This window comes from Pan paniscus, chromosome 2 (genome assembly GCF_029289425.2).
Source record: "Pan paniscus chromosome 2, NHGRI_mPanPan1-v2.0_pri, whole genome shotgun sequence".
Classification (NCBI taxonomy): domain Eukaryota; kingdom Metazoa; phylum Chordata; class Mammalia; order Primates; family Hominidae; genus Pan; species Pan paniscus.
This window is the reverse complement of record NC_085926.1, coordinates 107,576,181-107,648,269: the sequence shown is the minus strand read 5'-3', so window position 1 is coordinate 107,648,269 and position 72,089 is coordinate 107,576,181. Positions and strand designations below refer to the sequence as shown.

The following is a 72,089-nucleotide window of genomic DNA, read 5'->3' as shown; positions in this document are numbered from 1 at the left end:
GAGCCTAATCAGAAAGCAGCAGTCAATCTTGGCTGAGGAGGTATATGCTGGAGAATGAAGCTGCCCAAACCGATGAGACCTGAGGAGTGAAGCCCTAAGAAAGCACCTCAGGGAAATCAGCCCAAATACCCACTACAAATTTCCTTTCAAACACTGGCTGATTCTTAAGTAGCATATGCGCGGGATAAGACCCTCAAAACCCACTGAAAACCAGTATGCAGAAAACTAAAAGCTGAGCAGAGAAGTCGGCAGCCATGGAGACAGAGACTGGATTGTTCAAAGCCTGTTCTTCCAGGTAAGAACCAAAAAGGGCCAAACTTAGGAGTAAGGGACATATGTGAGTGCATTTGTCAGCCAACTACAACTTGCAGGCCAAATCTGGCTTGTCACTTGTTTTTGCAGGTCCCTAGAGCTAAGAATAGTTTTCATATTTTTACATGGTTTAAAATCTTTAAAGTAAAAGCACTATTACATGACATTTGAAATTTATATGAAATTTAAATGTTAGTGTCGATAAAGTTTTATTGGAATGTAGCCAAGCTCATTTAATTACATATTGTCTATCACTGCTCTTCTGCTATAACAGCAAAGTTTAATAGTTATGGCACAGAACATATGGCCTACAAACTCTGAAGTATTTATTATCTGGCCCTTTACAGGAAAGTTTTGCTGACCTCTGTCCTAGAAGTAACAGCAAAACTGCAGTAGATCAGCACTACCAAGCTTAAAATTGACCTTTGACAGGTTCAATGTGATCTGCCAGAATAAAATTTAACCCCCATCTGAGGGATGTAACATTATCCAGAACCTCTATAATTTTTCACAGACAATGTCCAGAATCCAATATAAATTTCAAAGGTCTATTAAAACAAAAAAGAATGAAATGGCCAAATGCCAAGAAAAATAATAAAAAGAATAACAGAGGCATCTAGGCGATTTAGATATTGAAGTTATGAGATAAGAACTTTTAAAAAAATCTGTGATTAATATATTCAACAAAATAGAGGAAAATATAAATAATTTTAACATAGATTTGGATTTTTTTAAATTCAAATGAATAATCTATAATCCAAAAATACTACAACTAAAATTAAGAATTGAAAATACTGGTTTAGTAGCAGAGTGCACAGAGAAGAACAGAGGAGTAGTAATTAGAAAACAGAATTGGTGATACAAATGCAGAAAGACGAGGAAAGCTGAAAACAGAAAAAAGAGCAAAACAGGCACGGTGAAAACTTCTAATTATATATAATTTGGAGTCCCAGAAGTAGAGGAGAGAAACAATAACACAGAAGAGATATTAGAGTTCTTCAACACTGACAAACTACATATAAGTGCATTTTTCAAGAATCTCTACAACGCCACGTGCATTATGGCCGGCCTGCTGAAAATCAAATGGAAAGAGAACAACTTCAGAGAAAGAAAACACACTATTGAAACAAGAAATTTTCCCTGACCCCTTCATGGGCCTCGTGACAGAGATGCCTCACTTACTCGGCCTGCAGCTCTTAACCCCTTGAGGGAGGAGGAGCACACAGGTGAGTGGGTGCAGGAGCCGTGATGAGTGCTTCTGGGCACCAGCAAGAGCAGAATTCCGTGCGGCCCCAAGGCAGCATCTAGGGGGATACCTATGACCCCTGGAGCCCCAGAGGGCGTGTGTTATACAGTGCTCTTTTAGCTTTGCTGTCCACGGATGGCTTAAGTGTTAAACAGCTCAGGCATCTGCATTCATGACTCTGGAGCTATTGTTCAGCATCCATGAAGATTCAGATCGCACAAACGAATTGGAAGGTGATGAATACAGAGAAGTTTATTGCTGATGGAACTGGCTTTCAGTGGGAAAGGGAGCTGGAAAGGGTATGGAGTGGGAATGTGATCTTCCCCTGGGATGTGACCATCCCCGTGGGGCTCTTCTCTGAAGTCCCCGCCGCCAAGCCCTCTCTCTTAAGCTGCTTCTCTCCAATATCTGACTGCTGCTTCTCTTCTCTCCTTCTCTGCCACTCTTCTGCCAGTGGAGCCTGAGGTTTTTATGGGTACAGAATGGGGGTCAGGGCAGGCCAGGGTGGTTTTGGAAAAGGCAACATTTGAGCAGGAAAATTGGGATATAAAGTCCTCACTTTGGGCCACGGTTCCAGGCTTCAGGGTGGAGCCCTCCCAGGGACCACCCTCCTCTACCCAGTATTTCCCTGCCTTCTGTCTGTATCACTATGTGCAAAGGAGGGGAAAAATAAGTTGACTGAGGAATTTTCAATTAAAACTAAGTGATATCTTTAAAGTGCTCCCCAACTTGGAATTCTGTGCCCAACTACATATGCTTCAAAAATTAAGATAAAGATGTTTTCAAATAAAATATGAGAAAATTCATCAGAAGCAGACTTGCAGTTAAAAAAAATACTAAAAGAAGTTCTTCAGGCAGAAGGAAAATGATCCCAGATGGAAGCACAAAATGGGAAGAATGAAAAACACCAGAAATTATAAATATCTGAATTAATGTGAAAGATATTAATGCTTTAAAATGGCAATAATCACTACATCTTGCATAGTTAAAAATCAAGTAGAACAAATTATATGGCAATCTTAGCACAAAAGGCAAGGAAGGTTAAAAAAAAACCATTTAAACTGTTCTAAGGTTCTTTTCTTCTTCAGCAAATATTTAAAACATTTACCTAAGGTAGACTGTAATAAGTGAAAGATGTATACTGTAATTTATAGGGTAAAAACTAAATGAATAATAACAGTGCATAATTAAATGATGACTATAAAAGACAAATGGCAAAGAAAAAATTTATTATACTTCAAGTTCTGGGATACATTTGCAGAATGTGCAGGTTTCTTACATAGGTATACCCATGCCATCGTGGTTTGCTGCACCCATCAACCCATCATCTACATTAGGTATTTCTCCTAACGCTATCTGTTGCCTAGACCTCCAGCCCCCAACAGGCCCCGGTGTGTGATGTTCCCCTCCCTGTGTCCATGTGTTCTCTCATTGTTCAACTCCCACTTATGAGTGAGAAAACGTGGTGTTTGGTTTTTCTTTTCCTGTGTTAGTTTGCTGAGAATGATGGTTTCCAGCTTCATCCATGTCCCTGCAAAGGACATGAACTCATTCTTTTTTATGGCTGCATAGTATTCCATGGTGTATATGTGTCACATTTTCTTTATCTAGTCTATCATTGATGGGCATTTGGGTTGGTTCCAAGTCTTTGCTATTGAAAACAGTGCTGCAATAAACATATATGTGCATGTGTCTTTAAAGTAGAATGATTAATAATCCTTTGGGTATATACCCAGTAATGGGATTGCTGTGTCAAATGCTAGCTCTGTTTCAAGTTCTTTGAGAAATCTCCAAACTGTTTTCCAGAGTGGCTGAACTAATTTACATTCCCGCCAACAGTGTAAAAGCTATTTCTCCACTTCCTTGCTAGCATCTGTTGTTTCCTGATTTCTTTTTTTTTTTTTTTTTTTTTTTGAGACGGAGTCTTGTTCTGTCACCCAGGCTGGAGGGCAATGGCATGATCTCAGCTCACTGCAAGCTCCACCTCCCAGGTTCACACCATTCTCCTGCCTCAACCTCCCTCCTGAGTAGCTGGGACTATAGGCACCTACCACCACACCTGGCTAATTTTTCGAATTTTTAGTAGAGACAAGGTTTCACTGTGTTAGCCAGGATAGTCTCGATCTCCTGACCTCGTGATCTGCCTGCCTCGGCCTCCCAAAGTGCTGGGATTACAGGCGTGAGCCACCGCGCCTGGCCTGTTTCCTGACTTTTTAATGATAGCCATTCTAACTGGCTTGAGATGGCATCTCATTGTGGTTTTGATATGCATTTCTCTAATGACCAGTGATGATGAACTTTTTTTCATATGTTTGTTGGCTGCATAAACGTCTTCTTTTGAGAAGCGTCTGTTTATATCCTTTGCCCAGTTTTTGATGGGGTCGTTTGTTGCTTTCTTGTAAATTTCTTCTTTTGGGTTTGTTTGTTTGTTTGTTTACTTTGGTGATACAATAAATGTTTAATTTGGGTGGTTATAAAACTTGATTGACATACAATTTATGTAACAATAGCAAATAAATTCTAAAATTCTTATATTGTTCTAATGTTAAACATGCATGATCAATTTTCTTTCTTTTCTTTTTTTTTTTTTTTAATTATACTTTAAGTTTTAGGGTACATGTGCACATTGTGCAGGTTAGTTACATATGTATACATGTGCCATGCTGGTGCGCTGCACCCACTAACTCGTCATCTAGCATTAGGTATATCTCCCAATGCTATCCCTCCCCCCTCCCCCCTCCCCACCACAGTCCCCAGAGTGTGATATTCCCCTTCCTGTATCCATGTGATCTCATTGTTCAATTCCCACCTATGAGTAAGAATATGCGGTGTTTGGTTTTTTGTTCTTGCGATAGTTTACTGAGAATGATGGTTTCCAGTTTCATCCATGTCCCTACAAAGGACATGAACTCATCATTTTTATGGCTGCATAGTATTCCATGGTGTATATGTGCCACATTTTCTTAATCCAGTCTATCATTGTTGGACATTTGGGTTGGTTCCAAGACTTTGCTATTGGGAATAATGCCGTAATAAACATACGTGTGCATGTGTCTTTATAGCAGCATGATTTATACTCATTTGGGTATATACCCAGTAATTGGATGGCTGGGTCAAATGGTATTTCTAGTTCTAGATCCCTGAGGAATCGCCACACTGACTTCCACAATGGTTGAACTAGTTTACAGTCCCACCAACAGTGTAAAAGTGTTCCTATTTCTCCACATCCTCTCCAGCACCTGTTGTTTCCTGACTTTTTAATGATTGCCATTCTAACTGGTGTGAGATGATATCTCACAGTGGTTTTGATTTGCATTTCTCTGATGGCCAGTGATGATGAGCATTTTTTCATGTGTTTTTTGGCTGCATAAATGTCTTCTTTTGAGAAGTGTCTGTTCATGTCCCTCGCCCACTTTTTGATGGGGTTGTTTGTTTATTTCTTGTAAATTTGTTGGAGTTCATTGTAGATTCTGGATATTAGCCCTTTGTCAGATGAGTAGGTTGCGAATATTTTCTCCCATGTTATAGGTTTCCTGTTCACTCTAATGGTAGTTTCTTTTGCTGTGCAGAAGCTCTTTAGTTTAATTAGATCCCATTTGTCAATTTTGGCTTTTGTTGCCATTGCTTTTGGTGTTTTGGACATGAAGTCCTTGCCCACGCCTATGTCCTGAATGGTAATGCCTAGGTTTTCTTCTAGGGTATTTATGGTTTTAGGTCTAACGTTTAAATCTTTAATCCATCTTGAATTGATTTTTGTATAAGGTGTAAGGAAGGGATCCAGTTTCAGCTTTCTACATAGGGCTAGCCAGTTTTCCCAGCACCATTTATTAAACAGGGAATCCTTTCCCCATTGCTTGTTTTTCTCAGGTTTGTCAAAGATCAGATAGCTGTAGGGAAGTGGTGTTATTTCTGAGGGCTCTGTTCTGTTCCATTGATCTATATCTCTGTTTTGGTACCAGTACCATGCTGTTTTGGTTACTGTAGCCTTGTAGTATAGTTTGAAGTCAGGTAGCATGATGCCTCCAGCTTTGTTCTTTTGGCTTAGGATTGACTTGGCGATGCGGGCTCTTTTCTGGTTCCATATGAACTTTAAAGTAGTTTTTTCCAATTCTGTGAAGAAAGTCCTTGGTAGCTTGATGTGGATGGCATTGAATCTGTAAATTACCTTGGGCAGTATGGCCATTTTCACGATATTGATTCTTCCTACCCATGAGCATGGAATGTTCTTCCATTTGTTTGTATCCTCTTTTATTTCCTTGAGCAGTGGTTTGTAGTTCTCCTTGAAGAGGTCCTTCACATCCCTTGTAAGTTGGATTCCTAGGTATTTTATTCTCTTTGAAGCAATTGTGAATGGGAGTTCACTCATGATTTAGCTCTCTGTTTGTCTGTTGTTGGTGTATAAGAATGCTTGTGATTTTTGTACATTGATTTTGTATCCTGAGACTTTGCTGAAGTTGCTTATCAGCTTAAGGAGATTTTGGGCTGAGATGATGGGGTTTTCTAGATAAACAATCATGTCGTCTGCAAACAGGGACAATTTGACTTCCTCTTTTCCTAATTGAATACCCTTTATTTCCTTCTCCTGCCTGATTGCCCTGGCCAGAACTTCCAACACTATGTTGAATAGGAGCGGTGAGAGAGGGCATCCCTGTCTTGTGCCAGTTTTCAAAGGGAATGCTTCCAGTTTTTGCCCATTCAGTATGATATTGGCTGTGGGTTTGTCATAGATAGCTCTTATTATTTTGAAATACGTCCCATCAATACCTAATTTATTGAGAGTTTTTAGCATGAAGGGTTGTTGAATTTTGTCAAAGGCTTTTTCTGCATCTATTGAGGTAATCATGTGGTTTTTGTCTTTGGCTCTGTTTATATGCTGGATTACATTTATTGATTTGCGTATATTGAACCAGCCTTGCATCCCAGGGATGAAGCCCACTTGATCATGGTGGATAAGCTTTTTGATGTGCTGCTGGATTCGGTTTGCCAGTATTTTATTGAGGATTTTTGCATCAATGTTCATCAAGGATATTGGTCTAAAATTCTCTTTTTTGGTTGTGTCTCTGCCCGGCTTTGGTATCAGAATGATGTTGGCCTCATAAAATGAGTTAGGGAGGATTCCCTCTTTTTCTATTGATTGGAATAGTTTCAGAAGGAATGGTACCAGTTCCTCCTTGTACCTCTGGTAGAATTCGGCTGTGAATCCATCTGGTCCTGGACTCTTTTTGGTTGGTAAACTATTGATTATTGCCACAATTTCAGGTCCTGTTATTGGTCTATTCAGAGATTCAACTTCTTCCTGGTTTAGTCTTGGGAGAGTGTATGTGTCGAGGAATGTATCCATTTCTTCTAGATTTTCTAGTTTATTTGCGTAGAGGTGTTTGTAGTATTCTCTGATGGTAGTTTGTATTTCTGTGGGATCGGTGGTGATATCCCCTTTATCATTTTTTATTGTGTCTATTTGATTCTTCTCTCTTTTTTTCTTTATTAGTCTTGCTAGCGGTCTATCAATTTTGTTGATCCTTTCAAAAAACCAGCTCCTGGATTCATTGATTTTTTGAAGGGTTTTTTGTGTCTCTATTTCCTTCAGTTCTGCTCTGATTTTAGTTATTTCTTGCCTTCTGCTAGCTTTTGAATGTGTTTGCTCTTGCTTTTCTAGTTCTTTTAATTGTGATGTTAGGGTGTCCATTTTGGATCTTTCCTGCTTTCTCTTGTGGGCATTTAGTGCTATAAATTTCCCTCTACACACTGCTTTGAATGCGTCCCAGAGATTCTGGTATGTTGTGTCTTTGTTCTCGTTGGTTTCAAAGAACATCTTTATCTCTGCCTTCATTTCGTTATGTACCCAGTAGTCATTCAGGAGCAGGTTGTTCAGTTTCCATGTAGTTGAGCGGCTTTGAGTGAGATTCTTAATCCTGAGTTCTAGTTTGATTGCACTGTGGTCTGAGAGAGAGTTTGTTATAATTTCTGTTCTTTACATTTGCTGAGGAGAGCTTTACTTCCAAGTATGTGGTCAATTTTGGAATAGGTGTGGTGTGGTGCTGAAAAAAATGTATATTCTGTTGATTTGGGGTGGAGACTTCTGTAGATGTCTATTAGGTCCACTTGGTGCAGAGCTGAGTTCAATTCCTGGGTATCCTTGTTGACTTTCTGTCTCGTTGATCTGTCTAATGTTGACAGTGGGGTGTTAAAGTCTCCCATTATTAATGTGTGGGAGTCTAAGTCTCTTTGTAGGTCACTCAGGACTTGCTTTATGAATCTGGGTGCTCCTGTATTGGGTGCATATATATTTAGGATAGTTAGCTCCTCTTGTTGAATTGATCCCTTTACCATTATGTAATGGCCTTCTTTGTCTCTTTTGATCTTTGTTGGTTTAAAGTCTGTTTTATCAGAGACTAGGATTGCAACCCCTGCCTTTTTTTGTTTTCCATTTGCTTGGTAGATCTTCCTCCATCCTTTTATTTTGAGCCTATGTGTGTCTCTGCACATGAGATGGGTTTCCTGAATACCGCACACTGATGGATCTTGACTCTTTATCCAACTTGCCAGTCTGTGTCTTTTAATTGGAGAATTTAGTCCATTTACATTTAAAGTTAATATTGTTATGAGTGAATTTGATCCTGTCATTATGATGTTAGCTGGTGATTTTGCTCGTTAGTTGATGCAGTTTCTTCCTAGTCTCGATGGTCTTTACATTTTGGCATGATTTTGCAGCGGCTGGTACCGGTTGTTCCTTTCCATGTTTAGCGCTTCCTTCAGGAGCTCTTGTAGGGCAGGCCTGGTGGTGACAAAATCGGTCAGCAATTGCTTGTCTGTAAAGTATTTTATTTCTCCTTCACTTATGAAGCTTAGTTTGGCTGGATATGAAATTCTGGGTTGAAAATTCTTTTCTTTAAGAATGTTGAATATTGGCCCCCACTCTCTTCTGGCTTGCAGGGTTTCTGCCGAGAGATCCGCTGTTAGTCTGATGGGCTTCACTTTGAGGGTAACCCGACCTTTCTCTCTGGCTGCCCTTAACATTTTTTCCTTCATTTCAACTTTGGTGAATCTGACAATTATGTGTCTTGGAGTTGCTCTTCTCGACGAGTATCTTTGTGGCGTTCTCTGTATTTCCTGAATCTGAACGTTGGCCTGCCTTGCTAGATTGGGGAAGTTCTCCTGGATAATATCCTGCAGAGTGTTTTCCAACTTGGTTCCATTCTCCCCATCACTTTCAGGTACACCAATCAGATGTAGATTTGGTCTTTTCACATAGTCCCATATTTCTTGGAGGCTTTGCTCATTTCTTTTTATTCTTTTTTCTCTAGACTTCCCTTCTCGCTTCGTTTCATTCATTTCATCTTCCATTGCTGATACCCTTTCTTCCAGTTGATCGCATCGGCTCCTGAGGCTTCTGCATTCTTCACGTAGTTCTCGAGCCTTGGTTTTCAGCTCCATCAGCTCCTTTAAGCACTTCTCTGTATTGGTTATTCTAGTTATACATTCGTCTAAATTTTTTTCAAAGTTTTCAACTTCTTTGCCTTTGGTTTGAATATCCTCCCGTAGCTCAGAGTAATTTGAGCGTCTGAAGCCTTCTTCTCTCAGCTCGTCAAAATCATTCTCCATCCAGCTTTGTTCCGTTGCTGGTGAGGAACTGCGTTCCTTTGGAGGAGGAGAGGCGCTCTGCGTTTTAGAGTTTCCAGTTTTTCTGTTCTGTTTTCTCCCCATCTTTGTGGTTTTATCTACTTTTGGTCTTTGATGATGGTGATGTACAGATGGGTTTTCGGTGTGGATGTCCTTTCTGTTTGTTAGTTTTCCTTCTAACAGACAGGACCCTCAGCTGCAGGTCTGTTGGAATACCCTGCCGTGTGAGGTGTCAGTGTGCCCCTGCTGGGGGGTGCCTCCCAGTTAGGCTGCTCGGGGGTCAGGGGTCAGGGACCCACTTGAGGAGGCAGTCTGCCCGTTCTCAGATCTCCAGCTGCGTGCTGGGAGAACCACTGCTCTCTTCAAAGCTGTCAGACAGGGACATTTAAGTCTGCAGAGGTTACTGCTGTCTTTTTGTTTGTCTGTGCCCTGCCCCCAGAGGTGGAGCCTACAGAGGCAGGCAGGCCTCCTTGAGCTGTGGTGGGCTCCACCCAGTTCGAGCTTCCAGGCTGTTTTGTTTACCTAAGCAAGCCTGGGCAATGGCGGGCGCCCCTCCCCCAGCCTTGCTGCCGCCTTGCAGTTTGATCTCAGACTGCTGTGCTAGCAATCAGCGAGATTCCGTGGGCGTAGGACCCTCCGAGCCAGGTGTGGGATATAGTCTCGTGGTGCGCCGTTTTTTAAGCCGGTCTGAAAAGCGCAATATTCGGGTGGGAGTGACCCGATTTTCCAGGTGCGTCCATCACCCCTTTCTTTGACTCGGAAAGGGAACTCCCTGACCCCTTGCGCTTCCCAGGTGAGGCAATGCCTCGCCCTGCTTCGGCTCGCACACAGTGCGCGCACCCACTGGCCTGAGCCCACTGTCTGGCACTCCCTAGTGAGATGAACCTGGTACCTCAGATGGAAATGCAGAAATCACCCGTCTTCTGCCTCACTCACGCTGGGAGCTGTAGACCGGAGCTGTTCCTATTCCGCTTTCTTGTAAATTTCTTTAAGTTCCTTGTAGATTCTGGATATTAGCCATTTGTCAGATGGATAGATTGCAAAAATTTTCTCCCATTCTGTAGGTTGCCTGTTCACTCTGATGATAGTTTCTTTTGCTGTGCAGAAGCTCTTTAGTTTAATTAGATCCCATTTGTCAATTTTGGCTTTTGTTGCCATTGCTTCTGGTGTTTTAGTCATAAAGTCTTTGCCCATGCCTGTGTCCTGAATGGCATTGCCTAGGTTTTCTTCCAGGGTTTTTATGGTTTTAGGCTTTAAGTCTTTAATCCATCTTGAGTTAATTTTTGTATAAGGTGTAAGGAAGGGGTCCAGTTTTAGTTTTCTGCATATGGCTAGCCAGTTTTCCCAACACCATCTATTAAATAGGGAATATTTTCCCCATTTCTTGTTTTTGTAAGGTTTGTCAAAGATCAGGTAATTATAGATGTGTGGTGGTATTTTTCTGAGGCCTCTGTTCTGTTCCATTAGTCTATATACCTGTTTTGGGACCAATACCATGCTGTTTTGGTTACTGTAGCCTTGTAGTATAGTTTAAAGTCAGGTATTGTGATGCCTCCAGCTTTGTTCTTTTTGCTTAGGACTGTCTTGGCTATATGAGATCTTTTTTGGTTCCACATGAAATTTAAAGTAGTTTCTTCTAATTCTGTGAAGAAAGTCAGTGGTAGCTTCATGGGGATAGCAATAAATCTATAAATTACTTTGGGAAGTATGGCCATTTTCATGATATTGATTCTTCCTATCCATGAGCGTAGAATGTTTTTTCCATTTTCCATTTATTTGTGTCCTCTCATATTTCCTTGAGCAGTGGTTTGTAGTTCTTCTTGAAGAGGTCCTTCACATCCCTTGTAAGTTGTATTACTAGGTATTTTATTCTCTTTGTAGCAATTATAAATGGGAGTTCACTCATGATTTGGCTCTCCGTTTGTCTGTTATTGGTGTATAGGAATGCTTGTGATTTTTGCACATTAATTTTGTATCTCGAGACTTTGCTGAAGTTGCTTATCAGCTTAAGGAGATTTTGGGATGAGACAATGGGGTTTTCTAAATATATAACCATGCCATCTGCAAACAGAGACAATTTGACTTCCTCTCTTCCTATCCGAGTACACTTTGTTGCTTTCTCTTGCCTGATTGCCCTGGCCAGAACTTCCAATACTATGTTGAATAGGAGTGGTGAGAAATGGCATCCTTGTCTTGTGCCAGTTTTCAAAGGGAATGCTTCCAGCTTTTGCCCATTCAGTATGATATTGGCTGTGGGTTTGTCATAAATAGCTCTTATTATTTTGAGATACGTTCCATCAATACCTAGTTTATTGAGAGTTTTTAGCATGAAGGGGTGTTGAATTTGATTGAAGGCCTTTTCTGCATCTACTGAGATAATCATGTGGTTTTTATCATTGGTTCTGTTTATGTGATGGATTACATTTACTGATTTGCGCATGTAGAACCAGCCTTGTATCCCAGAAATGAAGCCAACTTGATCGTGATGGATAAGCTTTTTGATGTGCTGCTGGATTTGGTTTGCCTGTATTTTATTGAAGATTTTTGCATCGATGTTCATCAGGGATATTAGCCTGAAATTTTCTTTTTTTGTTGTGTCTCTGCCAGGTTTTGCTATCAGGATGATGCTGGCCTCATAAAATGAGTTAGAGAGGAGTCCTTTTTCTATTGTTTGGAATAGTTTCAGAAGGAATAGTACCAGCTCCTCTTTGTACATCTGGTAGAATTCGACTGTGAATCTGTCTGGTCCTGGGCGTTTTTTGGTTCTTGGGCTGTTAAATACTGCCTCAATTTCAGAACTTGTTATTGGTCTATTCAGGGGTTTGACTTCTTCCTGGTTTAGTCTTGGGAGGGTGTATGTGTCCAGGAATTTAGCCATTTCTTCTAGATTTTCTAGTTTATTTGCGTAGAGGTGTTTATAGTATTCTCTGAAGGTAGTCTGTATTTCTGTGGGATCAGTGGCGATCTGCCCTTTATCATTTTTTTTGTGTCTATTTGATTCTTCTCTCTTTTCTTCTTTATTAGTCTGGCTAGCAGTCTATCTACTTTGTTAATCTTTTCAAAAAAAACAGCTTCCGGATTCACTGATTTTTTTGAAGGGTTTTTCATGTCTCTATCTCCTTCAGTTCTGCTCTGATCTTAGCTACTTCTTGCCTTCTGCTAGCTTTTGAATTTCTTTGCTCCTGCTTCTCTAGTTCTTTTAATTGTGATGTTAGGGTGTCAATTTTAGATCATTTCTGCATTCTCCTGTGGGCACTTAGTGCTCTAAATTTCTCTCTAAATACTGTTTTTGCTGTGTCCCTGAGATTCAGGTACTTTGTTTCTTTGTTCTCATCGGTTTCAAAAAAACTTATTTATTTCTGCCTTAATTTTGTTATTTACCCAGTAATCATTCAGGAGCAGGTTGTTCAGTTTCCAAGTACTTTTGTGGTTCTCAGTGAGTTTCTTAATCCTGAAATCTAATTTGATTGCACCACAGTCTGAGAGACTGTTTGTTATGATTCTTATTCTTTTGCATTTGGTGAGGAGTGTTTTACTTCCAATTATGTGGTCAATTTTAGAATAAGTGCAATGTGGTGCTGAGAAGAATGTATATTCTGTTGATTTGGGGTGAAGAGTTCTGTAGATGTCTCTTAGGTCCGCTTGGTCTGGAGCTGAGTTCAAGTCCTGAATATCCTTGTTAATTTTCTGTCTTGTTGATCTGTCTAATATTGACAGTAGGGTGTAAAAGTCTCCCACTATTATTGTGTGGGAGTCTAAGTCTCTTTGTAGGTATTTCAGGACTTGCTTTATGAATCTGGGTGCTCCTGTATTGGGTGCATATATATTTAGGACTGTTAGCTCTTCTTGTTGAATTGATCCCTTTACATTGTGTAATGACCTTCTTTGTCTCTTTTGATCTTTGTTGGTTTCAAGTCTGCTTTATCAGAGACGAGGATTGCAATCCCTGCTTTTTGTTTTCTTTCCATTTGCTTCATAAATTTTCCTCCATCCCTTTATCTTCAGCCTATGTGTGTCTTTGTATGTGAGATGGGTCTCCTGAATATGGCACACTGATGGGTCTTGACTCTTTATCCAATTTGCCAGTCTGTGTCTTTTAACTGGGGCATTTAGCCCATTTGCATTTAAGGTTAATACTGTTTTGTGTGAATCTGATCCTTTCATTATGATGTTAGCTGGTTATTTTGCCCGTTAGTTGATGTAGTTTCTTCATAGTGTCTATGGTCTTCACAATTTGGTTTGTTTTTGCACTGGCTGGTAGCAGTTTTTCCTTTCCATAATTAGTCCTTCCTTCAGGAGCTCTTGTCAGGCAGGCCTGGTGGTGACAAAATCTCTCAGCATTTGCTTGTCTGTAGAGGATTTTATTTCTCCTTCACTTATGAAGCTTCGTTTGGCTGGATATGAAATTCTGGGTTGAAAATACTTTTCTTTAAGAATGTTGAATATTGGCCCCCACTCTCTTCTGGCTTGTAGAGTTTCTGCCAAGAGATCCACTGTTAGTCTGATGGGCTTCCCTTTGTGGGTAACCTGACCTTTCTCTCTGGCTGCCCTTAACACTTTTTCCTTCATTTCAACCTTGGTGAATCTGACAATTACGTGTCTTGGGGTTGCTCTTCTCAAGGAGTAGTTTTGATGTGTTCTCTGTATTTCCTGAATTTGAGTGTTGGCCTGCCTTGCTAGGTTGATGAAGTTCTCCTGGATAATATCCTGCAGAGTGTTTTCCAACTTGGTTCCATTCTCCCCATCACTTTCAGGTACACCAATCAAATGTAGGTTTGGTCTTTTCACATAGTCCCATATGTCTTGGAGGCTTTGTTCATTCCTTTTCATTTATTTTTTCTCTAATCTTGTCTTCACACTTTATTTCATTGAGTTGATCTTCAATCTCTGATAGCCTTTCTTCTGCTTGATCGATTCAACTGTTGATACTTGTATATGCTTCACGAAGTTCTCATGCTATGTTTTTCAGCTCCATCAGGTCATTTATGTTCTTCTCTAAACTGGTTATTCTAGTTAGCAATTCATCTAACCTTTTTTCAAGGTTCTTAGCTTCCTTACATTGGGTTAGAACATGCTCCTTTAGCTCAGAAGAGTTTGTTATTACCTACCTTCTGAAGGTAGGTAATATCAAAATTCATCAAACTCATTCTCCATCCAGTTTTGTTCCCTTCCTGCGAGGAGTGGTGATCTTTTGGAGGAGAAGAGGCATTCTAGTTTTTGGAATTTTCAGCCTTTTTGCACTGGTTTTTCCTCATTTTTGTGGATTCATCTTCGTTAGGTCTGTTGATGTTGGTGATCTTCAGATGGGGTTTTTGTGTGGATGTCCTTTTTGTTGATGTTGATGCTATTCCTTTCTGTTTGTTAGTTTTCCTTCTAACAGTCAGGCCTCTCTGCCGCAGGTCTGCTGGAGTTTGCTGGAGGTCCATTCCAGGCCCTGTTCTGGTATCACCAGCAGAGACTGCAGAACAGCAAAGATTGCTCCCTGTTCCTACCTCTGGAAGCTTCGTCCCAAAGGGGCACCCCCAAGATGCCAGCCAGAGCTCTCCTGTATGAGATGTCTGTTGACCCCTGCTAGGAGGTATCTCCCAGTCAGGAGGCACGGGGGCCAGGGGCCCACGTGAGGGGGCAGTCTGTCCCTTAGCAGAGCTCTGTGGTGGGAGATCCACTGCTCTCTTTATAGCTGGCGGGAAGGAACGTTCAAGTCTGCTGAAGCTGTGCCCACATCTGCCCCTTCCTCCAGGTGCTCTGTCCCAGGGTGATGGGAGTTTTATATATAAGCCCCTGACTGGGGCTTCTGCCTTTCTTTCAGAGATGCCCTAGAGAGAGAAGGAATCTAGAGAGGCAATCTGGCTACAGCGGCTTTCTCAAGCTGCAGTGCGCTCCGTCCAGTTCGAAATTCCAGGCAGCTTTGTTTACACTGTGATGGGAAAACCGCCTACTCAAGCCTCAGTAATGATGGATGTCCCTCCCCCTACCAAGTTCAAGTGTCCCAGGTCAACTTCAGACTACTGTGCTGGCAGCGAGAATTTCAAGCCAGTGGATCTTACCTTGCTGGGCTCCATGGGGGTGGGATCCACTGAGCTAGACCACTTGGCTCCCTGGTTTCAGCCCCCTTTCCAGGGAGTGAATGGTTCTGTCTCTCTGGCATTCCAGGCACCACTAGGGTATGAAAAAAAAAACAAAAAAATAACAAAAAACTCTGCAGCTAGCTAGGTGTCTGCCCAAACAGCCATGCAGTTTTGTGCTTGAAACCCAGGGACCTGGTGGTGTGGTCACCCGAGGGACTCTCCTGGTCTGCAGGTTGTGAAGACCATGAAAAGCATAGCATCTGGGCCAGAATACACGTTCCTCATGGCACAGTCCCTCCCGGCTTCCCTTGGCTAGGGCAGGGAGTTCCCCAACCCCTTGTACTTCCTTGGTGAGGTGATGCCCCACCCCGCTTCAGCTTGCTCTCCATGGGCTGCACCCACTGTCTAACTAGTCCCAGTGAGATGAGCCGGGTACCTCAGTTGGAAATGCAGAAATCACCCACCTTCTGCGTTGATCTCACTGGGAGCTGCAGGCTGGAGCTGTTCCTATTTGGCCATCTTGCCAGCCACTCAGCAAAAAATTTTTTAAGCTTGTCATCAAAACCTAAAGAAAGAACAGAAAAAGAAAAGCACATGGGACATGTAAGAAATAAATAAGATGATGGATAAAACCAACTATGCATTGAAATTGCATTAAATATGTAGAAAATAATCCAATGTAAAGGCAATGACAAACTGGATTTTAAAAAGCAATATTTTAAAAGGTGCATTTTAAACACAAGGTCACAGAATGGTTGAATGTAGTGAAAAACCACCAAATGTTTAGAAACTTAACAACAAACATAAATCCCTTGTGGTCAAACAAGAAATGACAATGAAATTTAGAAAGTATTTCAAACTGATTGGTCATAGAAATTCAATTTTTTTTTTTTTTTTTTTTTTTTTTTTTGAGATGCAGTCTCACTCTGTCACCCAGGCTGGAGTGCAGTGGCACCATCTCGGCTCACTGCAAGCTCCACCTCCCGGGTTCACGCCACTCTCCTGCCTCAGCCTCCTGAGTAGCTGGGACTACAGGCGCCTGCCACCACGCCCGGCTAATTTTTTGTATTTTTAGTAGAGACAGGGTTTTACCGTGTTAGCCAGGATGGTCTCGATCTCCTGACCTCATGATCTACCTGCCTCGGCCTCCCAAAGTGCTTTTTTTTTTTTTTTTTTTTTTGAGACAGAGTCTCGCTGTGTCACCCAGGCTGGAGTGCAGTAGCATAATCTTGGTTCACTGCAACCTCTGCCTCCTGGATTCAAGTGATTCTCCTGCCTCAGCCACCTGAGGAGCTGGGATTACAGGTGCTCACCACCACGCCCGGCTAACTTTTGTATTTTTAGTAGAGACAGGGTTTCACCATGTTGGCCAGGCTGATCTAGAACTCCTGACCTCAGGTGATCCACCCACCTCGGCCTCCCAAAGTGCTGGGATTACAGGTGTGAGCGACCATACCTGGCCAAAAATTCAACATTTTAAAACTTGTGAGATGGAACTAAAACAATACTTAGAATGAAATCTATAAGCTAAATGAATATAATGGAAAGCCATTATCTTAATAGAAAAAAAACAGCAAATTAAGAAGCAGAAAATAATAAAAGGCAGAAATAAATACAAGAAAGATAAAGAAATTAAAAGTTGAATAAATCTGAAAAACATATACTGAAAGAAGGAGCATGCTGTATAATTCCGCTTATTTGAAGTCCAAGATCAGTTAAAACTAATCTATGGTGATAGGGTTTGATATAGTGGTTATTTTGGGAGGAACAGTGCTTGGGAGGAGAATGTGAGAACCCTCTCAGATACTAGGAATGTTTTATATATTGATTTAAATGTTTGTACACTTACGATGTGTCCCCTTTACTGGATATGTCTTAACCTCAACTTTAAAAAGAAATCTATGTAGCTGAAAATATCATAAACAAAATTAAATACATATTATAAGGAGCTAATTTTGAATACATAAAATCATAACAGCACTCTCTCGGTCTCCAGTACTACTCTAGTGCTTTACATACATAAACTCACTTAATCTTCAATATAATCCTATAAGTACCACTACTATCCCCATTAATGAGCAAAGAAACTGAGGCATAAATAACCTAAATATAATTTGCTTGTGGTCGCACAGTTAGAAAGTGCCAGGACCAGAATTCAAATTCAGGCAGTCTGTAGAGTACTTACATTTAATTACACCAAAAGCAAAAAGACCAACAGTCCATTAGAGAAATGGTCAATAGACATGAACAGAAAACAGAAAAATAATGTATAAAAATATGTTACTCTTCATTCACTAGAAATGACATTTTTCAAAATTTTAACTGTGGATGCTCTTTGACCAGCACCCTACTTCTCAAAAATAATATATGCACAAATATGGAAAGTTGTATATCCAAGGATGTTTGTGAAAAGAAAATAAAAGAAGACAACTTCAATTTGTCTCACATTCTATACCCTAGAAACAATTCACTAAGTTACACTCATATTCAAGATGAGGGGAATAAGATTATACCTTTTCATGGGAGTAACGTACAAGAATTTGTGGACATGTTTAAAACCACCCAAAAGGATGTGATGCAACCATTGTGTGAATAAAGCAATGAAGTCAATCTTTATGTACTGATAAGAAATGATGTCTGAGTTTTAAACGTTTTAAAGAAAGTGGTTAAGAATTGTTATAATGAGATCCCTTTAGTGAAAAAAATATATAAAAGTGTGTATATGCACATATCTATATTTATCCTTATATATTTGTATATGCATAGAAAATATGGAGAGTATACCAATAACTACAGGAGAGACCTTTTATTTTACATTCTTCTAAAGAATTTGAATTACCTACAATTAGAATGTGGTAATTTTATCATTTAAAAATTGATTTTACAATTGAGAATAAATATTTTGGGCTAGATGTAAAAGAGCTTCCATCTTTGAACTAGATCTCAGTAAATAAGATTATAACTGAATAGTATTGAATTTTAAAAAAGGTACATTTAGGTGCAGCTCTTGGCATACTTTTTTTTGCAGCTCTACGTTGAGCAAATTGCTTTCTTTCAATTAATTGTCCTCACTGGTAAAATATGGGGAACTGGGCTAGAGGGTGACTAAGATCCCTTGCAGTTTTTTACCCTATAAATCATAAGCCAGAGTAGCTAGAAAGATCAAAACCCAGGGCAAAGGCTAAAGAAGCTGTACTGAAGATACATTCTAAATATGTCAGTATCCTGTGTTCTCTAGTGAAATGTCAAATCCTGAATAGTGTAGCCTGGCCTTAGATATTGTAGCAATAATATGAAAAGCAGACTTCTCAAGACAGCAGCCCTCAATTCCCACTTAATAGTAAATAACGTTTTTCTTTTGCTTCAATGGCAGATATAAAGATTTTCAATTTCTTTAAATCTCAAGTTCTTTCAATAAATGCTCTTATCATTTTCCCATTTCAAATATCTTTTCTCATTTCTCGCTCTTTGAAACACAACTCATTTTTTTTAAAAAAAGAATTCATCAGTATAAAATAATCCAAAAAAAGCAAATCACAAGAATGCATATTCACTTCATATTACAGCTTTCTCCAACCTGCTGATGCTAATATTGCTGACTCAATAAACATTTTGCATGTTGTGTACAATATATTTCACAACCTTAAAAATCTAGATGTAAAGTTATCATCACAATTCAAGTGTGGTTTTTTCTCTTTCTTTCTGGTGTCAAAGTAGGTAGTTCTCATTTCAAATAAGCTGTGTTCCAGAATTTAATTTTTAAATTGGTTTTATACTTCTCTTTCCCACAGAAAGAGTATTAAAAATACTGCATGTGTTCTCAACCTAAACCACAAATAACTTGTTCAATGAATAGTGTGCCTATATCGGAGTATTTTTGAGAGATAATGGAACATAACAAAGTGAATTCTTTAGAGTCAGAACCAGATTGGAATCCTGGCTCTGCCACTTCCCAGTTAAGCAAATCATTTAAAGTCAATGATCTTCAGTTTCCTCCAGTGAAAAATAGAAATCATAGCATTTATTTCCCAAAGGTGTCTCAAGAATTATCTGAGATAATGTAAGTGGTCATTTCTTCCTTCCTGTCAACCCCACTAGCCTCCTATTTATCCTAGGTTTTGCTGCCTTACCTAGTATTTTCAAACTAGAGAAATTTTTTTGGTGTTTGCTCTATAGCACAATTATAGTATTAATTAAGCTATAAAAATGGGCTTGCCTAATTTTAATCATAGCCCCAAGCATCACCTGAAACATGAATATGGCTTCAACTCTGGAGAAGCAGGAGAACAGAGCCGCAAAGCTCCTGCCATGACCTTTGGTGGCGATGACTCATATCACAGTGGCCATCCATACTCATCAATGACTAATACCACAGGCTCTGCAGTCAGAGATCAAGTTCAAAATCCTAGATCTACCACTTACCAGATATGCAAACTGCAACCATATATTTAACCTCTTTGTTCCTCCATTTTCTCATCTGTAAAGTGGAGATAATAATACAACCTGTCACCTAAGAGTTTTCTTAAAGACTAAATGAAACAATTCATGAAAAATGCTTATTAGAGTGTCTTTCTGGTAATATTTTTCTATAACTTAAGCTTATTAATTATAGTTTTAATGCTTTTTAACTAAAAATTTAAATAAAAAAGAAAGCACGTATATACTGCTAAATTCAGTTGGGAAAATATTGCAAGTTAATTTAATTTTTAAAAATTTTTTAAGGATGCTCCCATACTTCTAAATTTAGGATTTGAGGTTTCATGCATTCTTAGTGCACAATGATAAATCAGTGTAAAAGGATAAATCAATTCACAAATCAGGTGTGAAGATTATAATTGCATTTAGTTTTCTATAACAATTTAGTTTTTTATATAGTCCCCTTTCAGCCAAGATGACAGAAATTTGATCTCTGTAGTGTGAGCTTTCCTAGAAATAGTGTTCAATTTATAGAGACTTTGAACAGTCCTAAGTCGTAGGGCTAAGGCATCTAGTACTTGATGCCATCTGTTCACACAGGTGCCTGCCTGCTGAGACATCTCATCGGGTCCTCAGTCATCACTCACAGAGATTGTCCATGAACATTTCCTTATCCATGTCAACTGGCTTCCCTATGGCAGGAGACTCTGCTACTTCCATGCCTCCTTTGCATTTCTTTGCTCCTTTCATGCTATGTTGGGGCTTAGAAATTTCTCTATGGCTATTGAAAACATCATGCAGTCTCCTCTCTCCAGTTCCTGAGGGTTTGGCTAGGAAGCAGAAAGCAATCTTTCTCGCTGGGACCTATTATCATCTATATTCACTTCACTTCTCCTCCATCTCTCCCCTAACATATGATAAATCTTTGAAAGCAATGGCATTGGGGTTTCTTCAAGTGACAATGAAAGGAATGAAGAGAGTATTTGTGTGTGGTGAGGAGGTAAAGAAGAGAATGGTGGAAGAGAATGGCAACAAACATTGCACTATTTGGATCATTTTTAAGCTGTGTCTACAAATAAGAAGCTGCTTTTTATTACTTTTTTATTCCATTCCTTTATTTTCCCTTTCCTAACTCTACTTTTTTTTTTTTTTTTTTTTGAGACAGGGTCTCACTTTGTCACCCAGGCTGGATTGCAGTGGCACAATCTCAGCTCACTGCAGCCTTAACCTCTCAGACTCAAATCATTCTCTCACCTCAGCCCCCCAGGTAGCTGGGACTACAGGTGTGGGCCACCAAACCTGGCTAGTTTTTGTATTTTTACTAGAGATGGGGTTTCACCATGTTGCCCAGGCTGGTAATTCTACTTTTTACTGGGTGTGCTAAATAATTGTTTGTTAGCATTACTCAGAGGCCTTTTTGAGACTGCCTTGCTTAGATTTAATTTATTTGTATCCTAACTTGTTCCAGAGTTTCTTAGTGACATTATTCATACTGACACCCTTATCATGTTATCAATCTCTGCCTTTCTTCTCTTAATCATCCTAGGTGCTTTTTCTCTGCACTCTCATCTTTCCTGATTGGGAAACTCTCTAGGTCCATGTATATTATGTCTCTATTTTTACTGGCATTTTGAGCTAGTTTTTAGTTCGTGAAGTTCTGTTATTTTCCACATCAATTTGACTCACATTTACAGTGTTGCGAGAAACTATATCAAATGTTTTCTCTCATTTTGTCAGTCAAAGGAATCTTATCACATTTCCCTGAAAGACCAAGGACAATTTGAAGATATTTCTTATTTTTTGCATTATTTTTCTATGGTAGTTTTATACTGTGTACTATTGAATTTCAGTTTGAATGTCTTGGGGCCTCATCTTTTGAAACTCTTTGGAAATACGGACATTTGGTTATCTCATTCCTAGCCACAGGAGACATTTGAAAAAATAAAGCTCTAAATCTAAATAACAGAGCTATTTTCACTTCTAATAAAATAACAATATTTTCCCTATAAAGGCTTATTTAAATCATATATTATTATTTGTATGTTTATATATGCAGAATATAGTGGTTATGTTTGTTTTTTTGTTTAATTTTAAAGCAATTACACAAAGTAGAATAGGTTCCCAGGGACAAGACCTGAAATAAATAAGTTCAGAATTTTAAAAAAAGAGACTCTAACCAGGATTATTTATAATAAAATAAGACAATAATATCATGTTAACTCAGCCATCAATAATGCCATTTTTTTTTCAGTTGCATGACTTAATAGACTGAAAACAGAGCTCCCATACAAAGGGAGGGCACCCAAAGAGGGTAGCCATTGCTGGCTCGAATGCCTGGGTTTATATCCCAATCATTGTCCCTCTGTCCCTCCCCCTGTGCTCTCAGGCGATAGATGATTGGCTCTTTCTTTACCTCCTGGTTTTTGCCTAATTAGCATTTTAGTGAGCTGTCTTTACTACCTGATTGGTCGGGTGTGAGCTAAGTTGCAAGCCCCATGATTAAAGATGGATGTAGTCACCTTCCCAGCTAGGCTTAGGGATTCTTAGTCGGCCTAGGAAATCCAGCTAGTCCTGTCGCTCAGTCCCCCTTCTCAACAGGAAAACCCAAGTGCTGTTGGGGAGGTTGGAATAACACCATATTTTTTGAAGCCATATTACCCAGCACCTTGGGACTGATGATGGTCCTCTCCTTCAACACTCTATTTAATTATATTATCTGTCTTTTGAAGGGCAGGTTGTGTTATTTTTCGTATAGACAGTGCAAAAGTAAACAAAGCTCCAATTTATGTTTAGGTTTAGAAACCATCACAAGCACTTTTAAAACTGCATAGGAGAGACAGAGCAAGGTGCTTTTCCAAATATCAGAATTTATGCTGATTTTTTATAGAATTTGATACAAAACACCTGCCAGATAAAGTGGAAGAGAGACAAAAGAAAAAAAGAAAGGATCACTGAGTTTATTGAACATTTACAACAAAACTGATTCACAACACTTATGAGATAATAGCTATCTTCTAAATGTTTTCTGTCTTGTGACTTTATGTAATTTTTAAACTGTTTTATAAATGTGAAATACATAGGAACACAGGGGTTGGAATTTATATTTTTTTGTAAAAAGAAAAAGATTCTGAACATATCTGAGAAAGCTCCGCTCTCCTCGGAACTTTGGTATGAACAAACAAGACAGCATTGTACAAAGCTTCAGGAGAAAGACAGGGTAGTAATCTGTACTTTGACAGGACCTTTCTGTTAAGCCAGTTAATCCTATTTCAGGTATTGTAAACATTGAGAGGCAAGTCCCTGCACTGCTCTGGATAAACAATCAGCTGGATTATAATTTTCCCATGATTAATGCTGAATCTCTTCTTACAGGTTGATTCAGAGTTGTGGTTTCATATTATTTTCCCAAAGAGGGTATTCATAGTGCTTACTACCACATTGGAAACACCCACTTACCCTCTCTAAATTGATCCTCTTGGGAACTTTATGAATGGTCACAGAGAGGGAGGTGACCTCAGAACTGTGTGAGGCTAATATGTCCTGACAGAGCTAGAACTTCTTCCAGTCAGCCTGCACCCAGAGACACAATGCTGTAACCAATTGGCCTACATGGCCACAGGCAACAGACACCATTATTCTGGGATTGGGGAAACGTAACAGAGAACTAGAAATATTTCTGGTTTTCATAAAAGGCTAAAAGGCTATGCTTTTTAGCCCTCTTCCTCCTTACAACAAAAGAAAAGTGCTCTGGATAAAATCTTAAGTTTTAGGAAATGACAAAAATCACATCTATACTATGGTTACTGGTGTGCAAATTTTATAGATATGTGAACAAAAATGAAATGGAATGTTGAAAAATAGAAGAATTCTACGTAATTCAGCTTTTTCCATGTTTTAAGTCTCCTTTGCTGTCAACCATATTGTTTGTACTAAATACACACAATACCAAAACTCATCCTTAAATTGGAAAAGAATTGTGTATTCACACTTTTACCCCAGAGACTGTCCACATTTTAACCAGGTGATATATACAGATATGTGTATATATTTATATCTACATACAGATATAGATATTTCTAAATCCTTTGGTATATTTGACCCAAATTTTAAAAGGCCTTCAATTTGGTAAGTCATCAACAACTAACTGAAGTTTCTGTTGATTTCTAAGGAAATTGAGAAAATACAGTTACAAAAAGAAAAGTGTTAAAAATGTCTTCTTGCACTAATCTTGTGAAACAAGTTATTTTAAGAGAAGTTGAGGGAAAAATAAAAAGCACCCAAATAGGAAGAGAAAAATTCAAACTATTCCTGTTTGCAGATGACATGGTTCTATATCTAGAAAAACCTATATTCTCTGCCCAAAAGCTCCTTGATCTGATAAATAACTTCAGCAAAATCAATGTACAAAAATCAGTAGCATCCCTATGTACCAATGACATCCAAGCTGACAGTCAAATCAGGAATGCAACCCCATTCACAAAAAGAAAAAAACAACCTAGAAATACAGCTAACCAGGGAGGTGAAAGATCTCTACAATAATTACAAAACACTGCTCAAATAAATCAGAAATTACACAAACAAGTGGAAAAATATTTCATGCCCATGGATAGGAAGAATCAATATCATTTAAATGGCCATACTGCCCAAAGATATTTATAGATTCAATGATATTCCTATCAAACCGTCAATGATATTCTTTATAGAATTAGAAAAAAACTATTTTAAAATTCATATGGAACCAAAAGAGAGCCCAAATAGCCAAGGCAATCTTAAGCAAAAAGACAAAGCTGGGGGCATCACATTACCCAACTTCAAAGTATACTACAAGGCTATAGTAACCAAAACAGAACGGTACTGGTACAAAACCAGACACAGATCAATAGATCAGAATAGAGAGCCCAGAAATAAGGCCACACACCTATTACCATCTGATCTTTGACAAAGCTGACAAAAACAAGCAATGAGGAAAGGACTCCCTATTCAATAAATGGTGCTAGGGTAACTGGCTAGCCATATGCAGAAAATTGAAACAGTCCCTTCCTTACACTATCTATAAAAATCAACTGAAAACAGATTAGAGTTAAATGTAAAACTCAAAACTATAAAAACCCTGGAAGATAACCAAGGAAATATCATTCTAGGCATGGGACCTGGCAAAAAAATTCATGATGAAGACACAAAAAGCAATGGCAACAAAAACAAAAATTGACAAATGGAGTCTAATTAAAACTAAAGATCTAATTAAAACTAAAGATCAAAAGAAACTATCAACAGAATAAGCAGACAACCTATAGAATGAGAGAAAATATTTTTAAACTATGCATCTGACAAAGGTCTAGTATTCAGCATCTATAAGAAACTTAAATTTACAAGAGAAAAACAAATAACCCTATTAAAAAGTGGGCAAAGGACATGAATGGACACTTTTCAAAGGAAGACATACACGCAGCCAACAAGTATATGAATAAAAGCACAATATCATTGATCATTAGAGAAATACAAATCAAAACCACAATGAGATGCCATCTGACACCAGTCAGAATGACCATTATTAAGAAGTCAGGAAATTACAGATGTTATGGAGAAAAGGGAACACTTACATACTGCTGGTGGAGTGTAAATTAGATCAGCCCTTGTGGAAAACAGGGTGGCAATTCCTCAAAGAACTTAAAACAGAATTACCATTCAGATTACCGAATCTGGCAATCCCATTATTGGGTATAAACCCAAAGGAATATAAATCATTCTATCATAAAGACACATGCATATGTATGTTCATTGCAACACTGTTTACAATAACAAAGACATGGAATCAACCTAGATGCCCAATAACAGTAAACTGGATAAAGAATATGTGGTACATATACATCATGGAATACTAAGCAGCCATAAAAAAGAAAAAGATCATGTCCTTTGCAATAACATGGATGGAACTGGAGGCCATCGTTCTTAGGAAACTAACACACAAACAGAAAAACAAAGACTGCATGGACACAAAAAAGGGAACAACAGACACTGGGACCTGCTTGAGGCTGAAGAGTGGGAGGAGGGGGAGGATCAGAAAACTACTTATCAAGTACTATGCTCATTATTAAATACCAGGGTAACAAAATAATCTATACACCAGACCCCCCGTGACATGCAGTTTACCTGTATAACAAACCTGCACATGTACACATGTACCCCAAACCTAAAATAAAAGTTAAAAAAGAGAGAGGTGGAAAACTTATACTATCTTACATATTTAATAAGTAAAATAATATAAATTTTCATAAAGCTTTTTGGTGTTCATGGTAATGATTATATAATCGCAATCTTATTTTATGCTAAGTTCTGAGGATACTGAGATAAATATAATACTTTCTAGTCTCAAATTGTGCATGGTCTAATAGAGAGGCAAATATTAGTTTGCAAATAAATCAATTACAATCTAAGCTAAAAGCAACTATAGAATTATGCAAGTTGCAGTGATTCATACAGTTTTTAGGGATAACTCTGAAGCAGGATGGGAGGAGCAAAATAGAGCCTTAAAACAGGTTGTATTTTAATTGAGTTTTATAAAATAAATTGAATTTCACTACATAAATATTATGCATTGAATTGTTGGTTCAATAACATGTTGAAGTCTTAACACTCAGTACCTCAGGACATGACCTTATTTGGAGATATAGATTTTACAGAGGCAATCAAGTTAAAATGAGGTCATTAGGGTGGGCCCTAATCCAACATAACTGGTGTCCTTATAAAAAGAGAAACTGTGGGTGCTGTGTGACAGCTCATGCCTATAATCCTAGCACTTTGGAAGGCTGAGGTGGGATGATCACTTGAGGCCAGGTGTTTAAGAGCAGCCTGAGCAACACGGTGAGACCCCATCTCTACAAAAACTTTTCAAAAAATTAGCCAGACATCGTGCCTCGCCTGTAATGCCAGCAACCTGGGAGGCTGAGATCAGAGGATCACCTGAGCCTATGAGTGTGAGGCTACAGTGAACCATGATCACACCTGCACTTCAGCCTGGGTGACAGAGTGAGACCCTGTTTATTAAAAAAAAAAAAGAAAATGAAAATAAATATAGATACAGAGAGATGCATAAAGAGAAGACAATGGTGAAGACTCAGGAAGATAATGGCCATCGAAAAGCCAAGGAGAGGAGCCTGGAAAAGATCCTTCCTCAAAGCCTGCAGAACCAACCCAGATGACTCCTTGATTTTGGACTTCTAGGCTCTAAAACTGCGAGACATTAAATTTACGCTGTTTAAGCCACACAGTTTGTGAAGCAGGTAGGAAATAGCATTCTAGATGATGGTAAAAGAATGGCAAACTCTGGCATGTTTAAGGAACCCAGTGTCATGTTACTGTTGACCAAGAAGGGAAATGGCAAGAAAGGAAGGCCATCAGATAGGACATTAAATAGCTTTAACGTGAACGTCTAGCTGAGGGGAAACCACGGACAGGCTTCATGCCAGGGAGAGAGAATTCTCAAATACATGGGCATTTTCTTGATTTATAAATTTTAAACATCGTATCCTTTCTAATTGTATAGATAAGTCTCTATAAGACCTTTGTTTCCTATTTTGCCTGGAATAATCGCAGTTAATTACTTTCTAGCATCATATCAATAGCATTTCTTTTTACTCTCAAAGTGTCCCACTTTGGAAGTTAAACTACATACTACACAGTCACCCTACTTTTAAATCTCTTACCCACCACCTTATCTCTCTCTGTTTCCCATCCCAACATAATTATATCACTGCTTTAAGTTTAAATTATTATAATATCAAACACTTCCTGAATGATTACTATCTGTCAGGTATGCTTCCATGTGCTTTATATGTTTTAAAATATTTTATTCTCATATGGTTCTTGGAGACGCATTCTTTTTTAAACAAGGAAACTGAGTCACAGAGAAACTAAGTAGCTTGCTTAAGGTGAATTGCAGCCCAAAGTCAATCCTAGTAATCTAGCTACAGTAATTGGTAATTGGTTTTTAAAATTTTTTTGTTCCCTGCCTTATCAACATCTGACTTATTTATTTAATTTTACTCTTTTCTCTTTTTTAGGTGATAGCATTTTCACAATTATTCAGTAATTTTTGTTGATACATCAAAGAGATACTTAAAGAGAAGCTTATTAGTTCTGACTGCAGGCCAGGAATTTTTACTAGAAGGCTTTATTTCTGAGTGGTTAGTCATGGAGTTAGCCTCCTTATGGAGTTCTTCAAATTTTGGAAGCCTTTTCTCAGGGCGTTTTCAGGTCTTCTGAGAAAAATTTCAGGCTTCTGTTTGTGACGTAGATGCCAGGCTGCTGCTGTTCTGTGAATGTGGTGGGAGAAAGGGGAAATGATCATCTCATTGTTTAGATTAGAGACTCAAAATTAATTCTGATAAGACCCTAAATCTCAGTCCACTCAGACTGACTTTTCAGTATCATAAATCTCTAAACTCTAGTCTAGGAGGAATTTCCTAAATGTCAGTGATTTGTGTATGTATTTCTTACATACATACATCCCTGATTTCTTACCCCACTCTTCTTCCTCACCATCCATGGGAACTCATGCTTTTAAACCTATGGCTTTGAAGGATGAACAGATTTCTTTTTGTTAGTCTCTTCTGCTGCCCGCAGATTAAATTATGGCCCTCTGCACACTGTTAAATAATTTTAACAATAATCCACCTGTTTCCCACTTTCCAATGTTTTGTTGAACTCTTTCATCAATTGGTGTTCTCATTACCACGAAATGAGTACTTGGTAATAAGAGAAGATAAACATGTAGGTCATTTTTTTACTGTAACATGAAGGATAAATTTGTGGGTAATAAGACTAGTAGAAGACATAAAAATTAAGTTATTGCAATCACCTGGAAGTAGGGTGTGGAGCTATAATATATGCCTATAATGTATGATTGTGAATAAAGAGAACAAGTTGAAAGAGATTCATTATAAGTGGAATCCACAGACATTTGTTACTGAGAAAATGTGATATATGAGAAAAAAGTAATACTATAATGATGACATTAGCCTTAAATAAGAAGGACGATGTTACCTTTAAACAGAAAAGATGAAAGGCTGATTTTTAAATGTTAATAAATATTCCAAATTGGAAAGACATTAGTATTCATATTTTCATCCAGCAAAACTCTTTAAAATTCATCCAGAGCCAGACAATGTGCTAGACATTGGACATAAAAAAAGATGAACTACTGTTGTCCTAGAGGGGCTTATAGTTTAGCAGATTCTGTTGGAATTTAAGTAGGATGGTCCCTAGTGAATTAGAAATGCCAAAGTACATCAATACTAATAAGAACAGTTGTGTGAGTTTCTCCAGAGTCACTCATCTACTGTCAAATAGGAACACATAATGATAAATTAAGATAGATGTTGCAGGAGAGTAACTGGGATAAGTTTTTGAAATAATTGGTGAGTGAAATACTATGCAGCCATAAAAAATAGTGAAATCATGTCCTGTGCAGCAACATGGATGCAAATGGAGACCATCACGATAAGCAAATTAACACAGGAGCAGAAAACCAATTAACACATGTTCTCACTTGCTAGTAGGAGCTGAAACAGTGGGTACTCACGGACGTAAGGATGGCAATAGTAGACACTTGGGGCTACTAAAGTGCGGAGGATGGAAGTGGGGCAAGTGTTGAAAAATAACTGTTGGGTATTATGCTCAGTATCTGAGTGATGGGATCATTTGTACCCCAAACCCCAGCATCACACAATATTCCCAGGTTTAAAAAAACTGCATATGTACCCCCTAAATCTAAAATAAAAAAGAATTGGTGAGACCTAGTTTCTGAAAACTATACAAACTAAAATACTATCTTGAAAAGCATAGCTTTTTGAAAAGCAGTGTACCACTGGATTTTTACTGTGGAGAGCAAAAAGTGAGACCAGAAAAGCCCTGATGAAATTGGCTATAAATGTTGGATCAAAGAACTAGGGATTCCGATGAAGTCAATAAAAGAAGTGCAGTAAGAGTAGTGGCAGAAACAGCGAATTGTGTCCCCAAAACAACTCCCTCTTTCTTCCTTTCAGAAACAGAACATCTCAATTTTTGGCTGCACACAAGATTGCTCAGCTAGGGACTATGTTTCCCAATGTCTCTTTTAGGTAGTTAAGACCATGGGACCAAGCTTTAGCCAACAGCATATGGGCATAAGAAATATGTGCAACTTTTGGATTACATCCTTTAATAAGAAAACTCCTAGTCCTTCATTCTCTCTCTTCTTTCTAAGGGCTAGAAAGTATAAGTGGTAGTAATAACTAGCTTTAAATATGTGAACAAAGACGGTCCCCTAGAGGGTGACAAAACTATGAGATAGAAAACACTCGTGTTCCTCGATGACCTTATAAAACAGAGCCATCTGCCACCCTGCACCACTCACTTCTACACTATAACATGAGGAAGAGCCCTTGGATTTGGAGTCTGTTTGTTTCAACAGGGTACCCTGTAACCAATGTAGGTGAAGTAATGTGTGACTGGAAGAAAAGAAGTTGTAATGATTGTAGAATATTAGATTTTGTGACTTCAGATGTGATGTAGTTCTGGAGTACATATGGTTCAGGATGGCATCATGGGAGTTTGCTGTTGAAAGAAAATGAAGGTAAACAGAATAAAAGATGAAAAGAATATCTGAATTTGGCAAATCTAATTAATGAGCTATATCAATATTAAGATCACCTGGATGAGAACAAGAATAAGAATAACACAACAAAAATGATAAACCATATGACGGAGTTCTCAATGATGATGGAAAACTTTAAACATAATAAATGATAAGGACACGGAAGAAAGGAAATTGCTACAATTGATTGACATGAGCCTCAAGGTCCCAGAAGAAGAACAATGTTATAGAAGCAGTAGTACGGCTACTGGTGATTCTAGTTCAGATGCTATCATTAACTAACATGGCAAATCGTTTAACATCTGTGGTTCAAAGGCCCCTCACCTGTAAAAGGAGAAAATTGGATTAGATCATACATAGTTTCCTGGCAACACTAACATTTCATGATTTTAACTTAGAATTGAATCCAAGTCCCCTAATTCTAATAGCAGGCTGATCTTCCACTTGCTTTAAAACCACAATGTCACTGCACCTTTCACAGAACATAAACCCAGGGGTAGTGCCTCTTGGGAGGAGTGATGAAATGGTACATAAACAAGTCACTTCCCTTCTCCTTCCAGCAGAGATGCTCAACTTCAAATCTGTTCCCTCTGTATCTGTGAGCAGTGGTTCACAGCTGTGTGAATTGATTCCCAATTACCATGATTTGCAGAAAAATCTAAGCCCAGAATGAGATGAGGCCTAAGGGAGGAGGCAGTCATGGGCCAGTTTGATAGAGTATCTTGGGTGACCTCTTTCTGACCTGAGCTGTTTTATTATCCAGCTGCTGGTGGATAATATAATAGCTTATATAATAGCATTTCCCTTTCCTTCACTTATTTGGATGTTTCTTCTTTGACTTATTTTTCTCTTGGGATTTCAATAATTTTCTTTTTTGAATATAGTATTTCAAGTCATATGTGTGTGCATTACACATAAATACATACCCACGTACATACAACATAACAGTATTAACTTTCCAAGCTTTCAAATAAACCAACCACAAGTTTTAAAAATGAGTGTTATGAACAAGATAATGTTCTGACAGTGCTAATGAGTCCCGAGCCTTTTATTTTGGCCTCTTTTACCTTTGGCAATGATATCTTGCATCTTTCTAACCATGAATCTCTTAGACTTCCCATCTTGGGCTTGACCGAGCTAACTTGAATATAGGGCTTTCCCCCACACCCACTCTACCATATGTGTGTTTTCTTTCCTTTGCCAACAAGACAAACAACAGAGCAGGACAAAGTTGAACTCAGTCACTAAGGTAAAGATGTAGAGTCTGTTAGATTAAATTTGTCACTAATAATCATGGAATACGACCAATTCATATCCATTTTATTTTCCCACACTGATTCTTAATGAAGAGACTATGTGGGATCACTATTTCTTATGGGCCATGATGAAAACATAAAAGTTAGGGTCCCCTTACACCAACAGCTTCCCAGTTCTTCATGGATTTCCATGGTCACACAATGTTCTGTGAAATAAACTCTAACCCTTTAATTTGGGGGAAAAAAGATTAACTGGGGAAGAGATGTTGGTTGGTGGTTGCTTATTTGTTCTTTAGTTACTGCTATACTCCTTGTTTTGAGTGGCAATTTTTGAGACGTTAGTTAGGAAGCTAATGCTAACAGAACTTAACATTCTCCAGCCCACCAGACTGGGCCAGGATCTCTTAGCATCCATATAGATCCCTGTAACACTTAGTATGATAGTAAATTAATCATTTGTGTTTTTTTATTGAGTGATACCTGCTAGTTTGCAATCTCCATCAGCGCTAGGAACGTATTTGTATTTTTCACCACTGTACTGTGACTTGCAATTTCTAGGCACTTAAAAAATTCAGTGAATTTCAGTAGCAAAGACAGAGAATCAACCTAGGTGCCCATCAGTGGTAAATTGGGTAAAGAAAATGAGGTACATATACACCACAAAATACTACAAAGCCATTAAAAAGTATGAAATTGTCTTTTACAGCAATATGGATGCAGCTGGAGGCCATTATCCTAATCAAATTAACGCAGGAACAGAAAACCAAATACCACATGTTCTCATTTATAAGTGGGAGCTAAACAATGAGTACTCATGGACATAAAACTGGTAATAATAGACACTGAGGACCACTTGGAGGCAAGGGGAGGTGGGTAAGGGTTGAAAAACTATCGGGTACTATGTTCAGCACTGGGTGACAGGATCAATTGTACCACAAACCTCAGCAACATACAATACACCCAGGTAACAAACCTGCATATGTACCCCCTGAATCTAAAATAAAAGTTGAAATTATAAATAAAATAATTTTTTAAAATAAAAATAAAATAAAATTGAGTGAATTAATGTAAGTAACATTACACTGAGTAATATTTTGCAGAATTTTTTCAAGTGTTCATGCCCCTGAGGCATATAGTTTCTAAAAGGTCCTGCAGAAGTATTGAGGCCTGAAATTGCCCTGTGGTGTTTGCTAGGTAAGGTTTGAACAAGAATTACATTTGATTCCTTATCCTGATTAATTATTACAATGCCCTTAACTGCACTGGTAATTTTCGAAGTATCAGGAAAGAACTTACAACACAAAGTACACACATTCAGAATGTAATTTCCTTTTTTTCTGTTAAATTAAACTCAGCAGGCATTCAAGGACCATCACTGTTAACATGAATTATGTCTACATTCTAAATGTGTGGAAGTGCAGCTAGGGAATTTATGCTTAACATCATGCCATGTAAACCAGGGTTTGCTATAAAATGTTATATTAGTGTCACTGAGCATAATCACTCACATACCTCTCACATGTTCTACTCTACATTAGCAATTTCCAAATATTTACTGCTGCTTTTTCCCTCTGACTTGCTATTGATAGCAGGTTGGATGTAACGAAGGAACAGATATGATTCAAGCAGGATTCACTTTAAGCTCTATCATACTTTTATTCTTTTCTAAACTATGGCATACACGTCAATGTTTCTTCTTAGGTTTATCACCATTAAAATCACTCATGTAGATATAAAATATAATCCTTTCTGTGTGCTTCAAGTCAAATCAGGAGGAAGGACTACTTGCATCTCACAGGACTTCCCTACTGATTATCCAAACCATAGATGGATATTTGAGTAAATAGTTGTGTCCAAGCTAAATCTTAAGCTCATGCTTACCAGTGCTATTCAAAGAACAGATCTCCTTACAAAGGTTAATGACTAATTTGTTATGATTGTTTCTTTTATAACATTTTTTTCATTCCTATACTCATACTTCAATATAATTTTTTAGGTTAGAATGTCTATAATTGTAGGCTTTCTTGCAGTTCTGGCAAATTGTAGAAACTATGAGTCTATAAATGAGGATACCTCATTCAAACAAATTCACATTTTTATTCATTTGACCATTTATTAATAGTACTTAGTATTTCTTTTACTTGAAAGGTTATTTGGCTGGGCGCAGTGGCTCACGCCATAATCCCAGCACTTTGGGAGGCTGAGGCAGGTGGATCACCTGAGGTCAGGAGTTCGAGACCAGCCTGGCCAACATAGGGAAACCCCGTCTCTACTAAAAATACACAAAATTAGCTGGGCTTGGTGGCAGGCACCTGTAATCCCAGCTACTAGGGAAGCTGAGGCAGGAGAATCACTTGAACCTGGGAGGTGGAGGTTTCAGTGAGCCGAGTTGGTACCACTGCACTCCAGCCTGGGTGACAGAGTGAGCCTCCGTCTCAAAAAAATAAAAAAAGGTTATTCAAAACTGAATTTTTGTGGACATTGCTTCATTTATTCCTTATATCTAACCAAACATAAGTCTCTTACGTTTTCCGCTCCCTCTCCCTATTATCTTGGCACACCTCGGTGTAAAAACTGTCAAGTGTTGCCTCTAATAGGAAGTCCGAACTCCCGCCTTTTTCAGGAGCCCCCATAACATGGCTCTAGCCATATCCAACCTGTTTTGACCTCTCTGGACCGCATAACTTCAATTTTGGTAGACTTAGATTTGTTTATTCTTATCTTTTGCACTTACTATGCATACAGCTCTCAATGGCCCTCCTTCCTCATCTTCAAGACCAAGTTCATTTCTCATCTTGTGAAAGAGATCCTTTATTTACCCCTCCAGGTCTGCTCTCCATCCTTTGACCTTGACCTCTATGCAGATGGCTGATGGACTACATTGATAGATCCCCGTGACCGTTAGCTGTCAATTATGTTTGACCAAAAGGAAGCCCAGGCAGAAGATGGGAAAGGAAGAGAGAAGAGGGTGAGGTTGTGGTATTTATTCCTCTAATCTATTTTTTCTTTTTTTTTTTTTTGAGATGGAGTTTTGCTCTTGTTGCCCAGTCTGGAGTGCAATGGTGCAATCTCAGCTCACTCCAACCTCCGCCTCCCGGGTTCAAGCAATTCTCCTGCCTCAGCCTCCCAAGTAGCTGGGATTACAGGCATGTGCCACCACACCCAGCTGATTTTTGTATTTTTAGTAGAGACAAGGTTTCTTCATGCTGGTCAGGCTGGTCTCGAACTCTCGACCTCAGGTGATCCGCCCACCTCGGCCTCCCAAAGTGCTGTGATTACAGGCATGAGCCACCATACCTGGCCTCCTCTAATCTATTCTTATAAGGGATCTGGACCTAGATTTTATTCCTCAATAATAGGCAGGTCTCTCCACAAGACTCCTTTCTTCCAGGTCCTAAGAATTACTCCATTTCTTAATCCCTTCAGATGGCAATGGCCGGGTTGCTATTAGCCTCATGGTAATGCAGCATCCCTTGTGGTTTCCATATACCCTGAATGCATTTTTGTAAATAGTTTCTTTAATAAATCTTATGGAAATTATCTGTTTCCTGTTAGGATCCTGATTAATGCACATCTCTTCCAAGAAGCCTTACCCAATAACTCCAATTCACTTTCAGGTGATATAGTACACATTTATCACACTGCAGTGGCTTTAAAGTATGTCCACAAATTATTTGATACTTCTCTCTTCAAAGCGTAAGGAACCTAATTCCCCTCTCCTTTGCTGTGTGCTTTAGGAAGTGGCAGAAATCTTGATATGTGACTTCTCTATTAAAACACAAAAGGCATAGTGACTTTCTCCTTGCTCTGTCTCTTGGACCACTCACTCTAGGAAAGCCAGTTGCTAGCTGACACTCAAGCAGCCCTAGGTAGAGGCTCACATAGCAAGAACTTGGGACCCCTTGCCAATAGCCATGTGAACAAATGGAGCAGAGCCTCTGCTCTGCTTGATTGATCCCCAATCAAGCCTTCAGATGACTGCAGACCTCGTTGACATCTTGACTCAACCTCATGACAGATCTTGGGCCAGAAACACCCAGATAAGCTGCTCCCAAATTTCTGATCTACAAAAGCTGTGAACTTGTTATTTTAAGCTGCTAAGTTTTGGAGAGTAATTTATTATGCAGCAACAGATAGCTAATACTAACAGAGAACTAATATAACAAGACACACATAGCTAGACACATATCCTATATAGAGATTTGGGCCACAATGGTGCAATGCAGATTCCAAACTGGATCACCCTAGAACTCTTTGTCTTTAATTATCTCACTTTTTTCCCTAATGACTGATTTTTGGATACTCTCAATAATCATGCCTCCAAATTTATCTATAACTTTGCTTTTGGTGTATCTTAGTGAATTTCCTGCCTATGAAATCAGCAGTGCCCCACAGTTTTGCTTCATGGACCATAAACTAAACCTAAGCCCTACTCACTACTTCTCCAGTCCTGACAATAAGGTTTTTATTACCAATATTATGTCACGCAAAGATAACACTTTCGCATTTTTCTCTTCATTTTCCTATTATATTTACATTATACAATAAGACTTAAAGCAGTAGTATATGCCTTGTCTTTCTTAACTATATTGCAAAGGAAGGAATTATAACCTCATTTTCTATATTATTCGTTCTACTCCCTTCTGTTCCATTGGATATCTAGTAGAAAATACCTAGTGAAATTACTACATATTCTGTATTGATGGTAAACCTTTAGTTTTTTGGTTTTGGAGTTTTTTGTTTATACCAATTTGCTAGTCAAATGCATCACCTTCCTCCATAATCTCTAAAGTAATTATATAGAAAACATTGTTTCTGTTTTCTAGACTCAACTTGGACATAAATGAAGATGACTCTATCCTGGTATTACTGAGTTAGCTCTTGGAAAAATAGGAACATAAGTAGCATGTCCAAAGTAAATGGATGATTTATTCTCCTAGATAACTTGATTTGACAAAAAGAAAACCAGGCTTCCAGGCCCTTTTTTCCTTCGTCCAATAAAAATAAGCCTTTGAGACAGCTTCTCTCCCATTGACACTCCATTAACTGTCAATACAGTGGAGCTACACAGTTATAAATATGTAAAATGTGATATGCACAAGGCTGTTTTGCATAGTGTGCCTGTGTTCCCAGCTGCTTGCTATTTTTGTTCAAGTCAAACATGTTTTGATGTGCCTATTTTGTTGTTTTTGTTTGAATTCTGTTATATTGAATGATTAAAAGCAGCTTAAAAAATCATCAGATATCCAAATGTTGCTGAAATACATCCAAAATCTAACCTTCTGTGTTTGAATATAAATATAGATGCTAATATGGCAGTAACACAGAAATTTTTGTTTTATTAAATCCTTCACATACAGGGCTTAATTATGCATAAATCATAAATAAAATCTGCATATGAACTCCAGAAGGTTAAAGTACATACAGTTGAGTTACATAAAACCAGAGCAAAGTAGAAATTCAGAGAGATTTTAGTTCAACTCTTTCATTTGATTTATGGGGCAAAGCCAAGGTATGTTAAGGTATTTTTTTTCATGATCACACAGGCAATTTAATGACAGACATACACAGAACTAAATTTCTGGTGACTCTTGTTTCAGTGTTTCTTTCCTATAAAATAAAATCAGAAGTGGTACTTTGTCATATAGGAGAAGACAGAATGCCTTATCCAGGAGTGCCTTATTCTCCATGTTCCAGGATCTGACGCTTTGCCTAGATAGTTCAGCCTTTCTCTTTTTATGTCCAGGAATAAATAATTTATTAGAGGCAGAATCTCACTAAATCAAAGGTATCTAACACTGAGGTAGTCATGAAAATGACAATTTCTAATTTAACAATAAGAAGTAGAAAATTCTTGAAAACATAAGATTCAGTCAGCATTAATATTACAGTCAAGCTACATAGAAAGCTAGATATACATCCCTATTCATTCATCATGAGAAATTATCACAGATATCAAGAATGTACTCTTAAGTAATCAGAGAATTTCCCTCCTAAGCCCACAGGATAAAAACTCAAAAAACCAAAGGGGCTAGCAGTTAGGTTGGTGAAACAGCGGGGTGAAATACCATAGGGAATAGCAAGTACTCTGGTAAACGGAAAATAAATGTCCTGTTTAAAAGGAACAGCTGCTTTTTCATTCAGCCTTAAAAAGAAGTCGATTCTGTCATTTGTGACAACATGGATGAACCTGGAGGACATCATACTAAGTGAAATAAGCAAGACACAGAAAAGCAAATACTGCATGATCTCACTTATATTGTGAGAATATAAACCAGTTGGACTCATAAAAACAGAGTAGAATGGTGGCTGCCAGGGATGGGGAATGGGGAAAATAGAGAGATGTTGCTCAAAGGGTACAAAGATTCAGTTATACACAATGAATAAGTTCTGGAAATCTAATGTATGGCACTAAACTATAGTTAATAATACTGCATTGTACAGTTGTCCCTCCATATCCATGGGAAATTGACTCCAGGACCTCCTGTGCATACCAAGATCAAGAATGTTCATGTCCCTGATATAGAATGGCATAATATTTGCATATAACTTATGCACATCCTCACATATACTTAAATAATCTCTAGATTCCTTAAAATTCTTAATACAATGTAAATGCTATGTGTATTAGTCTGTTCTCACACTGCTAATAAAGACATACCCAAGACTGGGTAGTTTATAAAGGAAAGTGTTTTTTGTTTGTTTGTTTGTTTTGAGACGGAGTCTCACTCTGTCGCCCAGGCTGGAGTGCAGTGGCGCGATCGCGGCTCACTGCAAGCTCTGCCTCCGGGGTTCACACCATTCTCCTGCATCAGCCTCCCGAGTAGCTGGGACTACAGGCACCCGCCACTACGCCCGGCTAATTTTTTTGTGTTTTTTTTAGTAGAGAGGGGGTTTCACCGTGTTAGCCAGGATGGTCTCGATCTCCTGACTTCGTGATCCGCCCGTCTCCGCCTCCCATAGTGCTGAGATTACAGGCGTGAGCCACCGGGCCGGCCAGGAAAGTGGTTTAATGGACTCACAGTTCCAGATGGCTGGGGAGGCCTCACCATCATGGCAGAAGGTGAATGAGGAGCAAAGTTACATCTTACATGGTGGCAGGCAAGAGAGCTTGTTCAGGGGAACTCCCCCGTTTATAAAACCATCATACCTCATGAGACTTATTCACTACCACAAGAACAGTATGGTTCAATTAACTCCACCTGGTCTGACTTGACATGTGGGGATTATTACAATTCAAGGTGAGATTTGGGTGGGGGCACAGCCAAACCATATCACAATGTAAAAAGTTTTCTTATGCTATATTTTAGGGAATAACAAGAAAAAAAGTCTGTACATGTTCACTACAGATGCAGGTTTTTTTCTGAGTATTTTTTACCCATGGTTTGTTGACCCCACAGATGCAGAACCCATGGATATGGAAGGCTAACTATATTCTCGAAATCTGCTAAGATCTGATCTTAAGTGTTCTTACCACAAAAAAAAAAAAAATCATACTATGTGATGTGATTAGTATGTTAATTATCTTTATTGTGGTTACCATTTTACAATGTATGCATCTATAAAAACATCACATTGTACACTTAAAATATATATAATTTTTATTCCTTAAGTATACCTCAATATGGCTGGAAAATAAATAAACATATAAAAGGAGCAGCTGCTATTTATCTCTAGCCAGTTGCTACTATCTAGAAATTTGAATGTAATCTTACAAAACTTTCTATTTTTGGACAGGAAGCAAGATCAATTACAAATTACTTTCTCAATTTGTACATAGTTGCAACTATTGAAAAACAATTATGTAAGAAAAATTTTCTGGTCTGAATTTGGACTCTGAGTCCTCAGTTTACAGCATTTTCTATTCAGAGTTACACAGAAAGTCAGATCATAACCAGATGCTTGCTTACCTGTGACAGAATCAGAATAAGAGGAGTAATGATTGTCCAATGTCACTAGTCTAATAAAGTCCCAAGTAGCATTTCCACTAGAGATAGTGTTGCCAATGAGGATCAGAAATACCATAAGTTCACTTAATCTATTCCCTGCATCTATTTCCAAACTAAGCATGGCCTTGCCATTGGCTGAGAGATACTTGTGATCCAACAGTTGAGATTCCATTTCTCCAGTATTGTATATATAACTATGTCCAAAATTTTCTCAACAACTCTCCATTCTTTCTATGCCTCGAGAATGACCAAGCCCATTCTGATTTTTTAAAAACATCTTTTATAGATATGTTCATACATTCTTTTTTGTTAATGAGATATTGGTTGGCCTGGGGACAGTCCTGTCTCCTCCAAGTGAATTTGGATTTGCCTGCTCAGATCCTTCCTGTGGTGATCTTATACTTAACTTTTGAGTGTGGAATCTTATCTTCTTCGTGTCCAAGTTCTTGGGGGGTTTACATCAATGTGGCCTCTAATTCTGACCTATATTAAAACTAGCTCATGGCACAGAGTCTTCAAGGTCATGGAGTGGCATATATTTCCAGATGCAATAAACACATACATAAATAGGTTAAAGGTTAGTCTTCGTCTAAAATATCAAACCAGTTGCTAAACTAGGTGACATTTATAGTATCGTGTGTTGTCTGTTCTGGGTTTTTTTTTTTTTTTTTTTTTTTTTTTTTTTGAGACAGAGTCTCTCTCTGTTGCCCAGGCTGGAGTGCAGTGGCGCCATCTCGGCTCACTGAAAGCTCCACCTCCTGGGTTCACACCATTCTCCTGCCTCAGCCTCCTGAGTAGCTGGGACTACAGGCACCCGCCACCACGCCCGGCTAATTTTTTTGTATTTTTAGTAGAGACGGGGTTTCACCACGTTAGCCAAGATGGTCTCGATCTCTAGACCTCGTGATCCGCCCGCCTCAGACTCCCAAAGTGCTGGGATTACAGGCGTGAGCCACTGCGCCTGGCCTGTTCTGGGTCTTAATGAGTGCCAGCAACCTGCCATTTGCCCAGAAGGAGTTGAGAAGATCCTTGTATTGTTCTTAAAAAAAAAAAAAAAAAACTGTGGTACATAATAGTTACATATATTTATGGGGTGCATGGGATATTTGGATACAGGCATGCAAGGAGAAATAAGCACATCATGGGGAATGGGGTATCCATCCCCTCAAGCATTTTTCCTTTGAGTTACAAACAATCCAGTTACACTTTCTAAGTTATTTTAAGATACACAGTTATTATGGACTATAGTCACCCTGTTGTGCTATCAAACAGTAGGTCTTACTCATTCTTTCTATGTTTTGTACCCATTAAACATCCCCACCTCTCCGGCAGTCATCTACAATTTGTATTGTTCTTAGCAATCAGGGTACACTACAACCAGATATCAGGCACTCTAATTACTGCCCCACTGCTTCCTCATCCTTCACAAACAAACAGTGCATACGACAGAGGGAACAAAGCATTGGATTTTCACAAATAACCAATCATGTTCCCCATGGGATCTTGAGTTGATGGGGCCATGTTTGTGGCACTGCTTTTAGCCAGTTTTGTGGGGGTGGTGGCAATGCTATCTCAATATTCTTCTTGCTTAGCATCCCACCTAGGTTACCAGGGAGCTTGCCATGAAGGCCACTTGCTGGACAGTAGCTCCAGGTTTCCCATTCATGACTCCAGAGGCAATAAGAGTCAAACAAATAGGCATGTGGTTTCTCAGTTGCTGTTTAATGAAGCTCCAATAATCTTTTACATATGATCTGTTTGGACCAGTAGTGGTCACCAGTTCCCATTACCTAAGAACTATATATAGCTTTCCTTCTTTCATGCTTACCCTGTACACTATACAAAGAGGCAATGTGGTAGAGTAATAAAAAGTATGGGCTCTAGAGCAAGATTGACTTCACAGCTTGCTCTGCTACCTAGCAGGCTCATGCCTCAATTTCCTCACTTGTAAAAATAGAAATTAACATAGAACTTATTTCATACATCTTTGAAACTATTAAATGAGTTAATGCTAGACACTTAGAATAGTACCTGGCATATTATTAGCACTATATAAATTTTATTTAGCTATTATTTTTACTCTCACCTACACTATCATCACCATGACTGTGCATTTATTAATTTTTTTCTGATAATTCTGCTCACTGATCCCATAATTTCTTATATATTTGTCAAACACATGTCCCAATTTCTGGTTTGGAAAATATGTTCATCATAAATAAAGAAAATATATTTTTAAAACAATGCTGCTGTTCAATTTTCCTAAACTTAAATGCCAGCTGTAGAGTGCCCTGGCAGGAAACACCTCCTGATGTCTTCTAGTCCCTTGCACTCTTGGTCCATAAAGGGCTAATTTCTTTAGATTATTTAGCTCAAAATCAAGTCTCAAATGTCAAACAGCAAATGTGTTTTCCTTTTTTAATCCCAAAAGGATATTTGCATGCTAATTCAAGGTTCTTGCCATCTAGATCATATACTCTTCTCAAATTAATGAGGCTTTTTAAACACTAGTGTAACTTTCATTTTGGCTCTGCTCAGGATAATTAGAGTTTTGGTCATTTAAAATAATTTCCAGAAAAACTTCTGTAGTAGCGATCATTGCTATATTAGTGTAATAAGTCAGTCTACCTAGTAAGCACATGCGACTCACTACTTTTCACATGTTGTTTTCATTAGTCAAGATATTGAGGGAAAAAGACATAAGTCTTGTTACAGAGGTGACATTTTCAGTTACCCATTACTGTGTAATAAACCACCTCAAAATTTAGTGACTTGTACCAACAGCCATGTAAGTATCTTTCATGTTTCTGTAGGATTTACTGGGATCAGTTGGGTGGTTCTTCTGCTCCACAGGATATCGGCTGAGTCTCCAGCCAAGTTATATAGGGCTTTAACTGCACTGGAACATCCAAGATGGTTCCCTCTCAGGCTGGCAGTTGGTACTGGCTTTCCACTGGGAGCATCTCTGGGGCTGCAGAACAAAACATCTCAGGGCTCATGGTGCTTACAGCATGGCAGCTGGTTTTTGAGAAGGAGTATCACAAAAGTGAGTGCTCCAACAGGAAAAAAGTGGAAGCTGTTAGTTCTTCTGAGGCCTAAACTCAGAAGTCTCAGAATATTCTATTAGTCAAAGCAGTCACAGGAGTAGCCCAAATTCAAAGGGAAGGGGTGTAACTCCATCTCTTCCTGTGAGGATGGGACTACAGTACAGGGAGGAGAAGAACTGTAGGAGCTACCTTTGGAGACTGGCTACCACCGTAACCAAATACTTCCTCTTTTTTACAGATTTCTTCTGTCCGCTGATGGACAACAAATGGATTAAAGGACTCATTCAAAAGACAGAACAGGCCGAGCTCATGCCTGTAATCCCAGCACTTTGGGAGGCTGATGCAGGCAGATGACTTGAGGTCAGGAGTTCGAGAGCAGCCTGGCCAACATGGTGAAACCCTGGCTCTACTAAAAATACAAAAATTAGCTCTGTGTGGTGGCACGTGCCTGTAATCCCAGCTACTTGGAAGGCTGAGGCACGAGAATCACTTGAATCCAGGAGGCAGAGGTTGCAGTGAGCCGAGGACACACTACTGCACTCCAGCCTGGGTGATGGAGTGAGACTCTGTCTCAAAAAATAAAAAAATAAAAAGTAAAAATAAAAAGACAGAACAGATTATGATTAATGTCTTTAAATGTTGTTGAAACACAGTAAAAAGAAATATGATCTTGGAATCAGAACACTGGAGTTCTCCATCAGGCTCTATGATTTATAAGCTAATGTAACCCAGAACAACTAACCTAAAGTGAATATCAAAGATTATTCTCTAACAAGATCAGTCTGAGGAAAAATAGGCAAAGACCCACTTTGTGAAGGAAAGTAAAATAACTGATATAGTCAACATGCAACTTTCTAAGAAAAAAAAAAACATTTATCAGACTTAAAAAAACAAATGCAGTTTCTCAAAATTGTCCCAGTATACTATCAGGCTTCTCTAATAGTTGGTATAACAACAAAACATATAAGCTATATTGCCAAGCAAGGCTAAAGACAAATGTCACCAGGATGGAGTGAGGAACTGGGATGCAGAAAACAGGCAAAGGCAAAGAGAATAGCACAGTTCTTCTGGCCTGTCTGTTTTCTTATACAGATTTTCTGAATTAAAAAACAATTTTAAATTATAGTTTTTCAACCCTAGTTCTATACTAAAACTACCTGTGGAACTTCAAAAGGCATAAGTTCATCTTGTGCATCCTATTCCTCCTATCTGTAACACATTTTACTCTTGATAAATTTCAATTCATCCTTTAAGTCTCAGTTCAGAAGTCATCTTCTACAAGAAGGCTTCCTGGAAATCCCCACAGCCCAGGCTAGATTTTTGTATCCCTCTTTTGTGTTCTCATAAATTACCCCGTTTCAAATGTGTTCTATTTTCTTGTTTCTCTTCCTCAATATACTGTAAACTCCTTGGAAGCTAATGAATCCCCACAGTGCCACCACAAAGGCAAACAGACACACAAAAGGAGGGAAGGGAAGGGTAAGGAGAGGGTAAGGGGAGGGGAGGGGAAGGCAGGGGAAGGCAGGGGAAGGGAGGGGAAGGGAGGAAAAGGGAGGGGAAGGGAGGGGAAGGGAGGGGAAGGCAAGGGAAGGGAAAAATAATTCATAGGTTCACTATCTTTTGATCATCTCCAACACACACATGCACACACATTTACAACTGGCATCCCACCAAGAGATTCTAAATCAGTAGATATATTTTTTTTATTTTATTTTTGAGACAGAGTCTTGCTCTGTTGCCCAGGCTGAAGTGCAGTGGCACAGTCTTGGCTCACTGCAACCTCTGCCTCCCAGGTTCAAGTGATTCTTCTGCCTCAGTCTCCCAAGTAACTGGGACTACAGGCATGCACCACCATGCCCGGCTAATTTTTGTATTTTTAATAGAGATGGGGTTTCACCATATTAGCCAGGCTGGTCTCAAACTCCTGACCTCGTGTTCTGCCCATCTTGGCCTCCCAAAGTGCTAGGATTACAGGCGTGAGCCACCACGCCTGGCATCAGTAGGTATATATTTTTATAGATTCTAATTGTGAAGAATAGCCAGGGCTGATGTTTACTGTATTATCTTTGGCAAGTGATATGGTTTGGCTGTGTCTCCACCCAAATCTCATCTTGAATTGTAGCTCCCATAATTCCCACATGTTGTGGGAGGAACCCAGTGGGAGATAATTGAATCATGGGATGGTTCCCCCATACTGTTCTCATCATAGTAAATAAGTCTCACGAGATCTGATGGTTTTGCAAGGGATTTCCCCTTTCACTTGCCTCTCATTCTCTCTTGCACGCTGCCATGTGAGATGTGCCTTTTGCCTTCCACCATGACGGTGAGGCCTCCCCAGCCATGTGAAACTATGAGTTCATTAAACCGCTTTTTTTTTAAATTACCCAGTCTCAGCTATGTCTTTATCAGCAGCATGAAAATGGACTAATACAGCAGCAAAAAGTTAGCTTATACTAGGACAAAAATTCTATATTGATCCAAACGTTGGGCATGAAAATGCAAGGGTGGGAACATTGTATGTTTCTCCTGGTCCAGATATGAAAACCAAGGAAAATAGCTAATATTTCTGAGTACTTACTCAGCAACAAGCACTGTTCCAGATGTGCTAAATATACTTTATTTTCACTGTAACAACACCCTTACCTTAGTATGTTCATTTCTACTGATAAAGAAATTGAGGAATGGTATAGAGAAAATAAGTAATTCAGGTCACGTAGCAGATACAGCCTGGCCCTCAAAAGTAACCACAGCAATATTGAGACTGTGCCCCTTCAGCTTTCTTTGTATAGTGCTAAGCACAAGAATATGTACAGATTATTTTGTGCTCAATAAATATCAGAAGCAGCATATGGCTTACCTCGTCTCTATCTGTAATGAGAAAACATACAAGTGAGCATAATAAGATTAAACCACAAAAACCACTAAGGTGAGAAGTGGATATTGAACTATAGTCCTGCCATGGAAGTTAGGAAGGTGGCAGACAATGGGATATAAAATAATACAGCAGAGAAAGTAATGATCGAGCTGTATAAAATGTATTCTGAGCAACAGGTGACACATTTTCATGATGCATTCACTCTGAGCATTCTTTCCTTTCCACCAGAATCCAGCATCAGGGTCAGCTTCATGATGTACAACTTGTGCAGACACACAGGGCCCATGTATAGAAGGGCCCTGTTCTTGGTTTAATGCCCTGCTCTCAATGTCCTGAAAGTTTTAATAATTTTTGAACAGGCTGGACACTGTGGCTTACGCCTGTAATCCCACCACTTTGGGAGGCTGAGGTGGGCAGATCACAAGGTCAGGAGATCGAGACCACCCTGGCTAACACGGTGAAACCCCGTCTCTACTAAAAATACAAAAAAATTAGCCAGGTGTGGTGGCAGGCGCCTGTAGTCCCAGCTACTCGGGAGGCTGAGGCAGGAGAATGAGTGACTCCGGGAGGTGGAGCTTGCAGTGAGCCGAGATGGTGCCACTGCACTCCAGCCTGGGCGACAGAGCAAGACTCCATCTCAAAATAATAATAATAATAATAATTTTTGAACAAAAAAACACCACATCTTCATTTTACACTTAGTCCCACAAATCACGTAGCTTGGTCATGATCAGGAGATTCTGCAAAACCTCTCACCGCACAGCAATATATAAAGGAGATATTTTATAATAGGCAACTACTATATTTGCCTATTATATACACAATACAGTCACCATATTTGCAAAAATGGAGCAAGTTGCTTGAATATCTGCAATCATAAATAAAAAGAGAATTTTTAGACTTACAGAAATGTAGACAGAGACTTAGAAGTCCTGGCAATCAGCATATCAGTCTTAAATCAAGGGAGTGACAAGGCTGACATGAAGCAGATTAGATCAGCAGGTACTGGCCCAGCATGGAAGACAAAACTGAATCAATGGACAACAGTGAACAAGGACAGTAAGAAAAGAGACATGGATGAAAATTAGAAAGAAAATACCCTTAGCAGTATTGGCAGAGTGTTTTTTTCCCAAAACTCTCTAGAAAAATGAATTGGTAATAAATATCAGGGGGACATAAATTTATGTGGATATCATTTGTGATGATGTTTATGCATAAGTGAACTGCTTGGTAATCTCTATATAATTAATTTCATGATGTGAGTTCAGTCATTTTCGATTAATCATTTTGATGTCTTTGTAAACTATTGAGTTAGAGGAACCCCTCCAGAATTGTTAATCAAAGGAAAGTAACTGGATATTTGTGCTTAAATTCTAATTGCTCACAGGGAACATATGAGGTAAGCAGACCATAATAATGGTCCTATGAAGACTCTTTCCCCATTTAAGTGAGCTAGCTGCTTAGAAGATAGCACCTGGAAGAAACAGGTGTTCATAACAAATGGCTAATATTTCAATATTTTATGTACATTCTTTTTAATCCCTTTAAAAACTCTTTGAGGCAGATGCTATTTTGATCCCCACTTTATTGATGGGGAAACTAAGGTACAGAGGGGTTAAGTTTATCCTTAACATCATATAATTAAGCCATATTTGAATCAAACAGCAAACAGATAGACACATTAAAGAAAACAAATACAATTTCTATCATCTGAGAGATATACCTCTAGACTTCTATCCAGGAGCATAATTCTGGTGCAGTGCTCTGACATATGCTTTATACTACATTGTTTGCTCTTTTGTTTGCCTTGTAACTAGAACTTATCATCCTGGTCCTCCCAAACACCTGTGAACTAGTTCATTCATTTTACAAAGTATCTTTTTCCCACTGAATTGGGATATTCATATACCAAATACAGTTGTCCTTCAGTATATGTGTTGGATTGGTTCCAGGACTGCTCATATGTATCAAAATCCAGGCATACTCAAGTCTCACTGTCAGCTCTACTGGGACTCAAGTATAGGTATATATGGAAAGATGGCCCTCCATATGGGGTTTTGCATCCTGAAAAGGCTATATTTTTTATTAATGTTTGGTTGAATAAAATTCATGTGTAAGTGGACCCACGCAATTCAAACCCATGTTGTTTAAGCATCAACTGTTAGTTATGTATATATATATATGCATATATACACACACATATATATACTCATATATGTGTGCATACATATGTGACAAGCACAGCCTTTAACCCACACTCACATACAAAAACTAATTGTAAAATAGACCATGATCTAAATATAAAATCTAAAACTATAAAACAGAAGCCTGGACCACCACAGTATCTTCAAAATGGACTTTTAGAAAATTCATTGAACTCTAACCCTAAATAAAATACTTTTTCCATCCCCTTTGTCAAATTTAGCTTTTTAAAATGATGTGATTAAAAGAGAATAGGTTTCAAAGTTCAGCCTAAAAAATAATAAAAGAAAGTAGTAAGAATTTCACTATGCTTTCTGCTTAAAAATGACTTTGTTAATACATTATCTCAGATCAAAACAAACCAAAGCACCAGAGGATCAGACATGGTTTAGGATTAAGCCCTTAGAAATATTCTTTTCCTTTGAATACAGAACATCTCTAAGAAATTTCCTAACACTTGACCGACACTGACACAACTCAGCACAACAAGCTCTGCAATGGTGCAAAAGCGATACACATTCAGTAGAAACCATACTTCTAGTACCCATATAAACATTGTTTTTCACTTGCAGTATAATATTCAATAAATTATATGAGATATTTAGCACATTATTATTATAAAGTAAGCTTTGTGTAAGATGATTTTACTCAACTGTAGGCTAATATAAGTGTTCTAAGCATGTTTGGGGTAGGCTAGACCAAGCTATGATATTCAGTAGGTTAGATGTATTAAGTGCCTATTGAGACATAACTCCATTATAAGTCAAGGAGCATTTGTATATTCGTTTGCTAGGGACTTCATAACAAAATAACACATACTTGGTGGCTTAAACAACAGAAATTTATTTTTTTCACAGCTCTAGAGGCTAAGAGTCCAAGATCAAGGTGTTGTCAGAGTTGGCTTTCTCTGAGGCCTCTCTCCACTGGGCTTGCAGATGGCTTCCCTCTTGCTGCCTCTTCACATGCAAACACCTTCTTGGTGTATCTTTTTTCCCTGTTTTCTAATATTTTTTACTGACATATAATAGTGGTACATATTTGGAGGGTACATGTGATATGTTTATGACTATATACAATGCGCAGTGATCAAGTCAGGTTGATGAGGATATCCATTACCTCAAACAGTTTTCTATGTGTTAGGACAATTTTTCTCTTCTGGCTATTTTGAAACATACAATATATTATTGTTAACTATAATTTTCCTACTCTACCATCGAATACTACAACATATCCCTTTTATCTAACTGTATTTTGTACCTCTTAACCAACTTCTCTTCATCCTCCTCATCCTCCTTTTCCCAGCCTCTGGTAATCACCATTCTACTCTCTACCTCCATGAGATTTACTTTTTCAGGTTCCCACATATGAGTGAGAACACATGATATTTGTCTTTCTGTGCTTGGCTTATTTCATTTAACACAATGTCCCCCAGTTCCTTCTATGTTGCTAAAACATCAGGATTTCATTCTTCGTTATGGTTGAATAGTAGCCCACTGTGTATATGTACCACATTTTCATTATCCATTCATCCACTGATGGACATTTACGTTGATTCCATATCTTGGCTATTAGAAACAGTGCTGCAAAAAACATGTGAGTGCAGATATCTCTTTGACACACTGATCTGCTTTCTTTTAAATATATACCCAGAGTGGGATTGTTAGACACCAGTCAACTGGATTAGAGCCTACCCTAAAGGCCTCATTTTAACTTAATCGTCTCTTTAGTGCCTTATCTCCAAATACAGTCACATTCTGAGGTACTAGGGGTTAAGGCTTCAACATATGAATCTGGGGGGAATGCAATTAAGTTCATAATAATTGGAAAGAAGACACACCCAGGGAGTGAGAGAAAAGCAGCCAATGGCGAGAAAATGCCAAAGCCAGGCTTTGTGTCCTTCCCAACCCAGCTGTGAGGTGACCTGCCTCTTTCTTTCCTCTCAGCTTTCTTCCTGCAGAGAGACTGAAAAAAGATCCTTGGTCTCATCTTCCAACCCTGAAGAGTGTGGAGATGTTAAAGCAAGGTAGAGAATGAGAGAAGAGCATAGGAACCAGCTGTATTGAAAATCTCCAGAATGCTGGGGTTGAGAGAAAGTTCTAACTGGGGCATAGAAAGTAGCCCTTTATCTCTTGACCCTTCAATCTTTCTTTATGACACATCATAGAGAAGCTCTCTCTTGCTTTTTATTCCTCACCAGCTGGCTTTGGGGTCTTCCAGAGTTGTTCAAGAAGGGAAGCCATGCATGGAGATAGAAATTATGTAATGCTGAACAACCCACAGCTCCACAGACTTAGTACACATCAGTACCCTCTTTCCTAGTAGCTTATCCTATAGAACAAACATCATTCCTTAATTTTCAGCATAAACTATTCAGAATTTACATTGCTTTGGATTCCAAACTAGCCGAATTGAAAAATGTGTTGTCAGTCGGGTGCAGTGGCTCATGTCTGTAATCCCAGAACTTTGGGAGGCCGAGGTGGGAGGATCACTTGAGCCCAGGAGTTGGAGACCAGACTGGCTAACATGGTGAAACCCCAGCTCTACTAAAAATACACAAACTAGCTGGAAATGATGGGGCATGCCTACAATCCCAGTTACTCAGGTGGCTGAAGCACAAGAATCAGTTGACCCCAAAAGGCGGAGGTTGCAGTGAGCCGAGATCATGCCACTGCACTCCACCCTGGATGACAGAGCAAAACCTTGCCTCAAAAAAAAAGAAAGAAAGAAAGAAAGAAAAGGAAATGAAAAGAAAAATGTGCTGTACTGATAGCAGTAAAGGCATTGGATAAATATTACAGTAAAAAAAAAAAAATGGGTAGCGCACACTTTAAATAGATGTATTTCAGGATAAGGATATATTTCCCCTGGAAAAGTTTGCCACCTTCTGCTGTCCTATGATATTCATATCAGGTAAAATGGAATTATTATAGCACCTCAAAATTACCAATAACCATTTTATTTCCTAGTGAAAATTTATTGGAGCATAGTTTTCTAATTACAGCAATTTGCTACTAACATTTAAAATGATTTCATGTATAAAATCCATAAAATTGAAGAGAAATCTATCCCTTACTCATGCAAAATGTTATGGTCCGTTTTTCAAAGTGAGTGTTAACTTGTGGCGGTGTAATTAGACGTGTGTAGTAGATGATCCATGCAGGTGAATTGTTTGACTTTCAGTGAATAATTTTGTGTCAAATTCTCTTACTCTTAAATGGTTCATATTTATTTTTTGAGAGTACCAGATCTCTTCTGGCTCATTTTACACACTTTGTGTCTGACTCCCGGGAATTTCCTGTTGTAAGGTATTTATACCATGATTTACAGCTGCAACAAGCTGAGAAGTCTGAGGCAAGCAGTCACTGTATTTCATGACCACATAACAAAGTTGTTTTGCACTCAGAAAATAGTCAGTAGGATTTCATTGAGTTTTGTAACTTATAGCCAAATCCAAGTGACAAAATTCCACCAAAAGAAAATTATTTCTGATTTTCTCTCTCCTCATCTGTATTGCCAGTATCATGACCCAATTTGGGTGTTCCTTAAAACCCAGTCCTGAGTTATTGCGATACCTTCTTAACACATTTCCTTAGTTCAAAGTCTACACAATCCCTGCAGTAATTTGTTTTGTATCCACCACTAGGCTAATCCTGTTATAGCATTGGCTGCTGCCACCAGACTACTTCCCACCTCCTACTATGTCTTCTCGAAAATATCCCCAGTCAATGTTAAGATAGAACACAGACTTTAGACTCTGTATTCAAGGCCCTCTAAAAACTGTTTTAACACTCCAGTTGCCCAACACAAACCATATTATTAGTCAGATCTATCTCTATATGGGCATCCTCATGTATGGTATTTATAATCATGCTTGTCCTCATCTTCCGGCCAACCTAGAAAATTCTCTTATCCTCCTTCCTATCCTACACTTTTTTATTTCACATCTCATCTTCTAAATAAAGCTTCTGATAACCATTCCAGGTTACGATGATCTCACCAAGCCCTAATTTCTCACTTCCTTTATTTTCTGAATTAAGCAAACCACCTAAATGTAAACATAAATGCATCTAATGTAATGCTATATGTAAATATTATAGGTAAATGCATCTCTCTAACAAACTACATGTGCTTCAAAGGAAGAAAATCACTTTGTTCCTCATTTGATTTCTCCTACATGCTTCACATATTATCAGGCACATGGTAGAGATATAGATGTAGATATACATATATTACATAAATATATGTATATAAATAAGACAAGCACTTATTTAATTCAATTTATCATATTAATTAATATATTTTTTCATTATGTTGATATTAATCCATAAGATTCATTCAGGAGTATGATCACTTATTCACTCTGTGATTTTTGAGCAAGTTGCTTAACCTCCCTATGATTAGTTTTCTCATATGTAAAATGAAAACGATAATAGTACTTTCCTTATTTCGATTTATTGTGAGCATTGAATAAATAATAGTTTAGCACAATACCTAGCACATAGAAAGCACTCAGTGTTTTACCACCACACCCTCTTCCTCCTTCCCATCCTCCTCCTCTAGCTGCTGCTGCTCCTGTTTCTTCATCTACTCAGATAGATCAGTTCATTCATCCACTCATACTTTCATTTATTCCATCAGTAAGTCAGTCAACAAATATTTGTCTTCTGTGTAGCCCACGTAGCTTATTTCTAATGCAGTCATTTTCAAACTTTGCACTTCAGAGCCCTGCTATGGCTATCACAGAAGAAGTTGGGCGACAAGAAAACATAACTCCAAGCCACCTTAGCCCTAAGTCAACCAGAGCAACAAAGCTTTCATTTGTACTACAAAAGAACAACAGCTGAACGAGTCTGAAAACCAATATTTTAATGCATAAATTTCACCACCAATGTTATTGCTCTCATAAGTTCTGTAGCTCCCAAGCCTGCTGTTTTTCTACTACCCATTCTTTTATAAATAGTCTTCCCCAAAACTCAATGCAAAGGCTTAAATAAAATTAAGGACTACAGCTTTCCTCCCCAAAAAGGTTTCCTCACATTTTTCTACCATGTTTCATTCCGGGTTTCATAATCAGTTCTATAATAATGGTAAAATACATACAGTGCAGGGGTACAAAAACTAATCACTGAAAAGCAGAATTCAGTAAGATTAAGTCATTTTCCAGCCCAATTATTAAACAAATATTTATAGAGTGCTCACTGCACGCCAGGGATTCTTCTCAAAACCAGTCTGAATCATAAATATTAGAAAATATATTATTCCAGCAATATTTCCCATCCTCCTTTAATTAATGTGTTCTTTGAACAAATATGGAAATATCTCTCTTCAATATTATTTGGAAATTGAACATACAGCAAATATTTTGACAGAATAAAAATCATAAAATAATCATTTTAATACATATTATTTTATACTTTCAATGTGTGCAGTTGGTTTGCCTACCACAAATTCTTTCTCCAGCTCTTGTGTAAGATAGGCTGCAGGTAAATTTCTGCCCCAAACTTGTTGCTTTGCTTTGCTTTCATAGCCAAAAATTCAGAAAACCACACTTAAAATAAGCATGCAATTACAACACAAAATATGTATTTCAAACTGTACAATGCTCTCGCCCTGAATCTAGGCACCCACTTGTTATGTGCACCAAGGAAAGGCAATGATTAATAAACAAAGTAAGTATTCTTAATATGTTATATAATGCTCTATTAATGATATAAATATAGCTTTAATTTCCCCCATTGTGTGACTTTTGAAAGGTCTCCTTTCTATAATAGATCATATCATAAATGTTTTGAAGGAGTCATTTAATTAATTCCCTCCCTGAAAACAGCAAGCCTAATGCTAATACTACCCAGGAATTCAGTTATCTCTACTTTTAATTAAATTTTTCACCATTTTTAGCTCATATCTGATTAATGACAAAAACTACACCTATTTTTATTTATATTGGATGAAAGACAAAAGATAAAGATGTCTTTTTCATCAACTTAAATACAAATAGGATTATATAAGCAATTAACCAATAGTCTCTCATCTTTGAATGAGGTCTTAACATGAAAAGCACCTTCCTTACTATTAAAACAAGAAATTATTTTCACAAGAACAGTGAAATTTGCAGTGAAGGCTCACTGATGTCATTACCCTCAGAATCCTCAGATTTTATGACTCTGCTTTCCACTCTTCTCTCCATGTGTACTAATTGGAGTTTGTGACTTTGGAGTACTAATGGCACAACTGCAGATATAACAGGCAGTAACCAACAAACCATTATCTCATGTTATACACATAACAAGGATTTTGGGGTTTGGGTTTGATTTTGTTTTGTTTGTTTTCTTGTTTTGTTTTGTTTTCTGTCTGCCTTCTTGGTTTTTCATTGGCTGTTTCCGGGGAACTGAGAGCAAGGGATAAGGCAAACAAAAAAAAGAATAAGAAGAAGGTTCTTCCAGGGCCGGGCAAGTTGGCTCACGCCTGTAATCCCAGCACTTCTCAAGGTCGAGGCCAGTAGATCGCATGAAGCCAGGAATTCGAGACCAGCCTGGCCAACATGGTGAAACCCCATCTCTACTGAAAATACGATAATTAGCCAGGAGTGGTGGCGCACGCCCGTAATCCCAGCTACTCGGAAAGCTGAGGCACAAGAATTCACTTGAACCCAGGAGGCAGAGGCTGCAGTAAGCAGAGACTGCCCCACTGCACTCCAGCCTGGGCAACAGAGGAAGTGAGACTCCGTCTCAAAACAAAACAAAAGAAAAAAAAAAAAAACAAAGTTCTTCTGATACAGCATCAGCAGATGATGTTATGAAGACTGCTAACGTTCTCTTGTTTTATAGAAATGTATTAATAATTTTTTTCTATCAGATTTTTTTTTCTATCAGTTAAAGAAATCAGAATCTGTCAGCTGCCAAAACCAATAGTCATGCCCTACTATGTTTCTTCCATCCAAGGACCTCAATTTATAGGCAGTAGAAACAGATTTATTTCAAACTCCAGCAACCAGATTAGTAATTGGGTAGACAGCAGTAGTAGAAGCTGTGGGACCTGAATTATAAGTGGAACTATTTGGTGAAAGCTTCTCTTTTAGTATTAAAACTGTGCCATCCCTGAATTTCTATAACTCTGTGTCTCTCAATTCTCCTTCTTCAGCTCAAACTCCTTATCTTTTGTCATCTCTGCCACTTTCCTTCCTCCTTCCAACCCATGGATGTTCCTGTCTGAAATTCAGTTTAAGGACTTTGAGATATTCTTCTTGAATTTAATTTTTTATTTTTAGTTTTTATGATATTCTTGACCTAGTCCCCTTTTGCCTCATAGAGTGAGGCTTCAAATCCTGTCTAATTTTAAACTGTTTCTTTCTTTCTGTTCCCATTAACACTCTGCTCATGAGCTTGTGACATCCTGTCTATATTCTGACAGTTTCTGAAGTCAAATGAAAAACCACATGCTAAGCACGTATCACAAGGACCAGCACATAACAGATGCATAATAAATCTAGTTCCTATCCTTCCTCATCTTCCAACTGGTTTCCTTGATGTCAGCCTGCTCCTCAGCAACAGTTCTTACACATTAACACAGTTTTTGCACACATTACCTTCCACTTGTAAACTTTCAGTTTACCTTCTATCTCTCCTGATGTGTGACATCACACATCTTAAAAAAAAAATTACTCTTAATCCTACCAGATCTCCTTAGTATTTGCCAAATGGCCATTCACATTTCCACTCTTCTTTCCATGCACACTTCAGTCCCTTTTCCTGCTGTCCACTAATATATCTAACTCTCCCTTTAAAGTGTATCTTAAATCCCATATGCTCTAACTACTTCCACCTTTTCTGAGTTCTTTTGGCATTTACAGATATTTACAATCATTAGGATGTGAAAAGCTGTTTGAAATCCCATCTATTTGTAAGGTCAAATAGACCTTACAACAAGGTCCATCAACACTGGCTGTTGTTGGCATGCTTTGCTTTAGCTAATAGCATTGCTCATATCAACAATATTTTCAACTTTAAAAATTTCCTAAGTAGAACTGCTTCTGTAACATAAGCTTCAATCAATCAATCTATATATATACATATATAACATATAATTTTGTAGTACTATCTTTTAGCAAATGTTTACTCCATCTAGCATATGAGTGGCTTTGAGGCTTGTATAACCTTAAACATGTTTGTTTCCTACTTCCCTAGCATAATAACAATCTCAGTCAATATTTGTTGATTATAATAAAAAGAAAATGAAAATCTTTTCCCACTCACATCACAGAAATACTGTTGTGAAAATACAATATATTTAAAGCACCATGAGCTCCTTTCTCTGAGATATGCAATATATTTATACTGGAAGAAAATATGGTGTTTTTTGTTTTTACTCTTTTTGCAGTATTGGATTCTGAGGAAAAAGAATAACAATACAAACCTGTCATTTCTCAAAGAAAAATGTGTGTATTTACAACCTGTTAAATATGGATTTCTGGACTCTGAAGCAATTAATTATTTGTATAATTATCTGGGAAAGATAAAATCAGATTCATTAGCCAAAAAAATTGTGACATGCCAGCACTAGGTCAGTTTTAGGAATGGAGCTTGAAATACATATTGATGAGTCTGCACAGAGCACAAAGGAATATTGCTTCTAGTTCAGAGCAAACAGTGAATTGTCAGTTAAGCTGGCACGGGGCAGTCTCTAGGACAATGTTAAAGGAGAGACTTACAACATTCTTATAGAAATTCTAAAAATGAGATACTCTTAGAATCTAAAATAGAGCTGTTTATAAAGTCCATCCTATACAAATTTGTGTTCTTGTGAAGCCCAAAGTGCCTTCATGTTGAACAAAATACTAAATTCAAGATTCATATGTATAAGGAATTTAGATAAGAAAAACAGGTCTCAAAGAACTTAAGAAATCAAGATAGAGAGTACATAGATAACGTGTCATCAAATTATTAACACACAAATGATAGGAATTATATGACCACAGATCCATATTTTAAACAGCATTATTATATAGAAAGAAGAGTTTTAGACCAGAGACTTACAGTCCAGAAGTAGTTTATTCATCTTTTACTTTGTCATCTTCTCTCAGCAAGTCAAAATTCTCATCTATAAAATGGTAGTACAAATACCCATCCCTTTTTCCCCATAATAGGTTGTCACGAAGAAAAATAAAACAGTGTTTTCAAATGTAATTTGATTTCTTTGAGGAATTTGCACACATAAATCCAATTATACATAGTTGTAAATTTGTTATTCACTTTTTCCTCAAGCTACTAATTGCCCCAAAACAGCTAAGCAAAGCAGCTCAGTTAGGAAACAGCCGACTTTTCTGCTTTTTGATCTGTTTCTGATCTAACTGAGCCAGGCTGGTACATTACTGTTGATAATGGCACATTTTAACAAATTTTATTTAAATACATCAGGAACCCATCACTTCCCAATTTGGATTTGAAAATAACTGCTGGAACAGAGAGCTTGGATAATTTGAACACCTGAGCTTCTCCATTAGCTAGAGTAAAAGACAGTCAAGTAAATATATAAACCAAACGCCACCCAGTTTGTACATCTAACCATCACAAAGTCTGTTTTCTATTATGTACCAATGCGGGAGTATCAGGATATCTTCACTAAGCCTAAACTATGAAGATTGCTTTTTGTGCCATACTGTGTACATGTATCTATTTGTGTCTATAAATATGAGGGAGAAGTTTTAATCTTTGAGCTGAAGAAGAAAGGGGACATGTTGTTGTTTATGGTGATGTTATAAGTAAGACAATGATACTTGTGAAAGGAGTATTCATAAAGGCAGTGAAAGGGATAGATGTTGTGTTGTCCCCTTCCTTGAACTGATTAACCAGTTTTAAACCTCTGAAAATGAAGGGTTAAGGGAAAAATCTTACAGTTAACATCAAAAATGTGATGAGGCTCTAAGCTTATACAGTGCTGCTTTGAGGTCCAGTGGAGAATTAAAAGGGGGAAACAGCAGAAAGTACCTGTCACCCAGAAGACTCCAGTATCACAGGTAGTGATGGAGGAATAAGCCAATAATTCAGGAATAGTCACGAGCACATGAGAAGTCTTCTTCCAGGGCACATGGGATTCCGTCATGCTAGAGGCATCTGACCTCACCCAGGGAAACAACATTTGACAGTAGACTGAAGCCACACAAAATGGTTTGGATATTGGAGCAATTGAGATTTAGCTGTTAATGTTAATGGTATCATATATGTTCTCACAGGGTTGTGAAACCAGTTACATATACCCAACTTATTTATATTTGCAAATTGTATCTATTTCAATATATCATCTCATATTTATTCAGCAACAATTCAATAACCCATTTCAAGAGTAAATTATATATACCATCTTATATATAATCTAAATCCCTTAGCTGAAATGAAATTCTTTTTCTGCTTCAAAACCTCACAGATCTTTTGACTATTGAACTGTATGCAAATATAATGGCCACTGTGGATAGTTAATATTTTAAATAAATAAGTCACCTTTATAAATACCAAAGTGTTATTAACCATTTTTGAGTCTAGGAACAATATAAGAAAAGGTTGTTAGTGTTAAGGAATTTTGAGTTATAAGAGATTCTTGCTATTGTAGAATTGATCATCCTTTATAATCCTCCAGCAACTGAAGCCTTTCCTGCATGTGTGGATTTCCCCAGCCACAAAAGCTGAAAATGCCAAACGTTCACCATCCTGCTTTCTTTATAATTAGGGCCTGGGCATAAGACATAGGCTCTGCTAATCAGACTTGGTAGTACTAAATTTTTACTGGCAAGAAGATGGCAAAAAAAGTAGAGACCAAAGAAATGTTCTCTGGTGGCTCTACCAGCTCCTGCAAACTGAAGCCCTGCTCAGCTTTGTTAGGGGTTCCTGCAGCTGATATTCCCATTTGGGGTAATAGTGGCTGTGTTTTTCCACCAGACCACTTTTTCCTGTCCGTGTGAATCTGCCCCCAAATTTTCTACCCACTTGGAGCATCTGTGAACGTCCCAATATGCTTTTTTTTTTTTTTTTTTGAGATGGAGTTTTGCTCTTGTCGCCCAGGCTAAAGTGCCATGGCATGATCTCGGCTCACTGCAACCTCTGCCTCCCGGGTTCAAGTGATTCTCCTGCCTCAGCGTCTCAAGTAGCTGAGATTACAGACACTCCACACCATGCCCAGCTAATTATTGTATTTTTAGTAGAGACTGGGTTTCACCATGTTGGCCAGGCTGGTCTTGAACTCCTGTCCTCAGATGATCCACCCACCTTGGCATCCGAAAGTGCTGGGATTACAGGCTCCAATATGCTTTTAATAAATCGCTTTTCTGTAACTTGTGACATTGAACTCTGATTAATAAACTTGGGTTTGGAAGAGTGATCTTAGTACTTTAAAAAAAGTTAAACTATTATTTATCAAAATGGGCATGCTCTTCTATCCTTTATTAAAATCTCTGCCAAAAGTCACCTTATCAGAGAAGCCTTTTCTGACCAACCTTTCTAAAATGCACTCCCTACCAATTGCACCCCCTCGTCCACTGCTGGATTTTCGTTAATATTATTTGTCTCTGACCTGATATTATTTTATTATGATATTTTCTCACTGATACATAAGACCCATGAGAGCACGGACTTGGTATGAGACAGTTTTCTATGAGTTCCTCCACTGCAGCTTTTTTCCTAAATTTATTATAATTTTTATTTCAATAGGTTTTTGGGGAACAGTAGGTGTTTGGTTACATGAATATGTTCTTCAGTGGTGATTTCTGAGATTTTGGTGCACTTATTACCCTAGCAGTGAACACTGTACCCAATGTGTAGTCTTTTATCCCTCACCCAGCCCACATCCGTTCTCAAAGTCCCCAAAGTCCATCGTATCATTCTTATGCCTTTGCATCTTCATAGTTTAGCTCCCACTTATAAGTGAGAACATACAATGTTTGGTTTTCCATTCCTGAGTTACTTCACTTAGAATAATAGTCTCCAATTCCATCCAGGTTGCTGCTAATGCCATTATTTCATTCCTTTTTTATCGCTGACTAGTATTCTACAGTATATATCACAATTTATTTATCCACATATTGATTGATGGACATTTGGGCCGGTTCCATATTTTTGCAATTGTGAATTCTGCTGCATAAACATGTGTGTGCAAGTATCTTTTTCATATGACTTCTTTTTCTCTGGGTAGAAGGTAGTTCTACTTTTAGTTCTTTAAGGAATCTCCACACTGTTTTCCATAGTGGTTGTACTAGTTTACATTCCCACCAGGTTAAAAATGTTCCCTTTTCACCACATCCATGCCAACACCTATTATTCTTTGCATTTTTTTATTATGGCCATTCTTCCAGGAGTAAGGTGGTATCACACTGCAGTTTTGATTTGCATTCCCCTGATCATTAGTGGTGTTGAACATTTTTTCATCTGTTTTTTGGCCATTTGTATATCTTCTTTTGAGAAATGTCTATTCATGTCCTTAGCCCACTTTTTGATGGGATTGTTTGTTTTTTTCTTGCTGATTTGAGTTCCTTGTAGATTCTGGATGTTAGCTCTTTGTTGGATGTATAGATCGCAAAGATTTTCTCCCATTTTGTAGGTTGTCTGTTTCCCCTCTGGATTGTTTCTTTTGCCGTGCAAAAACTTAAACTTGCACGGCAAAAGAAACAATCTGCAGGAAAAACAGACAACCACAAAATTTTGCTGTGCTTAATTTAGTTTAATTAAGTCCCCAGCTATTCATCTTTGTTTTTGTTGCATTTGCTTTTGGATTCTTGGTCATGAAATCCTTGCCTAAGCCAATGTCTAGAAGGGATTTTTCTGATGTTATCTTCTACAATTTTTATGGTTTCAGGTCTTCGATTTAAGTCCTTGATTCATCTTGAGTCAATTTTTGTATAAGGTGAGGGATGAGGATCCAGTTTCATTCTTCCACATGTAGCTTGTTAATTATTGTAGCACCATTTGTTGTTGAATAGGGTGTCCTTTCCCCAGTTTATGTTTTTCTTTGCTTTATCAAAGATCAGTTGGCTCTAAGTATTTGGCTTCATTTCTGGGTTCTCCATTCTGTTCCATTGGTCTTCATGCCTATTTTTACACCAGGACCAGCTGTTTTGGTGACTATGGCCTCCAGATTGGTTCTTTTTGCTTAATCTTTCTTTGGCTATGCAGGCTCTTTTTTGGTTCCATGTGAATTTTAGGGTTTTTTTTTTCTAGTTCTGTGAAGAATGGTGATAGTATTTTGATGGGAATTGCTTTGATTTTTTAGATTGCTTTTAGCAGTATGGCCATTTTCACAATATTGATTCTACCCATCCATGGGCATGGGATATATTTCTATTTGTTTGTGTTGTCTACGATTTCTTTTAGCAGTGTTTTGTAGTTTTCCTTCTAGAGGTCTTTCATCTCCTTGGTTAGGTATATTCCTAAGTATTTTATTATATGCAGCTATTATAAAAGGAGTTGAGTTCTTGATTTGATCCTTAGTTTGGTCACTGTTGGTATATAACAGAGTTACTGATTTGTATACATTAATCTTGTATCCTGAAACTTTGCTGAATGAAATCAACATGGAAATTAAAAACTTCTTCGAACTAAATGATAATAGTGACACAACCTATCAAAATCTCTGGGATACAGCAAAGGAGTGCTAAGAGGAAAGTTCATAGCCCTAAATGCCTATATCAAAAAGTCTGAAAGAGCACAAACAGACAATCTAAGGTCACACCTCAAGGAACTAGAGAAACAAGAACATACCAAACCTAAATCAGCAGAAGAAAAGAAATGACAAAGATCAGAGAAGAATTAAATGAAACAAAAAAAATACAAAAGATAAATGAAACAAAAAGCTGGTTCTTTGAAAAGATAAATAAGATTGATTAGCCCATTAGTGATATTAACCAAGAAAAGAAAAGAAAAGAAAAGAGAAGATCCAAATAAGTTCAATTAGAAACGAAATGGGAGATATTACAACCCATACTATGGAAATACAAAAGACCAGTCAAGGCTACTATGAATACCTTTACATGCATAAGCTAGAAAGCCTAGAGGAGATGGATAAATTCCTGGAAATATACAACCCTCCTAGATTAAACTAGGAAGAAATAGAAACTCTGAATCAACCAATAACAAGCAGCGAGATTGAAATGGTAATTTAAAACTTGCCCTCAAAAAAAGTCCAGGACCAGACAGATTCACAGCTGAATTATATTATATCAGACATTCAAAGAAGAATTGGTACCAATCCTATTGATACTATTCCACAAGATAGAGAAAGGGGGAATCCTCCCTAAATCATTCTATGAAGCCAGTATCACACTAATACCAAATCCAGGAAAGGACATAACAAAAAAAAAAAATGAAAACTACAGACCAATATCCCTGATGAATATAGATGCAAAAATCCGTAACAAAATACTAGCTAACCAAATCCAACAGCATGTCAAAAAGGTAATCCACCATGATCAAGTGGGTTTCATACAAGGGATACAAGGATGGTTGAACATAATACAAGTCAATAAATGTGATACACCACACAAACAGAATTAAAAACAAAAATCACATGATCATCTCAATAGATGCAGAAAAATCTAGCATCACTTTATGGTTAAAACACTCAGCAAAATTGGCATAGACAGGACATATTTCAATGTAGTAAAAGCCCTCTATGACAAAACCACAGCCAACATTACACTGAACAAGGAAAAGTTAAAAGCATTCCACTTGAGAAATGCAACAAGACAAGGATGCCCACTCTCACCACTTCTATTCAACATAGTAGTGGAAGTCCTGGCCAGAGCAATCAGACAAGGGAAAAAAATAAAGGGCACCCAAATCAGTAAAGAGGAAGTCAAACTGTTGCTGTTTGCTGATGATATGATCATATACCTTGGAAACCCTAAAGACGCCTCCAAAAAGTTCCTAAATTTATTATTTTAAGTTGATGGATAACATTGTATGTTTTATCATGTGTAACATGATGTTTTGATATATGTACACATTACGAAATAGCAAAGTCTAGCTAATCAACAAATACATTACCTCATGTAGTTATTGTCGTGGCAAGCGCACATAACATCCACTCTCTATGTTTTTTAAGAACACTATAGATTGTCACTAACTGTAGTAACCTTGCAGTATAATAGATCCCCTGAACTTTATTCCTACTATCTAACTATAACCCTGTATCGCTTGATCAACATCTCCATACTCCCCCTCTCAGTAACTAACCTGCCTCTGATAACTACCATTCTACTCTATACTTCTATAAAATCAAGATTTTTAGATTATACATATGAGTGAGATCCTGTGGTATCTGTCCATCTGTGCCTGACTTATCTCACTTCACATAATAATTAAAGAAATTGAGGAAGACACAAATAAATGTAAAAATATCACATGTTCACAAATTAGAAGAATTAATATTGTTAAAATGTTCATACAACCCAAACTGATCTACAAATTCAGTGCCATTTCTATCAAAATACCATTCACATTCTTCACAGAAGCATTAAAAACAAAGAACAAGTCTACAACGTGTATGGAACCACAAGAGACCCTAAATAGCCAAAACAATCTTGAGCAAGAAGAGCAAAGCTAGAAGCATCACACTATCTGACTTCAAAATATAATACAAAGCTATAGTAACCAAAACAGCATGGTACTGTCATAAAAATAGGCCAATAGAACAGTACAGCTTTTAAAAAATTATTTATAATTAGAGCTTGTAGGAAAATGAGACAATTACATTTGAATATACTGCATGGCCCCCTACTTATATCAGCTAATCAAGTAGCTGTTGTAATTTGTAATTTCTTTGAAAACCAACACGAGATGTACTATGGGAAATTAAACATTATGGAAGCAATTTGACATAATTATAAGAGCAGAAAATTTAATGACAATGCACTGCTGGAACATGGAATATTAGTATATAAACTTATCCATCTTTTTAAAAGGACAATATAAGTCCTTGCCTTTCTCCTCCATTATTCTGGTGCCATTTTTAAATGTACATAATTCAATTTAAGCTGAATTACTAAAGCAAAAATACCACTGCTAGCATCTTGTGTTAAAAGTTTTTTAGGTTATTTCACATATTAAAGAATATTAGTGGTGGCCCAATAGTTTTAGTGAAGAAAAGTTTTCATCCCATGTAATTTCCCTGATAAGAACAGTGTTTTGCAGTCCTACACACTGATTATCCAGTCTATTTCTTGAACCTGAAGGGCTTTATCACTGCATATTTTTCTGAGGACCTCTGATATTTTACAGAGAATTTTTAAATTGCAAAATTTTAATGGAAACTCCAAAAATCACAGGAAATGTGACACGGCCTCATCTCAAACCTTGAATACTCCTCAAGAGTCATAATCTCTAAGCCTCTTGTCACTGTCAGGTAAGTGCTTTGAAGCAGTTCAAGCAACACTAGGTGTGAAGATCCTGTATTTCAAATCAAGGTCTCAAGTTGTTCCAAGAACAGCAGCTGTAGTGGTGGAAAGAGCTCTTTGTCAGTGTTAGGAGGTCTCAGTTTAAATCCTAGCTCTTCAACTAACTAGCTTTGTGAATATGGGCCTCGGCATCTCATCCGGAAAATAGGGGAGTTGAATTTCTTCTTAATCTAAAATTCTACAAGATTTTTATAATCTGGAGAGAAGACCAGGTGTTTGCTCTCAGAATAATAGTACCAAAACTGATTCCCGACCAGTAAATCCAAGCTAGTTGTACAGAAGAGCCTTGTCTATGTTTGGCAATTCAATGGCACTTAAACTTCAGTCACTGAATACAATCATGGTGATCAAACACAGAGCTCTTGCAGGAGGCAGGAGATGAGAAGGTGCCATCGTGTTTGGCTCATCCTTGCCAGGGGCCTGTGTGGCTATTTCCTGAATAAAAGATAATAATATTGTTGACAAAATGGAGTGAGAAAAAAGCAATGATCTGGCAAAGTTTCTGGGAACTCTAGAGCACGTGGGACACCACACGTTCCCATGATCTCTAGCTTCCTTTCCAAGCACACTATGATTGTGTTCAGCTTGCATTTTCTTGTCACTGGTACCAAGCAGAAAGAGGGGCTATGGGGAGATATAATACATTTGTGTTTTACCTGAATTGAAGATGGTAGGTTAAAAAATAGAGGATTTGCATTTCTCATATTAAGTTATTAAGTTCAAAAGCTTTTCTGTCCTCAGGCAAAGATCTAAATTGTGCCACTGTTCAGGGTGATAAATGGGTATGAGTACAGAAACCTCAAAAACCTTATAGGCCTCAAATATCTATGTCCACAGGCAGGTTATAGGGTCAAATATTCCAACTGACAGCTGGGGTTGGGATTACTAATTATTTTTTAAAGTCACATGATAGTCCTCAAAGCTTTCAACTAGGTATTCAAAAGAACTAAAATGTATCATTAATCTACAGGTCTTACCTTACTGGGACATTAGTGACATAAACACTTTCACCATAGTTTGTGATTTATTGCAAAGCTATCTTGAAGAAATGCATGTTAAGGGGGGAACAGTGTTGCTTTTGGCTTTTGCTTCCTATGGAGCAGTGGTTGAAAATACGGCTGTACCTAGGAATCAACCAGAGTTATTAAAAAAGAAAAAACATAACTGAAGCTTCTGTCCCAGTTTTGGAGATCCCAGTTTAATTGGTCTAGGTGCTGCCTGGGCGCCTGCAAGTTCAGTGCCGTTCAGTGCTGATGTATAGCCAAGGCTGAGAACCACTGTTTATCGAGGCTGCCAGCTAAGGGGCCAGTTGGTCCTTTTTGTGATTGTTAGCTTGGATGTAGAACACCTGTTTACTGAGAAATTGGGCTGAGGCAGCAATTCATTCTGTTCAGAGCACAAAATCACATTCAGTTGTTAATGGCTTTTTCACTGCACTGACCTTTGTTGGATTCAAACCAGCAATGACCTTCGCTTTCCATTGCCTGTAATTAAGGATGTCTGCAACCACCATAATCCAGTTTGGGGCTTGATTAATTCTCATAATCACCAAATGCATTTTTGCAGCTGTAGAAAAAGAAGGTCTAGGCCACTGAAATGAGATAGTTCCACAATGAGAAAAAATAAACTACAATAATGTTTAGCCTTTGTTTCATGTTTAATCGTTATTTTTTAAGTTCTTGACATTCATTAACTAGTTATTCCATACGGTGTTCCTGGGGAAGCAATGCAGAATTATTAATTGCATTTTATTCCAGCCAGTGGGACAGAAAAGTATTTTGTCAGGTCTTGGGAGTTGTAATTTTTAAATTCTTTAGTGCATGATTAAGCTTGCTGCCTCCCTTTAAAGAAAAAAGCAAAATCAGGGTTGCTGGCGGTTACTCAGAGACAGTGAAATATGCACTGATCTCAATAAATAACTTCTATCAGAGTGGACAAATTAATGATGCATTTTATGACTAGCTCATCATTATGGTCTACTTTTCATTGCAGGGTCCACGAGTAATCACCAAGGGATTTTTGAAAACTCTATGTTCAGGATAAAAATCCAGAATCTTTTCACCTAAATAATAATTCAGATGTCATACTCAAAAGGCAGATAGTATTATTTTTAAAGTTCCAAGCCTCATAGAAAGAGAGGAAACTTCCTAATGTATCCTGCTTCCAACTCCCTTTTTCAACTTTCCCCAGTACTCACAAAGGACTGAATATATAATATTTTTATCAGTTTCCACCTATTGGGAGCTGACTATGCCTAATATTGAGAAATACCTTTACGTCCTATAACACATTTATTCCCCACACATTATCTAATAGTGTAATGTTTATTATCCATTCCATCCCCATATTATGGATAAGAAAACTAAAACTTGATGAAATGTAGAGACAATTACAAAATGTAACTGATAGGAACAGGGTTAAAACCCAGTTCTTTCTGCCTGACTCTAGAAAACTAAAAATAAAATTTTTAAAGAAATAAACAAAAAAAAACAGTAGAAATTATTGAAGTTTTTCTTTGGGTTTTCTTATCTCTCTTTCTAAACATTCCTTCAGTGAATTTCCTCCACTACAATGATTCACCCAGTGTCTAAAACTTAGCCTTCCTCTCCTCCCAAAGAAGTTTACTTGATATGTTTTTCTGTCAGATCCTCACTAGCTACCTAAATCCAGTCTGTTAACATCTAGAAAGGTACCATCTTAGAATCCCTCCTTCACTCCTGGATTCCAGCTGATCACTAATTTCTATCAATTATTTCCTTCTAATACGCTTTCTATTTCTGCCATTACTGCTTTTAGTCCGTGCTCTAGAACAACAGGTTCCCCTCACTCTCACCTTTCCCTGCCGGGTCAGTAATTGCCACTGAATCAATAATCCCCTAAACGCTGGTCTCATGGTACAGTTTTCTGACTCAAAATCTTCTGCGGATCCTCATTTCCTATCATAGCAACTCTAAAACTTTATATCCTCCTTTTAGTGCATCTCATTATTTCCTCACATTATTAACATGATTTCTACTTCCTATTCAATTTAAGCTCAGCTTTATTGAGATCTCATAAATTGTAATTGGATCTATTAATTCGTCATTATTAAATCTGATTAACTAAATATTAATTTTTAAATCTAATAATTAACTAGTTGCTAATTTTAGATCTCACACTTAAGTAATTGTGGCTGGCACATGGGATTGTCCAATGAATTATCATAGGGGATTTTCTCTGAATTGCCTGGCAATGAGCTAGAAGGGACCAATAGCTCCTTACTAACAGCAGAAAAGTCTTCTCATGATTTCTATTTCCCCCAGAGTTTTCAGGTGCTGGGTTGTAGGCATTCTCAGGCTCTCTTAAATAAATCTTGCTTAAGCTTAGATGGCTTGGCACCCAAACTCAGAATATTCCCCTTACAAGCTACTCTCACAATTGTCCTACAAAAAGAGAGCAGCATAAGGTGGGGGTCACTCCCCTAAAGAGCAGTCTCGCTGCATGCAGCTGTCCCTATCTAAACATTGCACTGAGCAGGGCACTAGGAGAATGAACAGTGCTGGCATCAGTAGAATTTTTAATGGAGAGAGGGACATGGTCTCTTTCAACAATTCAAAACATCAGATGGTTAATATTAGGTTGGTACAAAAGTAATTGCGGTTTTTGCCATTGAAAGTAATGGCAAAGCTTAAATGTGAGATCGAAAACTGCAATTGCTTTTGCGCCAGCGTAATAGTTGAAGATCTCAGAGATTTTGTATGGTCCAAGGACTAACTAAAATAAATTTAAATTAGAACAATAGGAAGGTGAACACTATTGATTTATAAGTTGTGTAGTCTCTACAGTTATTGCCAGTACTTCACACAGGTGGCAGCTTCTGAATTACAGCAGATTTACTTTCCATTAAGTTCAAGTACACGGTCTCCAATTCAGGAAGTCAAAAATAAAGGCAATGAGTAGCCCACAAGGAGAAAGGCAAAGCAATAAGGAAATGGAGTTCAAGGTTACCTTAAACCTAAAACTCACAGGAACTACAAAAGCTGAAGTAACGAGAAAGCCAGAGAGAGAAAAAGAGAAGATTCATTTCAGATCATATTGAAGTGAATGAGGCAGAAAAATTGATACTGAGCTGTAAAATGGTCTATATACTGATGGCATAGAGTCATACAATGGATTATAATTCAAAAGTCATACAGAAAGAATGGAACAAGAGCAAGAATAGCAAACACATTTTTATTGAGGGCAAACTACACTAGACAGAGTGTAAATACTTTATATGGATTATTTTATTTAATCCTGAAAACAAATCTGTATGGTAGATGCTGCTGTTTTTCCTTTTTTGCTAGTAACAAAATTGAGTTCCAAAGAGCTTAAGTCTCCTGTGTGTTTTTTAATCAAGAAAAAGAACTAAAGGGGAGTGGAGCAGATAAGTAATTCCTCTGCAGTTACACAACCAGCAAAGAGCAGAGGCAGAATTCGAACCCGGCTCTGCTCCATTCCAGGTCTCAAGCTCCTAACATACAAACACGTGTTAATGGATGGGACCACAATGCAACAACTACCCCAGAGATGGTATTTTCACCCTCTACTGTACACACCCACATAGAGGTGTCTCTGATCCTCTAGTTGACAAGACGTGTCAGGAAAATAGATAAATGGATTTGACACAAGAGGCAGCACTGCCGCAGTCCTTCACCTTTGGTTAATTAGAAGCAAGCGTGCGGGACAAAAAGAGTGTTGGAAAGAAATCGGGCTCCACTGCTGGGAGTTACAGAACCCCTGTCATGCAGATGGGCTGTGACACAGGCAGCGTGGAGAGGGCAGAGTGGCAATGCTCACGGGACATTTGCTGATCTAGTATCACAAGCAGCTTTGAAATCCAGATGCTTTTCTTCCTGACCCATGAATACAAGAAAGCTAAAAAAAAAAAAAAGCCAAAATGCAGACAGTAAGATGGATGAAAACTATGGTTTTATTTAATGTGTTCACTCCAATGGGCAGACTATTGGTTTACAAACAGGTATGTACAGCTTGCTATAGATGAGGATCATAAACATATAGAATATAAAAATATATAAAATACAGTCTGTCTTCAAGGAGCTTACAGGTAGGGAGACATTACATGGCACAATGTACCAAACCATGTGCAGTGCAAGGACCTCACCATCCAATGAGGTTCATGAATCTTTAATTCCCCAGCTCTTAATATCATACTTAGTGTGTATACACAACTGCCTAGCTTCATTTAGTCATGTTTGTTGAACACACCAAAAGCTGAGATACCTTTGTTTCAAAGGAAGAAATAACTGTAAAATCATACTAGGATATAATCTTTTTTTTTCATTGCCTTCTCTAACAAGCCAGAGATGAAGGAAGGTCACTTTAAGTGAAACTTAAATCAAACTTGCAATTAGTTTAAAATTTTTCAAGCCACTGATGTACCATCTTGATGCGTCTTCATCAGCTATATCCCATACAGTTTTTACAATCAAATCACTTTTTCTACTCCTTAAATCATAAATGATTTATGAAAATTCCCATGAGCATTGCCACTTTTTTATTTACAAGAAAACGGATATTCATACACTGAAAATACTCTTACAGTTTCCCTTGTAAATAAAAAATATGAAATATCGAAATGTTTTAAATCTAGATGGGGAAGGGATGGTTTTCGACTGCTTGGCTTTTACTAGAGTCATAATGATTTATTTTAGATGGTGGGCATTTGAACGAGAGCAAAATTTCATGACTCTCACTAGAAGAGGGAAGATTTAGATGAGAATTCAAACTACCATACACTTGCACAAGCATATAGAATCAAAGCTCAAAAGAAACAAGGTTACCAGGTAAACTTCACTTTAAAGAACCGGCATGGCCAGGCACGGTGGCTCAGGCCTGTAATCCCAGCACTTTGGGAGGCCGAGGTGAGTGGATCACAAGGTCAGGAGATCAAGACCATCCTGGCTAATACGGCGAAACGCTGTCTCTACTAAAATTACAAAAAATTAGCCAGGCGCAGTGGAGGGTACCTGTAGTCCCAGCTACTCAGGAGACAGAGACAGGAGAATGGCATGAACCCGGGAGGCGGAGCTTGCAGTGAGCCGAGATCAGCCCACTGCACTCCAGCCTGGGCGACAGAGAGAGACTCCGTCTCAAAATAAATAAATAAATAAATAAAAATAACCGGTATACTCCTGAAAACAGATAAACCAAAACCGTAAGAAATTTAATTATGAGAAATATTTATTAAGCTATCAATAAAGATTCCCGGTTAATTATGCATCTACTCTATGTCAGAGACTGAGTTAATTGCTTTGCACACTGTTGAGCACATTTCAGACTCTTTATAAGTATTGGTTGATTTAACACCTTATTTTCATTATTTCTTATTTTTATAGATTTACGGAGCAAAAGTGCATTTTTTTTTTTGAGACAGGGTCTCACTCTGTCACCCAGGCTGGAGTGTTGTGGCACAATCACTGCTTGCTGCAGCCTCGAACGCCTCAAGCAATTCACAAGTGCATTTTTGTTACCTTGCATATTGCAAGGTATACTACATAGCATACTATGCAAGGTATATTGCATAGTAATGAAGTCTGGCTTTTAGTATAACCATCACTCAAATAATGTAAATTGTACCCAATTGGTAATTTTTTATCCCTCACCCACTTCTCACCCTCTCATCTTTTGGCGTCTTCAGTGTCTATTATTCCACCCTGTATGTCATGTGTACACATTGTTTTAGCTCCCACTCAGAAGTAAGAACATGTGGTATTTGACTTTCTGTTTCTGAGTTATTTCATGTAAGATAATGGCCTCCAGTTCCATCCATAGAGTCACAGAAGACATGACTTCATTTTTTTATGTTTGAATAGTATTCTGTGGTATATATATATACCACATTTTCTCTGTCCATTTTCTCTATCAACTGATAGACTCTTAGGTTGATTCCATGACTTTGCTGTTGTGAGTAATGCAGTAACAAACAAGTGCAGGTGTCATTTTATCTAAAGATTTATTTCTCTTTGGGTAAATACACAGTAGTGAGATTGCTGCATCAAATAATTGTTCTATTTTTAGTTCTTTGGGAAATCTCCATACCATTTTCCATAGAAGTTGTGCTTATTTACATTCCAACAAACAGTGTTTAAGCAGCTATTTATTTTTTGAATTTTTAATAATAGCCTTTCTGACTGGCGTAAGATGGTACCTCATTGTGGTTTTCATTTGCATTTCTCTGATTATTAGTGATATGGTTTGGCTGTGTCCCCACCCAAATCTCATTTTGAACTCCCATGTGTTGTGGGAGGGACCTGGTGGAAGGTAATTGAATCATTGGGGCAGGTCTTTCCCATGCTGCTCTCGTGATAGTGAATAAGTCTCACGAGATCTGATGGTTTTAAAAAAGGGAGTTTCCCAGCACAAGCTCTCTTTTTGTCTGCTGCCATCCATGTAAGACGTGACTTGCTCTTCCTTGCCTTCTGCCACGTTTGTGGGGCCACTTGGAACTGTGAGTTCCAGTTCCAGTCACTTGGAACTGTGAGTCCTTTAAACTTTTCTTTTCTAAATTGCCCAGTCTCAGGTATGTCTTTATCAGCAGCATGAAAAAGGACTAATACAGTAAATTGGTATCAGAGTGGGGTGCTGCTGTAGATACCCGAAAATGTGGAAGCAACTTTGGAACTGGGTAACAGGCAGGGGTTGGAACAGTTTGGAGGGCTCAGAAGAAGACAGGAAAATGTGGGAAAGTTTGGAGCTCCCTAGAGACTTGTTGAATGGCTTTGACCAAAATGCTGATGATGATATGGACAATGAAATCCAGGCTGAGGTGGTATCAGATGGAAATGAAGAACTTGTTGGGAACTGAAGCGCAGGTGACTCTTGTTATGTTTTAGCAAAGAGACTGGCAGCATTTTGCCCCTGCCCTAGAGATTTCTGGAACTTTGAACTTGAGAGGGATGATTTAGGGTATCTGGCAGAAAAAATTTCTAAGCAGCAAAGCATTCAAGAGGTGATTTCAGTGCTGTTAAAGGCATTTAGTTTTATAAGACAAG

At 38.1% G+C, this 72,089-nt stretch overlaps 1 long non-coding RNA gene across 1 annotated transcript; it reads right to left on the bottom strand.

Annotated features, from left to right (window-relative positions):
- Positions 1-14,333: 14,333 nt before the first annotated feature.
- LOC134730036 (uncharacterized) lies at positions 14,334-57,020 on the bottom strand. The gene is made up of 3 exons (XR_010111637.1): positions 56,657-57,020; positions 15,711-15,811; positions 14,334-15,337 (listed from the first exon to the last, which is right to left on the bottom strand). It is a non-coding gene; the product is annotated as an uncharacterized LOC134730036 (long non-coding RNA).
- Positions 57,021-72,089: the final 15,069 nt, after the last annotated feature.